Consider the following 72,089-nt stretch of genomic DNA (forward strand, 5'->3'; position numbering starts at 1 on the left):
TCCCAGTGTACTATTAAAAGTTGTGAAAGTGCTCCTGCGTAATGGCAAAAGAACTCTTGAAACATATGCCGTACTTGACGATGGCTCCCAACGTACCATGCTTCTGACATCAGCAGCTCAGCATCTCTACCTAACTGGGAAAGCTGAAAAATTATCACTCAGAACTGTCCATCAAGAAGTTGAAACCATTCAAGGTTCTTCTGTGAGTTTCAAGAGTTCTCCCATCGCACATCCAGAGAAAACTTACATAATTAATAATGCCTTCACTACAAGTCACATAGCACTTTCAGACCACACCTACCCCGTATCATCTCTCCAACGAAGATACAAGCATCTCCAAGGTATCCCATTACCCTTTATTAACAAAGCAGCTCCACTACTGCTCATAGGCTCTGATCATACCCACCTTATTACGCCTATAGCACCAGTTAGACATGGACCATTTGGATCTCCCGCAGCAGTCAAAACGCACTTAGGATGGACACTCCAAGGTCCAATCACAGACTTCCAACCCAGAGCAGTTCCACGCATGCCCAATGTTTGTTCACATCTTTCAGTTCAGGTTCAGGAGAACCGCTCCAGCACATCCTCGTGTCCACTGATGGCTCTGAGTTCGTTCAGCCACTTCCTATTCTACCATCAGCAGTATCTATGTCGTCACCTGCAGTGCCGCTATCACCAGTTCCACCGCCTGTGGCTGCCATTCCGCCAGTGGTCAGGGCACCGCCTGCTCCTGCATCACCTGGTCCTGCCCCTGCCAAGTCCCATACAATGCCCCCAGCGCCTGCAAAACTGCCCGACGGCCTGCAGCTCTGGGCCTGCAGCTGCATCCCACGCAGTTGGCATTTGGACCTGCTTTGTCGCCACCGCTGGCTACATGGTCGGCCCCCTGAACTGTCTGGCCTGTGTTGTCGATCAGCTGATTTCATTTTGTGTGCCTCAGGAGGAAAATAGTGGCGTAGTCTACATCATGTATATAGACATTATTTTTATAAAGATCAAGAGAGGAATTGTCAAGTGTAAACTGCAACTAGGACAAAAAAAAACTGCATTATGCTGTTAATACAACTTATTTTCAACCACTTGCACAGGTAGCATGCTAAAGCTAAGGTAGTCTAGAACCTGAATGAATACCAACCCCAGCCCAGCACCCAGACCCTGACCTTCAACGGGTAACAAATGCATGAGTAGTCAGGCTGTAGCCTGTTTACATGTATGGGCAGAAATCTGTGCCATCAGAAACTGAATTTGAATAAGTTAAATTTGAATTTGAATTACTCGGATTGAATCTGAATTGTAACTTGAATGAAAGCTTTTGAAAACTGAATTTGAATTAGTTTAATTTGAAATTGAATTTATGGTTTGAAAATGAATTGATTTGCTTTGAAACTGCATTTTATCCTTTAAAAATTCAGCTCTCGAATAATTTCAGATTCACTTCTCACCATTCAGTTTCACTTCTACAATTCAATTTCAGTTCCAAAATTCAGTTTTTTGGGACTTACATCCGGTTCCGGTTCAAGCGCAGATTAATAGAACTACAGACTGATAGCGTTACTGACGGAATCTACAGCGTCTTGAGCTGAATTAAGACTTCGTCATGTCGAATGACCAGCGGATAAACTCTCAGGTTGGTAATAAATGTATTACATGTATAAGAACAAGCGTCATGTTAACAATTGATAGCCGTACAGTAACCTTTATGCTTATTGTAGCTGTTAGCTAAAAACGCTAATTTAGCCTAGTTTGCCCTGATTTCAGCTTTGACAAACAAATATGATCGACTGTTTCTAGTAGAATTCCAAAGTTGTCATCTTGTACCCTGTCAGAGCCCTGTATGCTTGCAGAGACCCCTACAGTAGGGAAACATGCAAAACGCTGTCCAAACCTTTGTATTTGAGCTTTATTTATGTCTTACACAGCATCCCAACTCTTTAGCGAACTTAATAACTTTAGCTAAAGTGAATAGTTAGTCTAATTCATTAGTGCAGCATTACTGGATCACCTCTGTTTGAAGTAATATAATATGATATACAACTATCACTGACACAGCAAACTTTGTAAATAAACAACACTTCTCATTCTCTAAACGTTTGGCCACAGCTGTAAATTACACTATCAGTGCTTGTTCACTCTTGACAATAATTACATTTCTAAATTCTCTTTGTGCATTTACAGGTAAACAATATCTAATATTTTATCTAAATGACTGCTTTGTCTTTGAAAAGGTGAAGAGCCTGAGGCCGGTGACACTCCAGTTCTACTCTAAGTACATCCTTACGGTGGCTCACAGGACAAGGCCACATTCCTGTCCTGCCAGAAGAGAAGAGAAACTTCAGAGTCTTCATGAAGTTCAACCACACCTGTCATATGGAATATGACAGGGGTCTCAAACTCCATTCCTCGAAGGCTGGTGTCATGCAACTTTTCCATGCCCTCGAGAGCTGGAGTTTGAGACCCCTGCTGTATGGTGTTCATGCAGTTTTCTACCTCACAGTTACAGCATGTCTGACTGCCTGTTCAGCATATGCAAAAATATATGATGAGTTTAAGCATGTGATGACTAAGGCCTTGCATTATGGTGTTTGTCATCACATGTCACAGACATCTGGATGATCATTTGGAATAAACAAAAAAACGAATAACTTGTTACTTCATCTTTTATCTTTATTATTATTATTGTTCTTATTTTACATTTTTCATTGTTAGGCATTGGGTTTATTTGTAGTAGTCCTTTCCAGCTTCTCTCCCTCTTCCATATTACTGTGTCAGCTTGTCAGCATCTATTTGGGGTTGGGAGTGGAACAGGAAGTAAGGAACAGAAAGTGCCATTTAAACCAGGAGAGGTTCTTATATTTCAGAAGAAGGGATTAATTCAAAAGAAATGACCTCAATGCCATATTTTATTTAGGAACCCTAGAGAGCACTTTGCAAAATAACACATTCTTATAATTTCACCCTCAGATGAGCCAAGCTACGACTGTCAGGGAAGGTGATGTAGCTACAGAGCATGTGAGAGTGGTTAAGTTAATGTCTCTTGTCTAGATGAAGGCACAGGAGGGATCAATGGCAAGGCGTAGAGATTCAGTATCTTCAGTCTTCAGTGGACACTCCATTTCTGGCACAAAACACCTGTAAAAGATGGTCGATTTAGGAGGTGACCCGACAACTTCAGCCTGTCAAACATAGCAATGGAGCAGTATGTTTAAAAAAAAAAAAAAAAAATCTAATTAAGCATGCACTCAGTACCCTAAGAATTATTATGGTAGTTAAACACAGTGATAGTTGTATATCATATTATATCACTTCAAACAGAGGTGATCCAGTAATGCTGCACTAATGAATTAGACTAACTATTCACTTTAGCTAAAGTTATTAAGTTCGCTAAAGAGTTGGGATGCTGTGTAAGACATAAATAAAGCTCAAATACAAAGGTTTGGACAGCGTTTTGCATGTTTCCTTACTGTAGGGGTCTCTGCAAGCATACAGGGCTCTGACAGGGTACAAGATGACAACTTTGGAATTCTACTAGAAACAGTCGATCATATTTGTTTGTCAAAGCTGAATCCAGGGCAAACTAGGCTAAATTAGCGTTTTTAGCTAGCAGCTACAATAAGCATAAAGGTTACTGTACGGCTATCAATTGTTAACATGACGCTTGTTCTTATACATGTAATACATTTATTACCAACCTGAGAGTTTATCCGCTGGTCATTCGACATGACGAATGACTTCTGAAGTCTTAATTCAGCTCAAGACGCTGTAGATTCCGTCAGTAACGCTATCAGTCTGTAGTTCTATTAATCTGCGCTTGAACCGGAACCGGATGTAAGTCCCAAAAAACTGAATTTTGGAACTGAAATTGAATTGTAGAAGTGAAACTGAATGGTGAGAAGTGAATCTGAAATTATTCGAGAGCTGAATTTTTAAAGGATAAAATGCAGTTTCAAAGCAAATCAATTCATTTTCAAACCATAAATTCAATTTCAAATTAAACTAATTCAAATTCAGTTTCTGATGGCACAGATTTCTGCCCATATACATGACTGCAAACAGTTTAACTGTTCATGTTCCTAAAGTAAAATGAATGCGTGCTGGGTTTTGTTTACTTTTTGCTGTCAGCTGTGTATATATATATATATATATATATATATACATATATATATAAAAAACTTGATTTTTAGAGTGTTTATTTATCGGATAAAATAAGTTAAATGTCACTGTTATTATTGGCTGGCCAGAAACAGCAAGGGTGTCTAAATTCAGAGGCTGCATCCTCCTGAGGACCTGGCTCTCGCGGTCTAAGTGGGCCGGGTCCTGCGAAAGCCAGGTAGGCCGGAAGTGAGCGACTGTGAAATTGTACGGTCTAGCCTTCAGAGTTACGTCACGAGCTCTCTCGGTGGAGTGAAACTCTGCCGTTTGCTCCTTGCCAACCTTGAGACCTCAGAATTAGGGACACATTCAAAAGTAGGGGTGGGGTAGGTATACATAGAGATGGGTATTGATAAGATTTTCACGATTCCGATTCCATTTTCGATTCTGTTTAACGATTCAATTCTTCATGGTCACCTAAATGCACAGTAATGGCAGGTTTTGTAATAAGGCAGATCGCACTAACATAATATGCACTGTTAGTTGATTATTTACCTGCCGCATTAACGGGAGAGGACGTGCAAACGTTACCGCTGCTGCTGGGTTGAGATTCACGAGTCCGGAGCAGAATTAAAAACACGACATTCATTTAAGGTCATCGCGTGTTTTGTGAGCAAATGCTTTTGCATATTCGTAGTGTTTCCTCCTTTAAATGAAATATCTACTTTGCAAGTATTGCAAGTTGCCCCATTGTCATCCGTTCTCGTAAAGTATAACCAAACTTTTGAGCCGCTTAGGCGCCGTGTTTCCTGCCAGGTAAATGATGCTCCGCAACGTGGTGACGTCATTCGGGGCGACTGGAATCCATAAGGGAATCGTTTGCAAAAATGGCAAACAATTCCAAGGAATTGAAACAGTGGGAACCAGTTCTCAACAAGAACCGGGTTTCGATACCCATCCCTAGGTATACATACCCCATCCCCCCATACATACACATATACAAAAAACGTGAATTTTACAGTGTTTATTTATTTTAAAATTATTTAAAGTAAGTTAAATGTCACCATTATTACTGTCCCCCAGCCGGGGCTGTCCAAATCCAGAGGCTGCATCCACCTGAGGACCCGGCCTTCGTGGTCTAAGCGGGCCGGGTCCTCCGAAAGCCGGGTAGGCCGGAAGTGAGCGACTGTGACGGTCTAGTCTTCACAATTATGTCACGAGCTCTCTCGGTGGAGTGAAACTCAGCCATCTGCTCCTTGGTATCTAAATATAACAGGACACTGGTGTAAATTCTCGACCATCTCACACTTCTGTTTCATCAGTTTTCTGTTTGACGTTTAGTCAGCTGGGTGAAAACCCCCAGAGGAACCCTCCCAAGGGATTAATAAAGTTTTATTTAATTTAATTTTATCTAATAACTTTAATCTCAGCCAAACCGATTTACTCTGGAACAAATAAAACACTGAAAAAAGTCAAACAATAACAATTTTAGGTTATCTAAGTGACTTATATATCATGTTTAACCTGAGTAGCAAAAGACTGCGGGGGGTTGAAAACGATGTGCCGGGAGTTGGCTGTTCTCTCCAGTTCAGATATTTAAAGTTTACACAGCTACATTCTCGCCTGAAAATATGCTAAAAGTTTATTTTGTGACCCAGAAAGAGTAATAAGAATAATATTAAAACTAAGTAGCTGCCGCCATTGTTGGAAACTGGAATTGGCTGGGCCGCGCTATGAATTCTGCGACATGGTTTTTCAGTTTTGTTGTCCGGGTGGAAAATCGGGAGAAATTAGGGAGAACGGTGGCTCCGGGAGAGTTTTTGGAGGGGCACTGAAATTCGGGATTCTCCCGGAAAAATCGGGAGGGTTGGCATGTATGCCCAGGACTGTGACAACTTGTGGTTCCTCGAGTTTTCAAAAGTAGAATGGGAGGCTGAGCTTTGAGCTGTTGTGTTACAATGTTTCTATAATGTTTTCATTTTATCTATTTTAATTCTTTTTATCATATTATCCCTCTGTTCAGCACTTTGGCCGACACTTGATGTCTTTTAAATGTGCTATATAAATAAAGATGACTTGACTTGACTATTAGGCCACTTCTCTCGGTTTGGATTTGTTTGGGCTGCTTATGGCTTGATCAAGTGATCCAGAACCATGCTTTAGTTATGCTGGAATTTCCCAGAGGAACCCACCCGAGGGATTAATAAAGTTTTATCTTATCTTATCTTATCTTATCTTAAATAGACTTAGGCTTAAGAGTGTTTCTTCTTTGTTTCATGTGTACACTATTGTATTTAATCATTAGCTATTATTGGAGTCAAACTATGGCTGCCTCCTATAGTTTGCCTTCTGCCCTCTTCCCGTACTGGTCATGGTGGATGACCGCCCCTCCATGAAGTTTCTTCGTGTTTGTCATGGCACTGGGTCTGCGACCAAGTGTTTTCTAATTTATGGACATTATGCTGTTTATGTTTGTATAGCCTGTGATTCTTAGGTTCATGTTTATTTTTATATCTTATATTAAGTATGTTTCATTAGCCTTCAGTTATTTGTGATTTTGAGTTTTTCTCCCTCAGTGTCTAGTCTTCTCCTGTCATTAGATAGTCTTGTCTTCACGTTTGGTTTTTCTCCCTTTTTTCCCTTTTTGTCTCTCCAGTGTAAGTCATGTCCCCATGCCCGTGTCTCCCCTCTGTCAAGCCTGTGTAGCTTTTTTTTTTTTTTTTTTTTTTTTATCTCTGTGTTATTGTACTTTCTCTTTTAATTTGACAGTCTCCCGTCCTGTGTTCATTGTGTTTAAAACACACCAACACAATCCCTATCCGACAGCACAAAGCAAAGATGAAAACCAGCACGAGGAGACTTCAAAGCATTTGCCACAGTGGTTCCACTTTGCATGCTGACTGGTCATCGGTTTATTACCTGTTGAAGTTCAGGGTCTGGCTACTGGGCTGGGGTCGGCACTCACTCAGTTTTAATATCCGTTTGGGTTCTTAGCTATTTTAACGTTAGCATGCTGCCTGTGCTTGCAAAGAGCTGATGTTGTGTTAACAGCATAAGCAATTGTTTCTTTTCTGGATGTAGTTTGCACTTTACCATTGTGGTTTCGTTCTTTAGTGCAATAAAAATAAAAGTAATGTCCACATCCACACTGCAGACTTCACCATTACTGTCCACCTCCCACACACAAACTGAAGTGCAAGTGGAACCAATAAGTGGGACTGATAGGCAGGCAGACTAACAATTGAGCTGAACTACTGGGAATCGATTGTCTACAAGAACCGGTTCTGGATTCCCCATCCCTAATCACAACACATCCCTATCCTGATGAGAACACACACAGGATCTTTTCTTCTTTTAGTTTTTGCATATGAACATAACTCCAACAACACAAAGCAAAGAGAATTCAAAGAGATCGCCACAGCAACTTTATTTTAGAAATGCGAACAGAGAGTGCTTATCATTGCCTTTGTTACCTGATGAAGATCAGGCTCTGGCTGCTGAGTGGGGTTAGCATGACAGTTTGCACTTTACTGTCATGCTTTTCTCATTTTTTTCCTCAAAAATAAAAGTAATGTCCATTTCTCCATTGTAGAGCGCTTGGCAATTTTCCTCCGCCAACAGACAAAGTGAAATCAGATTTTTGTAGCCTTTTGAAAAGCAAGTTTATTTCTCCATTCTATTTGCCCAGTGTGCAAATAACTGAAGAACCTTTGTAATGCTAATAACTAACATATATATAAAAAAATATATTAAAAAAGAAAAATATAAAGGCTGCCATTACGGTAGCACCCAACACTGAAAATGATCAAACAAAAGTGTTAATTTTGGAGCCAGGGAGCTCCATCCATAACAACTATGTGTGCCTAAATAGTGTTGTTTCTCCTAAATTTCCAGACCGACATTGGAAGAACTCTCTGCAACAGCAATAGCGGCAATCTTGTCATGTCGTTAGCACCAAACCACATCAACACCGGAAGCACAGCACTACTTCAGAGAATCTAAAAATATTGTTTGTTTTTTTGTTGTTTTTTGAAATTTTTGTCATATATGTACCCTACAATTATGTTACTGTATTTTTTTTGCGCTATTCAGACAACTTGAAAATAGTTTGTCTGAAATGGACAACTTCAGATTGTAATATGGTTTGCCTTTTGGCTAACATTGTGAAATAGTGTATTTGGATGGCCAAATTTAAAGAGGATTTTTCTTTTAGTTGTCTTGTTTTTTTACACGTTCTCAACACTTTTCGACTCACATCTTATATTTTGGGTTGGTTGGTTTTGTTTGCAATACCAGGCTACTGTGTTTGTGCATGTGTTGATGAAATAAAAATACTAAAATCATCTTTAGATTTTGGTCCTTCAGAACATCTCGACCAAGTCCAAGTTAACTGCAATTTAAAAACAAATTCAGTGTTACTTATGGCCAAAAAATTTGCCAATAATGAATTTCAGTTATTGTTCTTCATAATATCCTGTGACCAGAGATGGCAGTAACGTGTTAATGCGTTACACGTAAAGGATTATTGTAATCCGATTACTTTTTCAAGTAACGAATAAAGTAACGGATTACTGTTGCAAAAAACGTAATTCGATTACTGTTACTTTCCTGTAAACACGCTGCGTTACTAAACTGTGATTTTTTTTGTGAGAGTGTCTCATGACAATGACGTACGCGCGTGCGATGTCTGTGGCAGTAACACACGTGTGCAGATCAACAATGGATAATATGGAGTGCGGGAGAGAGTACGACTATCCAGCGTTTAAAGCTTGGAAGTGGTGACATTACTTTGAGTTTGATTCTGTAAAAAGTGACAAAAACATTAGCATCTGCTGTACACGCTGCCACGGGAATGTGAAATTCACAGAGAAACCCCCGGATCCCCCCACTGACATGACCGCTGTGGTCATGTCACAGGTGCCACAGGTGAAAATAGATTTAAGGGCTGCTGAATCTTTGATTTTATTTATTTTCTGCTGTGTTTTACTTTCATCCATTTGAAAGAGTGGGTGCAAACACAAAACATTATTTTATTTTATTTTATATGCTTGAATATGCGGAAAATAGGTTTAAATGTTAAACAGATTTGTTCCAGTCAGAGACTGTAGCATAATGTTTGCGCATAAAGTTAAAAGATTAAAACTAATAAACCAAGTTTTAAAAAGAGACTTTTTCATTTGATTTAATTTTTTATGATGGATTATGCAGAAAAAATAGAATTGGGCTCCTTTATTATGTATTCAAGTTGTGTATCATGTTTTTAAAAATTAACTAAGCAATAAAGTAACTTTTTAAAATAAGTAATTAGTAAAGTAACGGGCTTACGTTCTTGGAGAAGTAATCAGTAATTAGTAACTAATTACTTTTTTCAAGTAACTTGACTAACACTGCCGGTGAGTTCATCAAGACTCTGAAAAGCATAATGTTCACACTGACAATGAGCAAATTATCCCATACATGCATTAATCATTTGGTATATCAGTAAACAACTCCCCACAGTCCCAGTCAGCCTAACTAAATAGCTGTTACCAAGCAGGACTGGGTTTGTCGTTACGATCAACCAGATAGATGATGAATTCCTTCCACACTCTTCACTCCAGAATACAGAAATCCACCTCCTTGCACCACCAACTATCAGCACATGGGTGAAAAAAAGGTTTGGGGCAAAAAAGAAAAAGTAGGAGAGAAAAATAATTGGACTTGCCTCCCCCATCCCCTCCCCCCCAGGCCACTGAGATAATTAACACTGGCCTAGTCGGGAGGTCTGGAGAGAAAATCTGCTGTTTGAACAAAAAATGACCAGTAACATATTGTCTCCTTTCCATACATGCATGCAAATAGTGCTGGTAGCTCTGTCCAATGTAATGAAGCCCGGTAAAAGAACTGGCAAAGTCATTCATTCATAAAATCCCAATGTGTGACTGTTACTCTAATTACAAAGCACGTCGGCCCCAATTAGCCCACTTCTTCTACTCTGTTTCATTCTTGATTAATGGAGCTGTGGTAATTACAGGTTTCATGAGAGGGGGGTTTTAAGGCATTAGCTGGCCCACACAGCAAGCAGTTAACTCCATCTGTGGCCCTTCCACAGGGATGGAACCTTGCCCTGCACAACCGATCCATCCCTCAATTATCAACTGCTTGGCTTTCTTTGTCAAGGTGTTGTCTTTGTCTTCTGTACCTACTTCCAACAGCATGGGCTGCCCCAGGAGCTATTATGCTTCATAATGAAGAAGAGAAGGAAAGGGGGGAAAAATAAATCGAGAAAAAGTGAACGAAAGTCATGGTGACAGGAGCAGGGCTAAGGCTATGGCTAGAGCAGGCAGCACTGCTATGTGTTAATTACACATGTAAAGCCTATTATAGTCATAGAGGACACCTGCTGGCAAGGGAAATGAGGCCAGCGCCCATGCCTGCCGCACAGTCAATCGAACCCTCATTCTGCTGGCTAGATGATAGCACTCTGATTACATTTTCATGCGGTGCCTGAATTGGAGGGTGCACTTAACATTCAATTCATTCTCTCACAGGTTGAAATTGAAATGTTCCAGGTTGAAGGGTCATCACTTAGAGAGCTCAGCGGCCACTGCCGTGTCAGGTCAGTGTCACAATTTATGGTGCTGCAGATCAAGAGAGCCTGAGATCAACTGGTATAAAATGAAGTGGTCTCAGACACACGCGCATATAGCATGACGCCTGAGGAGACTGCAGTTCGCTTAATTTTATTTTCTGGTCCTAGGTAATTAAAAAAGAAAATGACTAGATTTTTTTATTGGACTGGATCCAATATATGAGAGCTATTTTTAATTTCAGTGAGACTTTTATGTGGATGAATTACAGAAATTGATAAGTGAAATGATTGGTTTATTCTGAAATACACTTGCAATAATTTGGTGAACGTTGTTTTCTTAACAGGCAAACTATAATATAAACATGAAAACCTGGACCCTACTTTTAGTCACATGTAGTTCTTGTAAGAATTACCAAAACTGTGTGAAATTACTAAAAGGCGACTCCTGATTTCAGGCAGTAAAGAAAGAAATCAAATGCACTCCGTTTCTCCCATCCTGCCATTATTTGCTTGTTGTGCTCCACTTCTTACAAAGCTTAGCGATGTTACGATGAAACGCCCTGGATCAAACTCTATACCAAATGAGGCTTGGTCTTTGGAAGGAAATGATATGATCAACTTCACACCCATCAGGGGAGCTTGTGTACATCTTGCCTAGGGTCTCGCATCCTCATACATATTCAAAGGCTTTCACAGTTCATTATAAACTCACAAAATCCTGGCTCCTTCCTATCTTAGATGGCCATGTTACATTCATTAAAAGGAAGGAATACAAAGCCTCCCCAAATTATAACGATACAAATTCCTCATGCAATTAGAATTTAACTATTCGCTGTCTTACATCTAGGTCTCGCATCAGAAAACATCAAACGCAAGCCAGCCTAATGGATGTCTCTCTACGTATCACAATTAACACTCAAGGACAAACAATAAAGGAGTGGAAAGCCTAGATGGCGGATGTTTTGGTTTTTTAAAGTTTTTTTTTTCTTCCTTCAAGGCCATTTGATGCAGGTCTAAAAAGTAAACACCTTTGTTTTCCTCTATCAAGAGTCATCCAGGGAGACATGATAACAGTTGCCATGCAGAATCGACTGTGATTGAAACACTTTGTTAAGAAACCAATAAGAAAAGCCATTCCAAAATATGATCTGTAAACCCCGATAGATCCGTTCTTTAGGCCATGGATGTCAAAAATGTGGATTGGACCCATTAAATTCACATTTTTCAATAACATGCAGTGCTCTCCTTTCTGTGGTGATACCAGCATTACACAGTAGGGAAATCTGATGAAAAATACTTGCAGAAGTTATAAAAATAACTTTAAACTCAATAAATGTTTAAAAACTGTGATAAAAAAAAAAACTGTGCTTACTTTTAAGAAATGTCATGCTGTTCATTACTTGTTTAGCAAATTGAAAGAGAAAAAAGAAGAATATTTCCTAAACACTTCATTTCTTTAAATGCTGAGCTGGCAACGGTGAAATTTTTTAGTCTGAAACTCTTACAGGACTTTACAAAAAAATCAGTGACATCACAGTGCGGTACGCATTAATGGTCACAAATAGAAAAAAAATTATAAAATGATTGAAAGTCATGATTAATGAAAAATATATATGATTCTTAGAAGTAGGGTGTATATTGTCAACATGTAGAAGGGATTTGAAAATATGTCACATTTGACCTTTGATCTCTTCTTCAAGGTCAATAGATTTGTATAAATGTTATAGTGAACTGTTTAAAACTGTTTCTTACTTCATTCTTTATACTGATAACTTATATACATACAGGGAATGACCAACACAAAAATCTAAATATCACATTTGATTATGATTGTGCTGTTTACATTACGGGACTGAGTTAAAACTATTTCCAGAAAATATCTGTGAGTGATTTATCATACGAGAAATAATATCACAGCCCTCCCTGAGCCTGGTTCTGCTGGAGGTTTCTTCCTGTTAAAACTCAGTTTTTCCTCCCCACTGTTGCCAAAATGCTTGCTCAAAGGTTGTTGTCTGATTGTTGAGGTTTTTATGTATTACTCTACCATCATTACCTTACAAGATTAAGCTCCGTGAGGTGATTATTTTTGTGATATGGCGCTATATAAATAAAATTCAATTGAACTGAACTAAAAATATACAAGTGATTTAAATTGGAGAGTGGCAATGGCTGGGAGCCTAGGATGGATTCAAATAAAAGAATGTAAGACATTAACTTGACATGGTTCATAGTTTGGAGTGTGAAGTCAAAGTTTTAAATTGTTACTATGACTGTGATGAATGAAAATGGAACGTGTTGTTTTTTATCTATGTGACTGATTTTCTACAATTCTGATTTATCACAAGCACTCCTGCCTAGGAAACACGTGAAATGAAGGTGTATGGATCTTGGGAAGAGGGAGAAAAAAATACATATGCCTGTGTATTTATGCTACACTCAGGGTATGTGGATCAGTCTATGTGCGGATGTTAGATCAAGTCAGATGATGATCCAGTTGACTGGTGTTAGCAGAGCTTATCTCACAGTTCCCAGGGTTGGAGAGAGCTGAACGCCAATCGCCTCTTCTGCCGCTACCCAGACCAAGCTGGCTGTTTCTAATGAGACAGGTGGACTGGGAGCTGTCACAGTGACAGGGGTGCCTGACATATGAAAATGAGACCCTGATCCGCATGCTAGGATAGAAAAGGAAGACTGGGAGGGACCAGGAGGGTGAAGGAGTGAAAAGGGGGGAAGGATGGAGAGGAGGAGGGAGGCCTAGCAGCTGTTAGAGGACTGAGTGACAGGTCAAGGAAGGTGGCTGAGCGGCATAACTCCTCCAAGAGTCTTCTAGTGACAAGAGACGAAAGTCACATCTCTGCACACACAGCAGTGGCTGCAAACTTTCCTGTCGGACTAGTCTTTGTCATCTGACAGGCCTAAAAGAAGCACTCCTGTTCCACTCAGGAACTATTCACCAGTTAAGAACATTAACATCACATATCCTATTGATCTACATTTGGAACTTCTAAGTGTCGTGTGACTTTACCCAGTCCCAGGATGTTTTTTTCCCTCTCAAATTCCTCCTAATGTTTGATTTCGGTTGATACAGTGGATTTGGTGACATTTACCATCTAAATGTTGCAAAGGATATCTGGTTATTTCTCCAAGATGCCCTGCAGACATGCTTTTCTGAGTGATGACTGTGGGATTATCTCTCCATTACAGTGATTCTATCTGACAAGGCGTTCTGTCACATCTCAAACGGCTGTTTCCCTTGAAGAGCCAGGTGCTCTCTGCGCATTGCTCACATCCGCAGATTGCCGGAGATTTGAGACAGCCCCGCTGCTATGTTTCATCTGTGGGGGAGAAAGTGAGCACTCAGGCTCGGCGACACTCCCATCCTTCAAGGTGTTCTTGTTCCATCTGCCGGAGGGTCCGGCGGGAATACTTCTCTCTGAGCTCCTTCCTCAGTCCCAGTGAGCAGCCTTTCATGTCAGACAGGATACCAGACAGGAATCCCAGCTAGCATTCGGCTTCACTTAAGTCTTACATGTTGACAGAGAGAAAGAAGAGTGTTCTCTTATCTCTGAATTTTTTTGTTAGACAGCTACGACTCAGATGCCAAACTCAAAACATATGCAGCATGGTAGAGAATGGATCAAGTGGTATGTACACTACTGTATTTACAACAGTGAGAAAATAGCTGTCCTGTGGCTCTGTGCTATGAGTGAAAGCAAGATGCAGCTGAGCTTTCAGTTAACTCAGTTGTCACAGATAAAATACTGAATGAAACTCAGCTGACACCTGGTGTGGGCTGATTCAGGCGTTTGGCTTAATTATGCAGTCAACTTATTAACATTAGAGGTCGGCACTTGGTCTAAAGTTTAAGGTTTGTGTTTTGGCAAATTTTCTGAAACTAGATGAAAATAAGGTTAAAAAACTGTTTGCCTTTACAAATATAGTCAAGTTGAAGAACAGGCAGATCTTGATAATCGATGTATGAGTGACTGTTCCATTTTTTTTTTTTACATATTTCAAAATCCATCTATCTGTCTGTCTGTCTATCTGAGCTGATTAAAAGTTCTTGTTGTCCTACAAACCTATGAATTTATAGAATATGATGCATTATTTGTAGATATAACAGAATATACTCTTTAAAATGAGCACTACTGAGCTATATGACACAGATAATAAACATCTTTCTGCAGAATAAATACTTTTGTTTTTAATACTTTATGTAGAATTTTCTGATAAAACAATTCTATATGTAGTGAGGTATTTTCATACTATTTGTTGTGGCTATTTTTGCTAAAGCAATGGTTCCAAAAATGTCCTACAGCACTCGTCATTGTCAACTAATAACAAATATTTAGATGAACATAGGGGTAGTTAATGTTTTACAATTCTACACCCAAGACGAAGTGAAGCCAGGAAGGAGTCAGTAAGAAAACACAAAGCCAGGCACGTGATAAAACTGACTGGGTAAACAATAAACTCCCATACAAGAAAAAAAAAACAACTTTTGGGACTCTGCTTAGACTGCTACTAGCGGGTAGAAGTTTATGCAGAGATGCCCAACCCTCTCTCTTCTCTAGCTCATCTGGGGAACACCGAGCGTTCCCAAGCCAGTCAGCAGAAATAATCTCTTCAACATGTCCTGCATCTGCCCTGAGGGACGTCTTGAGGTAGAACATGCTGGAACAACCTCAGCTGGCTTCTTTCAATGTGGAGGAGTAGCAGCTCTAGCCTGAGCAGCTTCTGAATGACCAAGATTCTTAGTCTTTTTATAAGGGAGATGAAGCTAATTTCTGCCATTTGTATGTGCAGTTTAATTCTTTTGGTCACTATTCAGGGCTTGCGACCATAGGTGCAGGAAGGAACATAGATTTTTCAGTAACTGGACACATTTCTTTCACACTCAGCTCCCTCTTCACAACAACAGGCCATCACTGCAAATGCTGCGCCAATCTGTGTGTCACTTTCTTGCTCCATTTTCTCCTCACTTGTGAATAAAACCCTGAGCTACTTAAGCTCTACTAATTGGGGTAACAGTTAGTTTTTGACCTGGAGCAAGCTCTCTACCTTTGTCCAGCTGAGGCACATGTTCTCAGACTTGGAGGTGCTGAATCACACTCAGCTGCAGGTTGCCTTAGTGCAAGCTGGCCTGAAGAGGCAAAGAGAACACGAACACACACACATACTGTTCATTGACAAGCTTCTTAACCGATCACACATGACCCTCTAGGACCCTCAACTTGGCTGCACCAAGAAATTCTATTCATTAAAGTTATGAACAGAATCTGGCAGCCCTGGTAGAGTTAAACTGTCATCAGGAACAAGTCTGTCAGGATTGCAAACCAAGCTCTTGAGCTGTTGTACAGGGACCGACCGGCCCATGGCAACCCTGTACTCCCAGACCACCACCCACTGGATGCTCTGAGCGACACGGTTCAGTGCCTACACCATTACAACAAAACACGTGTAAACTGTTTGGGCAAACTCCCACACTCCCTCACACTGTACAGAAGAGCTGGTCCAGTGTTCCATGACAAGGATGGAAACCATAATTCTTGTCCTAAATCTGAGGTTCAGATAACAAAGGGACTCTCCTCTCTAGAACTCGGACATTGAGGCTGAGAGAACACCCTCCAGTCCCCTTCTTAAAAAGAGTTACCACCACTTTGGTCTGCCACTGCAGAAGCTTCCATGTGATGTTGCAGAGAAATGTCAGCTAAGCCAGCCTCAGTCCAAAGGGCTCTGAATACGATAGGCGTTAATTAATATGCATTCATCATTAATGTGCACTCATGAAAATATGGTCATGAAATTTTGCATATTAATGATCATAAACCTCACAGCCTCATTCAGCCTCACAGAATGAGCTTTCTTGGATATCCTTACCTGTATGACTAAGCATGCATCAAGACATCTGGCTCTGTTCATAGATAAAGATGGATATCATCTGCATATCAATGAAAATGTATGTTATACCCTCTAATAATACTACCTGAGGAAAGCCAGTATTATTTAAATTAAAGTGGCACACGGCCCTGTAGAACTCCAGAATTAACTTTCCCTGTGGTCCTCCGGTGGTGGTGGAACCTCAGGAGGACCCTGTAGGGCTTCAGTGTTTTGTGCATTGTATAACAGTCAAGGACAGAGTTAGGGACAGTCTGATCCCTAGTTTGCAAAGCTGGGTTGTAATTTGTTGGTAATACATACTTTTATTTAATCTTATAAATCTAGGATTTGTTGTATAGTATTGCTACGCTTACTTAAAATAAAGGATCCAAATATTTCTTCCACTTACAGGTAATGGTAAATGTTTCCTATATAATATTAATATTAATTTGATAAGTTTTCTGTCAGTTTAAATGACCACAATGATGAAGATGTTTAAGCAGAGCAACATGCAGGACAAAGAGAGAAAGGCACAAAAAACCTTGGTCAAGTTTCTGCGAGGTTCAGATTAAGAATACGATTGTGGGGGTGGTGCTGTAGTTAGCTCTGCTTGGGCATATTAATTCATTTAAATTCAAATCATTCAAGTGTAGTTCAATTCAATTTAATTTATAAATAGATAGAACCTTTTTCTAATGGGTTAGAAAAAAGGTCTTAGGAGTTAGTCTTGTTGAAAGTCAATGAAGACAATGTGTTGACTCATGAAATACACTACATAGAATGTACATTTTTTTTCCACTAGGCCAGGGGTCTGCAACCTTTTACACCCAAAGAGCCATTTGGACCCGGTTTCCACGCGATAGAAAACACTGGGAGCCGCAAATACTTTTTGACATCTAAAATGAAGATAACACTGTATATATTGTGTTTTATCTTTATGCTTTGTGTGAACAACTAAGTTGTGTTGCTTATGAAATCCATGAAGTGCTACAGAGAAAATTAAATTATATTTATGTAATCAACACATTTTGAACTCTTAAAGAAATATAACAAAAGCAAAGACACCCAGCTGAACTAAAATGATCCATGTAGCAAACAAAAACTGTCAGCCGCCACCCTTATATCGCCTTTGGGCTGTTGGAGCCTTGACCTGACTCTTAAAAAATAATTGGAAAAAAGCTCTATGCTGCTGAAAAATGAAAAATAAATATTTGCAAAATTCTGCCTAAATATGTATTTTACCTGGTTAATGCGTGCGGCGGGGCGTGGTCTGCAGCGCCGCTGTAGGGGAGTCGGACGCACCTGAGCGACACCCGCAATCACGCCTCGCCGCCTTTACGTCTGTGCTATCTATGCTGTTGTGTTGTTGGTGGTGTATGTCAGGCTGTGAGCTGAAAAGCTACAGCCGGCTGTATGCGTACAGCAACCGTGTGTGAAAAGTGCTCAATAAAGAGATGCTCAAAAGCATGCTCATGGAAACATGAGTGATTTGTTTACAATGGGACTTCTGCTCCTGAACCTCTGCGCACAGAGTCCGCAAATCGGGGCTGTACGAAGTCAGTTTACGCAGGACTGTAAGCTGTCATCTGTCAGGCGTGAGCGGTGTTTGTCTTTAACATAGTTCACGGTGGAGAACAGCTGCTGACATAATGTGGATCCGAAGATCCATAATTGGCCTACCTGGGGTTGAAAGTCTCGATAAATGCACGGCGTTTCGGCGGGTACACCGGCTTCCCCGAGTGTGACTCTTATTTTGAGCGATGAAAAAATAATAGAATATAATTTTATTTTTATATTTCAATATCACAATAACTACGAGTTAAAAAGAACTAACATAAATAAAATACACTTCAGCTAAATACTTCTAATTTATTTGCCCAAACCAGGCGGAGCCGCAGTATAAGGACTAAAGAGCCGCAGGTTGCCGACCCCTGCACTAGGCTATATGCAGTCGTCTGCGATGAGTTTTCTAAATGACTTGTTAGAGTGTGCCCGACCTCTTTGTGTGTCTAATGTCTCAGAAGGATATTCTATTGTTAGTAACACATTGTGCATCAAATAAGCACCTAAAAGCATTGATCAATACACATTAGTGCGTTTTAAAAGACTACCTGCATCATATGGCAATATGATTTTTTTAAGTGCTTATGCTTTTTTAGTGGATGAGGAGAAACTGTACATGTTTTTTTATTGATGGGTGAGTGGGTCTTGAAAGGCAGGCAGAACATTCTAGCAAGGTGTCTTTCATAGGCAGAGATGTCTGACAACATGTGAGGTGCTCCAAACAACAACAACAACAAAGTGAATGGCATGGATTTTCCATCACAGTCCAACTAAAATGGACAAAATGTGAAGAGCGTGAGTGCAAATGTGGGGAGGGTGTGAGAGAGTTGCATCTCTGGTGAGTGCAGGAAATGGGTGCAGATGACAAAAATGGCTGAGTAAAGAAAATGTTCGAGAAATGTGGACAAAGAGAGTCAGTTAGAGGAGCCTTTGAAAGGCTGCAGCTGAACTGGCTGAAGGAGGAATCAATACAGGTGCTTCAGCTGAAGCTTGGCTTAAAAAGATAGCTGGACCAAAGAGAAGCACATCAATGTTCAAGGTTGTTAAAACACTGTAGACCTAGGGAGCTGTAAGGGCTATCTGTCAATGAAGTGTGTGTGTGCGTGCGTGTTTGTGTGTGTGTGGTGGGCAGGGAGATGTGGCCTTTGAGGGCTCACCTCTCCAGTGGAGTGGTAAATCAGCCATCAGCCATGTGACAGGCTCAGTGGCCTCCTGCACTGCCCAATGAGACATGACCCTCTCAGCCGCTTTCCCGCCCCCTTTGTGACGGAGCTTTGATATCCGTCCTCGCTCCAGTGACCAGCCGATGGGAGTGAGGGTGCACCCGCAGCATTCCTCAAAACTAGCCAAATGGAGCAGCTGAGTATATTCCATCATGCAACAAAAAAAAGCCCAGAGGTATCGCACTGGCCTTTGGAAGTGAAAGGATGAGAGGGGAGGGGAGGGAGGAAGCAATGCAGGGAGGGAAGTGTGATGTTCATTCAGCCCCCTCAGCCTGATATAGTGGGATAATCAGTCCAAACCGCCGCTGACCCGGTGGGGGCAAACAACTGTTTCCTGTCTGTCGGCATTAGCAGGCCCAGCAGTGAGGATGAGCTGGCTGCACTCTGGGGCCATAGCACACTGACCTGGCCCCAGTCTGCTACCTGCATCACTGTGCTAATGGAAGCCTCTTGTACACAACGTAGCAGTCAACAACACAACAACACACTTAGTCAACACAGACAATGTAGGATCATTACCTGAAGAACAAGTTAAATGTCTGAAAGAAGGAAAATCCAACTTTCTTTTAGAAGAATGTTGGATTGCCTTTAACGTCAGATTAGCAGCTCTACTCTGTTTCTGCAAACACTCGTATAATGTTTTCTGCAGCTCTCAAAGAGTTTTTTGGTTTTTTGCCTGTCCTTTCCGACACTGCAGCAATCTGAATTATTGTCTGACGGCCAAGAAAAACGCCCAACAGATTTATTTTCCCCTGTGGATCATTACGGCTTTTGCAATACTGGTCCACTTGATTGTCATAGTTTATTCAATCTTTATTCTTCTTCTTCTTCCTTGTTTTTTTTTACTTTTAAGTTATTACAATCAGAACAGACTGGACAGGGGGATGGGAAAGAGAAAGACAAAGAAAAGAGAAGTTGGGAAGACACGCAAGGGAAGGGAGAGGGAAAGAAAAACAGAGGAGAAGAGAGACAGAGAGCTCTCTGACAATGGAAGAGTTTTGAGAAATCATCATGCATCCTTTTTCACAATGGGCTTAGATGCTACCCATATGGAAAAGAAATAGTAAAAACTTATAAAAGATTTGCATAAGATGTGGCCTACTTCATATAGTGAATCATATAAGGCTTATATGATTTACTCATGAAAGTGGCCACTTTCTCATTACTTTCATATATTGTTGTAGTAAGTATCCAAAACATACAAGTTTCATTAATATAATTTTTCTAGGGCTCTTATATCTGTTTTCACTCTTGTATGCTTTTCATACAAGTTTCACACAAAACAGATACAAACTTTATAAGATTTATATATATCGTTTCCATATGGGTAAAAATGTTGTTGCCTGACTCCAATTCAAAACATGTATTTTATTATGTTAAAAAGTATTAATGTGATGTAAACAATCACCATTGTTTGTGAGGCACATAATCAGCTGTTGACCGTTATGCATATGTTAAACAAAAATAATATTTGATGTATTTTTCATTCTTACCATTCTCAGTCAACTGATCTGATTTCCTGTGTCTCCTAAATGATGAAACTAAGGGTGACCCTAGAACTGCCAGTTGTACATGCCCAAATTCAGTTTGAATGATCAGATTCAAATATGCAAAAAATGGTGCACACTGCCATCGTCACTGAAGCAGGCCCATGTTTAAATACCAAAAACCATGAACAACCACTCTGTGCTTTAGGAAAGGGTGGATATCAGGTGTGTTTGTAAGTTCTCACTTACAAAGAAATGAACAACATCAAATTTTTATGGTAGACTCTTTCAACCAAAAATGCAAGAACATTTTTGATTTAGAGTTTTTGCAAAGAGGAATGGGCCAAAGTTAAATCTGGTGACCAACTACATGTAATGTCTTACCACTGTGCTGCCAACAAGTTCTTCTCCACCAAGTACTATGTCATGTTTTGCTTGGGGATCAAATACTTGTTTTAATCAGTGACATGCAAATTAATAACTTATGTAATGTTTTTTTTTTTTTTTGGTTGGTTGGGTTTCTACTCTGTTTCCTGATTAAAATGAAAGTGTCATGAAAAGTGGAGCCTGTTCATTTCTTTGATTCAGCCGGGGGTTGGATAGTTATTTCCCCCAGTGTACAAAGTAGCACTAGGAATTGGTATTACATGTAAAACACAACAAGCTAAAGGATGAAAGCCCCGCAGCTCTCCGTTTTAATATCAATAACAGAAACTTGTGTAGGCTCACTTCTGTTAACAGTGAAAAGCCAAAAATTGCCTCACCAACTATTTTCTGTAGTCCTGTAGTTCTGTAATTACCTGTACATTAAGAAGAAAACTGAAAACTAGTCAGTGAACACCCAGAGATATCTAAATGATTCTGCAAATTTTAGAAAGCAGGGTTGCTCAGGATGGCACCTGCAATGTCAGCAGTGTCACCTCTGTGTGACAGAGCTGACTGAGCTGGCCGTGCAGAGTGTGTTGGTGTTTGCAACATCTATGGCATCAGCATCAGAGTGAAGCCACCAGGGTGTAACTCTCTGGAGGCTCACAAGCAGGCTGCAAATGTGCTGTCTCCAACACCTAATGCCATCGGCTGCACAGAGCACAAACACTGCCTCCGTCTCGGCACGATCCTTTGGGACGCCAGCTCACTGTTGCACTCACACAGACTCGGCTTGCATCACTTCAGAGCTGAAGTAAACCAAAACCCAGCGTCAGAGAGAGACAGGGATTAAGGAATTTACTTCCCCCGCCAGGTGGAGCTGAGACTTTTCAGAGGATTAAAAACTTGAATTAAGCGTGCAGTGCAGGATCAAGATCTGCCTGTGTGAATAGGATCTGATCTCAGACAAGTTGCACTGAAAAAGCAGTGATACTTTCGTGGACACTCAGGCTCCCTAATCTGTAGATGAAACAATCCATTTAGCCCGAAACACAAGTGTCTTCTACTTATGTTGGATGTTTAGATATTTAGTAAATCTGTCTGCAAACCTTATGAAGTTAGTTTGCGGCAAAGAAAACTGTGGTTGTCCTTAAGGTCGAGAATCTTCAGTTGCCCCACGTGAAAGTGACTGTCCTCGGCATTTCACAGGTTATAATGTAAAACTTCAAGATGCTTTAATGTTTTTATTTTCTGGCTGGTTCAATATCATCACACAACTTTGTTACTAGTTGAACAATCAATTTAACAGAGATTTAATTTTCAGGAGTTGGATAACAAAGCAACACTAAAAAAAAGATTATCCAACCTATGTAAGGAAGTCTCATCATCTGTCCATTCTTTGGTCTTTGGTCTGGTGTGACATTGCATACTGAATTGATGATGTAGAGAAAGAACCAAATTAAAATTTTTAGACAAGAGACAATCTTGAAAGATATGTACCGACCTTAACCTTATTATAACAATTATGATAATAATAATAATTTTAAATACCTAATAAAGTTACATTTTCTAAGTACAAAAACATTGATTTAATATTTTATCAAAATATTACAATATTCTGATCATCCTAAACTGTGGAAACGTCACACTTGTACTTCAAACATTGGGGATTCTGTGAATGTTTACAGACTTTAAGACTTTGACTTTCATTACCTTGACTGATTTTTCAGATTTTTATGAGCTGCAGGTTATATCCTGTAAAATTTAAAGAAAAAAGACTTTGAATGCCTCACACTGAATATATAAAGAATTTGAATATATGAAAGTTTGCCTTTCATAAATAAATAACAAAAAAGGATATTTTTCCTTTTTAAAATTTTATTTTACTAAAATATGTATATTTTCAGTCATTTTTGCACAAAGTCGGGAAAACTGTATTAGTGTCCTCTCCATGAGATAATAATGATAATATCCATTTAGTCAATGCTCATCAAAAATTGCTTCTTAAATGGTTGTAATTGGATGAATTTCTGAGGCAATGCAAATGAAGGCTAATTGCCACTTGCTCTCCAGGCCAGTTAGAAATTACCACCGAGCGAAGTTGGAAAAAACGGTCCCTGTATATGCCGTAAGGCTCCCCTACAACATTCCTATTCATAATGCACAAGCATATCCTAAACAGCTCAGTCGAATTGGTTTGCTGCCAAATGACTCTCTCTCTCTTAACAAACACAACGACAATATTGTGAGTCAAGCTGTTGTTTGTTACTGGGCAGCGAGATGACGGCAGCTCTGTGACTCCCGCATCACAAACCAGTGTGTAGTGACCTGACCTGCTGCTAAAGGAGTGTGTGAGGATGCTGACAATGGGGTAGGAGACATCAAACTCAGGCAGATGGGATGAAACAATGGCACGATGCGGCGCGTCTGTGACAGGCTGCGCCAGCTGATCAAGGCTACTGCAATTTACTAGTGATGAGAGGAGATCTCGCAAACACCAAATGCTACCAAATAGCAGAGCTTTGCTTTTAAAATGACTATAATTTGTCTCCTGACATGATCTATATGAGCAGTTTCTTTGTCCTATTATCTCCTTTATGGAAGCAGCAACAGTCGCTGTCTTTTATTTTGCCAAGTATTGTTCTTTATTAAGTGGAACATGGAACATTACTCAGTGTCTTGTCAGCTCCTGCAATTTACTATGTAGGATATGTTGTCTACATCTACTTAGCTAATTAAGACAGTCACAGCAGTGTAGATTTCAGGGCAGATCAAACACTACGGTGTTGATATGGGAAACAGGGAAGACTAGTCTCCACCAACTCTGTTATATCATAATCCCTGTTCCTTCAGCCTGATTAAAACATTTCAACAAGAGCCTGGGCTGCCTACCGTGGTAGTGCTGTAGAGAGGCTTGGTGGAGAAATATCACAGCTTCCTCATTAGCGAGAGGGGATTTCATTTGGAATATCTCACCGAGCACTTTGAGAGATGCGGCTGTATTTACATTTAAAAGATCCAAAGTGGCCATCTGAAGCTAGCTACCTCTTTCCTTAATTGCTGGCTTCAGTTGTCCATGAATACATCCACTTTATCACTGGCTCTCATTACTGGACGGCACAGAGGAAAGCCTCTTTCTCCTCTCTCTCCATTTTCTCCATCTTCTTCTCTAGCAGGGCAAGACCACATCAGAGTTCTCCCAGTGGCCAAAAGACACAAACAATCAAGAGGGATTAGACTCTAATCCTGTTTTTACTTTCATCTGCCACATATTCAAAGGGAGAAGCTCTGTGAAGCGTGGAATTCTTGAAGGATCTGCTCCCTGGAAAAATAAGTGGAAGCAGAGTAAACAATGCAATGGGATGGGGATTACAAGTTTTAAATGACAAGAAGACAATGGGCTCGACATCAGATTTATATTTAGTTTTCACTGGCTAAATCTTTGCTCGGCTGTGGACTAAGACAATTAAAGATACTGTAGAAATAATGAATAATGTAAGGTCACTTTAGTGTACCCCTCATTTTGTGTTCATTGGTAGTATTCCTTTGCAAAAATAATACAATACAAAACATTTAAATTTTCAATTACTACTGGGGAAAAACTTTTTTTTTGTCCCCTGAATTACATTATCGTGTGATTGTAATGAACATATCATCACAAGCCATTGGTGCAATTCTGTTTCTGTTCTGGTTTAAAGAACCAGTCATTTAGACCGGACGCACCTTGTCACCGTGGTAACCCACATGGATGTGAAAATATAGAAAAGTCACTGAAATTGAAAATCGCAGCCCTGGACAAGTTTTTGTTCATTTGTTTGTTTTATTTAAAGAAATAATCCTTGAAAAATCCGAGTGTAAAGACATGTAATTTCACTATAAGGCGTAGTATTTGTCATAGTCCTACCAGTCCAACCAGTTCCGCCTCGCCCGCTCACAATCTCTCTCCGTGTCTTTCGCCTCTCTCACTCATGGCTTGAGGTAGGTGTTCTGGGTTTTTAGCCCCGCCTATGGGTGTGGCTGCTTTTGTGGTACACAGGTCTAGCTCATCATTAGCTCTTCATCTCCTTTGACCTTTATTCTCTACATGTTTCTGGTCCTGTTTGCATTCTGTTGTATCCATTTGAAAATTCAATCGCTGGACCTCACCTGGAAATGAGCCATTAATAATAGCAAGCCATTCTGCTCGCCTGCACTCACACATGTTATGAAGTTGATGCCTTTTGTGAAGAACTTAGATGTAGTGCTAAAAAAATTATTTAAAAAAATTAGTTACATTAAAACGATGCGAAGGGTAGCAGCAACTCAGTTTGGCCTTGTTATGTTTGGCAGACACAAGAGTATTTCCCTGCTGGTATCACTGAACTTGGGTTTGCTGAGCATAAGGTAGCTTTTAGCTCATACTGAAAAGTAAGCTGGCTAACTACTTTGCTTTTAGACTGAAGTTAACATTTATTACTTCTTACATAGGAATAATGTATGTTAAAGGTTTCTTCTTATCATAATTATTATCATTTTATCAATAGTAATGTCTGTAAGATGATCTTGTCCAGGGGCGATTCTAGGATCAGAGCTTTGGGGGTGCTGAGCACCCAGAGAGCTGCCCAGCCAGGCAAGATAAACTTTACATGTCACGATGAGACGTCTTCCCCGTCTCTGTGAGTCCCTGCATCCTTAAATGTCTCCAGTTGTCCTGAGTTCCCTCTGACTGTCTCCTTGGTGCATTTAAACCCCTGTTCCTCCCTGTCCTCATCGTCTGTTGTCTTCATCTCCGCTGTCAGTCATCATAATTTTACCATCTCTGTGCAAGTCTGCAAATTCCTTTATTAAATCATAAGATTCTTAAATTCATCAAGTCTCTCTGTGCCTGGGTCCTCGTCACAAAACATGACATCACTGTTTTGTACATTTTAACACAATTTAATCCCCACATTTGTGAAAGAAAAGCAAAACACTTTTTTGAGAAGTCTGCAACAAAACCATCAAATCTGATAAAGGTTATTTAAATGATGCTCATAGTGAGTAAGAAGTAAACTGAGTGCATGTTTTGGACAGAGATTCACTTTTAATGTGTATGTATAATATAATACAGATACATAAAAAACACTCCCAAAACAGAATAAATTATTACAAAATATTAATAAAAAACTATAAAAATGGAGGCAACTTTGCCCGTGGTAGAATGTATACAATGTATGAAAAAATCTTTACTGCAGATACTAATTTTGTGTTGTAAGATTTATGAGTTTCATGCTTTCATAGTGGTACTTGGGAGAGCTTGACATTTTTCTCAGGTGGTACACACTGTAAAAAGTTTGAGAAACACTGATAAGTGTTTCTCTGCCGCATAAGTCTGTATGCGGCAGTCATACAGACAACTGGATGGTCCAAAAGTTGGCCTACCTATTACTGGCTGAGGTTTTAGTAGAGTTGTGGCTGAACCACATAAAAATATATCATTAATTTTAATCTCCTCAATCAATGATAATGTTATGTTGGAATGTTGTTAAAGAGGGTCAAAAATGTTTCAACCCAGTTTGTTTTGCAGATTCTGTATAGCAGCTTTAATATAGGGAGAGCACAACTTCCAGATTGTGTGAGTAAAATCAGGTTTTTTCTCTTTGTCAGTTTAACAGTTTCTGTTTTGCCTGTCACTGTTCCCTGTCTGTTTTCTTACCTGGTTCTTCCTGACCTTGTACTTTCTCCTCACGTTCCCTCTTTCCTCTCTCCCTCTTTGGACTGACAATCATACACAAATAGATTGTATTCAATTAGATGAAAAAATTACATTAATATGAAAAAAAAAATTTATTAAGATCACTAACGAAAAGTCCTCTCTCAGTGTACTTTCAACCAAAAGGCAAATAACCAAACCACATGAACATCTAATAAAAGATATAAAATATTGAAACACTGATCCAACATTATCCTTTATTGATGGATCATTTGTTCTTACACTTTTACCTGAATGTTGCACCTGTTTTTGAAAAAACTTCCTTATATCCATTATGAACCTGGCTGTCTCTCTCTACACAAACACACACACACACACACACACACACAACAGGAGTTATAAGGTTAATGGGCATTCAGTCAGTTAGCTAGTTAGTATCCATTTCAAACAGGACAGTGGTAACAACAGTAGCTACGGACAATTTTAAGTTTTAGATTTTAAATAGGCTGTATACATTTCAGTGGGAGCAACAGGACGGTCAAATGTCGCTGATTTTACTACAGAGCAGGACGGATTGTAGGGTAGCAAACATCATTGGAAAACACGTTTTCAACACTGCAGGTTAGCTGGTGTAAGGTTTTTCAGCTAAAAAGAAACATGACTCCTATCTAACTACATAAAGAGTAACTGAAGGTTAAATGCTGCTAATATGTCCTGTTTTAATCCAGGCACTCCACCTCCGCTCCGTCTCAGCCACCATCGCTCTGGCAGCAACGACCCTAGAGCCAGAGTGGGGGCGAGCTGGAACAAACCATTTTGGGAGGGGGGAGGGGTTATCTATACTTTTGTTGTTAAAATGTTCCGTCTCAACCAAGTAATGTATGCTTTTTATATTCTTAGTAGTGTTCACACAAACAGCAAATATTGTCAAAAAAAGTAAGAAATCTTTGGGGGTGCTTTGATTCATTTTGGGGGTGAAGCACCCCATAAAAATGGGCTAAAATCGCCCCTGATCTTGTCTATAATCAGTATAGTTTTGAGATTGATGGTTTTGGTTACGGTCTGGCAGGTACAGTGAATTTTCACTTGGCATATCAACACTCAAACCTAATTCTTGAAACTGAGAACATAACACAGTCAAAGGGTAACATATGAAGGTCAAAGCACATTCAAGAAATGTTAAACTATTGTGGAAAAGTTTGAAACTTTTTTTTGTCAGACCCAGATGTAAAACTCGAAAACAAGGAATATAAAACTCAGAAACAGTGTTATTGCTGGACTCATAAAAAATACAAAACAACATAACACAAGGAGGAAAATGAAAAGGGCCACAAAGCTTCAGGAAGAATGCAATGAAGAACAAAAGCAAACCGAGGGTTTAATTACGAAAAAGGAGACGAGAATAGAGTGGAGACACCTGGGAAACACAGCTTAACACAATCTAACTCATTTGACAGAGGATGAGACAATATGAAAAATAAAACAGGAAAACAGTAACATTTAGACCAGGACTAAGACATACAAACTTGACACAAAAACAGATAACAAACACTGAGACAAGACTGGAAGTACGGAATACGAAAACAAAAGCAGATTCATCAACTAAGGAAATAGGGAACTAACAACAGAGAAACAAAATAAAAATAACCCCATGAACATCAATATAACCATATAAACAGAAGACTAAATAATATAGAATATATATACTAAAAATATAGAAATATTATATACTAGAGAACCCCTGTACTCAGTCCTAAAAATCTTAAACATGGTGTCTAACCAGATATTTGCTTTAGTTGGCATTACCTTACAGCAGGGGTAGGCAACCTTTTTGATGGCGAGTGCCATTTAAAATTTCCTCAGAAGTCAGTGTGCCATATGATTGCATTAGCAATAAATTTAATAACGCTCTATATGAACAGTTACACACTATATAGAACCACTTTATAGAAGTATATTTGTTTGCAAATGTTGGCAGCTATCAGCGAATAGTTATCAGCTATTTTGAAACAAAAAAAAGACACTTTTTATTCATAACAAGAACTCCATAACAGCAAATGAACTGTACAACAGAAAATACAAATGCTATTTATGGTCTCCTCACAACAATGATAAGAAAAATAAACTGGGCCAATATGGTATGTTTGTTAATACAGAGACACACATGTTAATGTGATCTCTGGTCTCCCACTCAGAGACACAGGTCTCCGAGTGTCCAACATTCAGACGGCTACCTGAGGACACTCATGTGAGAGAAAATCTGCTCACACAGATATGTAGAGCCAAATGCTGTCAATAAGGCCTCTGCAATGTTCTGAAGACAGTTAAACTTGTCAGGTAGTGATGTCCAGCAGGTGAAAATGCAGCTCCATGAACATGCACAGCTGTGGATTCCAGCTGCTTCGATGTCGCATTAACTGGCATTAACTCAGCCAGTTAATGCGAGACAAATCTAGCTGCTCATTAAAGATTTCTGGTTTGATCAGAAAATAAAACATTGGTCCATACACCTGAAAGTCCCAAAAATGCATTGTGTCTCGAGTCTATGGATGCAATTTGACTAAAGACCGGCCCCCCAGATATTAAAGCCATAAAGCCTTTGAAAACAAACGCTGTTGTGACAGTGATGTACACTGTCTTGTTGGTAAATGTATGATTTCTATTCATTTTACGTCAGATAAAAACTTTGGTTGTAAGCTTCAGATAATTATTTAATAACAGCCAGACATTTTAAATGAGAATAAGAAAGTATTTCCTTGTTCCCCCCTTTCCCTGTTAATGCCCTACCTGGCCCCCTGGCAAAACTTTGCTAGACCCGCCCCTGCACAGTTACCAGCTGTCAGCTACATAGAAAAGGATCCTGGTGTTATTTGTCTCTCAGAAACAGTTCATAACTTCAACTCATTCATGTCACCTAAAAGGTAAACCTGTTTCTCCATCACCTGTTCAGCTCTGATGATTCAGTAAGGACATCTCCTGGTTTCATCTTCATGTTTCCCTCTCACCAGATATACAAACCATCATGACCAGCAGCTTTACAGCTGTGGCTCCAGCAAACATCAGCTGATACTAGAAATTAATATTAAATAAATTCTAACAACAGCTGACCAAGCTTAAACGTGCTGCTGTTGTTTAGTGCGACATCCGGCAGTTTCCTCTTTGTGGCGCAAAGTGGGCGATAAACAAACAAGAGAGAAAAGCTGATCAGCTGATCATTGATCAGTTTCACGATTGAAGTAGCAACAGGAGAGAGAGGGGAGAGAATGAGAGGAGAAGAAGATGCAGCTGTGCAGCAAAGACACAGATTAACTCCAGCTGTGTGTCTTTTTCCATCCTGGCTGAAGTCCGGGACAAACTGTGTTCCTTCTAAGCTCAACACGAAACGCCTAATAATTTCTCTGAAGGCGGGACGATTCCGTTTGTACGGGACGGTTGGCAACTCTACTAACTAACCTTATGAATAAAATAAAGTTCACTATCAATAAAATCATAGCACCCGCCCAGCTGTATATAAACTCCGTCATGCTAGCTAGTACGCAGTACGAGTTATTGTAACTGACTGTAAAAAGTCAGCACAACGAAAAAAAACTCCACCTAAACTTGGTTTATATCTGACCCAGATAGACTGCAGGTCATAACTTCTTACCTGAAGTTTAGTTCACCTGACGCTCCGACCGGCGGCTTCCTCGGGTCTCTCCTCCTCCTGTCTCCCCTTCTCTCATCCACCTGCTGGCCTCCACCACTTGTTAATTTTACTGAATCTGTGGAAGCTCCGCCATGGCCAACACCAAACAACTGAGTTATTTTTACACACCGACCAGCGTCTGGCCAATCCACCACCAAAAAAAAAAAAAAAATCATCGGGCCACCGAGCAAATGCCCGATTGCCTGTCCAGCTATGGTCGTGCGTGCCATCAGTTAACCCTTCGCGTGCCAACGGTGGCACGCGTGCCTAGGGTTGCCGACCCCTGCCTTACAGTAACACTGTAAGGACTCTTGGAGTTATTTTTGACCAGCATATGTCAATGTGGATATTAAACAAATATGTAGGACTGATTTTCTTCCATTTAAACAATATCTCTGAAATTAGACATACCCTGTCCCAGAGTGATGCTGAAAAACTAGTCCATGTATTTAATTCTTCTAGGCTGGACTATCGTAATGCATTATTATCAGGTCCCTCTAAAACCTTCCTGCTGCAATAGGCTGCTGGGGGTTCTCCATAATGCACTGAGCAATTCTTCTTTACTCATCTCTGTGTATTTATACTAGAGATGGCACGATACCACTTTTTTTATGTCCGATACCGATATCATAAATTTGGATATCTGCCGATACTGATACGAATCCGATATAGTGTGTTTTTTAATCAATAAAACCGTTTTTTTAATATCTTGCTGCTTTTTGTATAAGTTCATACTCAAGTTAAAAACAAACAAACACTAAAGCTATTTTGTTAAACCTGTATGCAAAAAATACACTGCACCCAAAGTATTTCATAGTTCAGCAACACTGATCAATCTAATCAACTTAAACCTGCTCCATCCTCCCTATTCTGGTATTTTAAAGAGTACTTAGCAGAAATATTAAGCAACCTAACTAATAGGGTTGCAAACTCCCAGCAAAAAAAAAAAAAAAAAAATAGGGAACCACCCCCCAACCTCCACCTCGTGATGCTTAATCGACGTAATCTACTTTAATTTAATGCAGTGTGAAAAAAAATGCACAGAAATCAATTATTTTTCAAGAATAATTAAATAGATTCAACATCTTTCTTCAACAGAGTTGCAGAATTCACAGATAGTACCTTCCCAAAGGAAAAAGTACTATCCACAGTATTTCTGAGTTCGCGCCATTACCCCGATTCATAGCGGAAGCCGGTTTTTCACTTCCGCTTGCGCTGTTGTTGACAGTTGCGGGGTTACACCTTCACTGTTGATAAAGATTTCTCTCACTGCAGTTTCTTTTACCTGGAGTAAATGGCAACACATCGAAGGTGGATACACAGTAGAGATGTTTTAAAAAGCAGCGAGGACAGTTCAGTTGCAGTGCCTCACCCGTCACTTCTCACGGAGTGGGTAGATGACATGAAACTATGGCCCGATGTTAGCTACATCGACATTATTAATTACCTTGTATTTTCCAAAGGCGTTGATGGCGAGGAATTACGTAATTACAAGAGCACCGAGGCGTATAATTACCTGCACAGCAACAAAATTGATAAAGTACTGCTCAACAAACAAGGCGACTTTATTTTTCTTAAAGCAGCTGTAGAGCCGAGCCAGAGCATTAATCAAGCGAAACACTTAGCATGGGTAATGCTAAGAGAAAGTGGAGTAGTGGAGACAGTCGGCTGTTCCTGTATCGCCGGATTAGGGAGATCATGTAGTCATGCGGCTGCTATTCTGTGGAAGGTATATCACTTATCTGGATATCACAATGTTTAAATCACTGAAACAGAAACTGGTCAAAGGCTGTGATTAAGGAGTCACGCTACTGCCATCTAGCCAAGTATTACGTGGAGCACTGTTTACATGTGAAAGCCACTCGTTAACTTTGTGTGGGCTGTATGCTGTACAATCACACGAAGATAAAATATATAAAAAAAATAAAAGACTGCACATTAAGGGCAAATTTACAAGACAAGAAAAACTATAGTTATAAGAAGTGACACAGGGTAGTATAATACATGTTTGTTTATATATATGTATATTTGTACACACACACTACTTTGAAAAAAATTAGACTGTGGATGTATATTTCTGCATCAAAAAGTAATGACTATTAATATGAAATAGATAATATGGGTGACTTTGCCAGTGTTTATATCTGTTTTGGATATGATTCAGGTGTATTGACCCAGGGTCATATCTATAACATGCAGGACACCGACCGTGTACTGCTTTTGTTAGTGTAAATTTCCTCATTATGTTAAATCTTGAGTATTGACAGTGAGAAAAAACTATTGTTTGTTACAGGTGCAGAATGCTGCGATCAGTGGAAAGACAGGGCTTGCGTGTACAGACGAGCAGCGCAGGTGGAATGCAGGGACAGCAAAGAACCTTGAACCTAAACGTCTAAGCCAGATAAACTTCAGACATCACAGGGCAGAGCAGCAGTACGATGTGAACTCCCAGACTGCAGTGACACAATCTCTTCCTAACACACCATATCACCTTACACATCAAGACTTTATTGACAGTGTTAGCAAAGCACCAGTGAAGCCACTTTTCCTCCTCAAGAACACATTAATTGGAAAGTGTTACAATGCCTCGCCATCTGCAGGTCCTCACCGCAACAGTAAAGTTGATGAGCAATTTTTTCAGCCACACCAAGCACACAGTTACAAACTAAGCTGTAATCCATGCAGGGCATTCTACCAGGCATGCATTCAAGTTTCTGAAGAGCAAGCAGAACAATTACAAGAAGAAACAAAAGAGCAAAGTGCATCTGATTTGTGGCACAACTGCAGGAAAATCAGACTTACAGCAAGCTCCGCTAAAAAAGTTCCAGTACGTGCCACCACAAAAAATGACAAATTTTTATCTGAGCACATGTAGCCTTCCTTTCGTGGGAATTATGAAACAAACTATGGTAAAGAAAATGAAGTTAGAGCTTGTCATCAGCTGAAAGAACAGGGTATGAACATCCGTCACATGGGTAGTGTTATCAGCATCCAGGAGCCATGGCTCTCTGCGAGTCCTGACGGGGTCATTGACTCAGATGTGCTTCTAGAAATAAAATGTCCTGTGCCGACTTATCCTTCACTCATGGAGCAGCTTACCCAGAAATACAGCGATATCAAACTGGTAGATGGAGAACTGCAGCTGCAGAAAACTGGCAGCAGAGGCTATTACATGCAAGTGCAACTTACAATGTTTTGCACAGGGCTCAAGACTGCCACACTTGTGATCTGGACACCTAGTGAGCATGTTTCATTTACAGTGCAATATGATGAAGCATTTGTAAAGGAACAAGTAAAGCGCTTGAGAGGGTTTTACTTTTCATATTTCTTACCTCGACTTGTAGAGGAGTATGCAGCAGGACGGTTTCAGTTGAATGAGAGATACTTGAAGATAATGGGCAAGGTTTAATGCATGTTACAACTATAAATGGGACAGTCAGACACCAACATGTCTGCAGAGTTTGGTCTCTGTCTTGTGAATGAAAGGAGACATTCAATATGAAATCTGTTAAATATTTCAATACAACTAAAATGTACATAGTTGTAACATGGTGGGAAATGAATGACAAACTGACAACAATAAATGTTGTGAATAGTTCTGTATTTCTGTAATCTTCCAACACAAAAAAATGTCAAGAATGCACAACTAATTATTGTAGATTTGAGAAAAACATTTTTTTTCATTTGAAGAACTTATCACATTGTGGTTGAATAAAAAAGTAATTGTTCAATTGATTGCAATTTTTATATATATACACACACACCTATATATACACACCTCTCTCTCTCTCTCTCTCTCTCTCTCTATATATATATATATATATATATGTAGATATATATATATATCTGTACTGTATCACATAACCTTTCTTCTAGAACAGAAGATAAAAAAGGGAATTATTTACTCTACATATATGTACATCAAATTTTAACTTTAAAATAATTACATTACACTACACAACTTGATGTCCTGAGTAACCATCTTAATATCCCTGAGTCCACAATTGTTCATAACATACACAATTATTGTGTATCACGAATGAGATCCTCTCTTAAGTTCACCAGAGCAGCACATATTCTCAGTATCTTGTCTACTTTAGGAGCCATGCTTATAGGAACAATTTGTGAAAGTATTTTGTAGACTTTCAAGCGTCTGATTGCTCTTTCAACATGGATTCTTACATTTGCAATCCGACGTGTGTATGTTACCTGTTCCTCAGTTAGCTGTCTACGTTTTTTTGTGAAAGCGGGTATTACTAATCTAACTTTTCTCTCAAAGAGTAAGTCTTTAATTGTAAAACCTCTATCTGCCATGACTTCATCACCAGGTTTTAGGTATGTTAATATTCCAGAGTCCATTGTGATAAATTTGTCACTACAACGGCCGCCATATGCCGCAGACACAAACATGATTAGTCCACATGGTGCAACAGCAACCAAATATTTGACTGTGTTGTGTGAATAATAATGGCTGTATGATTCCCCTCTTGAGCCCAGATTTCTGGGTTTCTGTAAAAGGGTCTCACTGCAGTCTATAATGCATGTAGCATTTGGAAAGTTCTTCTTGAAGGCTTCAGGCATAGTTGCTTGAATAGTTTCTTTTGGCAGCCATGGAATTAATGGTCGGAGAACTTCCTCCAGCTTGTCTAACCAGTGTGAGATGATCTTGCTGGCCATGCTTTGTGATATATGAAACTGGTGGCTTAGGTCACCTATTACACGGTTACTCTTTAATTTCATAAGTGTCATGAGGACTTGATCTTGGACAGGCACTGTAAATTCATTGTTGTCATATCCTTCCAGTGTCGACACAAGTGTGTTAAATGTTTCTAAGGCTATCCCAGTGTACAGCAAAGTGTCTGCATCATTTTGAAGAATGAAATATGCAACTTCATCACACTGAGTCATCTTATCCTGCACATCTTTTCTGCGAGACCTGTTGCAGTATTGATGGTCTTGTTGCGAAGGATCCTCCCACTGTGTGTGGACTGAGTGCAGATGTGGCTCAGGGGGTTGTGTGGAGATGCTGGCCTGGTCTAATTCCACTGAACGTAACACTGTGGAGTCTGAATAAGACAAAAATATGATCAGATGTACACTCAAACTGTTAGCATAAGAGAAACTGTAAAGTGTCACTTAGCTTATTATATTTTTGAGTGACATTTCTCATTCTACATTCTTTCACACAAATGCAAAATCATAAATGTCAACATAAAATGTTCCTAAGTCCCCTAAAAATTAGTCACAATTTTATTCAATTACTGTGATTAGATTTTATTTTTCATTCTAAAAAAAAGTCACAAATGTTGGTATTTTTGCAAAGGTTGCCTTTAATGTTTTTACTTGAGTTTTCAGTTTTTGACATGAGTTTCTTGAGTTTTTACTTGAAAAAACAAGTTCTTTATAAACACAAACCTGAGAAAACACAAACCTAAGACTTTTACAGCCCTTGGGGCTAATCTCTCTGGGACAATTAAATGAAGCCATATATAGTTTTGGCAGCATGCGGCTGGTGTTAATTACTAACCACGGATGTAAACTTTCGTTAAAATTGAGACTTTGCTGCTAATAACCAGCTAGTGCTGATACTAACGCCATTCACCATAGGCTATTATTTAGTAAAAGTAAAGAATTGCGTGATTAAAATCCGAAACGGTGGCAAACCACATTTACACTTTCACTTACCGGGTACAGATTCTGTGTTGTTCGTATCACTGGAAGCTGTCACACTCAAAGTAGTCCGGGTGAGCTTTCTTCTTTTCTTTGGTGGGGGTCGGTCATAGCCCAGATAAAGCTCCGGGTCGGGGTGTAGCTGTGTGGGCGTTTTGTCGATAAAATGAAAGGAGCAAACTCTCTTTGGAGGGTGTTTGAGTCTTAAAGCTGCCAGCCACGCTAGTTTCCGATCCTCCTTCCACGGCATAGAGTGCAGTGTGTAGGGCGATGGGCACGGACAGGCCTTTCTAAGCTGTTGATGCTCAAGGCAAAATGTTTCTAATGCGTTTTTCAGTTTTCTTGAATTATTGTGGCAGCCGACAACAGCACACGTTGAACCCGAGCTCATCCTCGAACAGGTAAAGCCACTTATTACAGCACAAAGTAACTGATTTTGTTGCTAGCAACGACTGAACGCTGGCTCCGGCTTTGAGTAACCGGAAGTATAAAACCGGACAATGGAAGCAGTGGTCTGTCATGGCAGCCTACGTACGCTTTTACAGAAACCTGTGGATAGCTTACTAGGGTATATTAGACTTAACAGTTACTATATACAGTAATGGACTTCTATATATTTTACATCAGATTAAAACTTTGGGTGTAAGATTCAGATAATTATTTATTAAAAGGTAGACATTTTAAATGAGAATAAGAAAGAAAAGTATGTCTTTGTGCCCCCTTTTCCCTGTTGATGCCCTATCGGCCCCCCTAGCTAAACTTTGCTAGATCCGCCCCTGCACAGTTACCAGCTGTCAGCTACGTAGAAAAGGATCCTGGTGTAGAAAGTAATATTAAATAAATTCTAACAACAGCTTATCAAGGTTAAACGTGCTGCTGTTGTTCAGCCGCTGGTTTCCTCTTTCTGGCGCGAAGTGGGCCAAAAACAAAGAAGAGAGACGGACTCGCGACAGAAAAGCCGATCAGCTGATCATTGATCAGTTTCACGATTGAAGTAGCAGCAGGAGAGGGAGAGAGAGAGAGGCAGTCGCTCCACGTATTGGTTGTTAAGCTTGGGAACGCTTTACAAACATTCAGAGATGAACTTACACACTTGCTTTTCTCTGGGATAACGTCCTCGGAGATGAACACCTGATTGCTAGCAAGGCTACAAATACACACAGCCGCTCTGAGGTGCTTTTTTGATATTTAATGGATCGATTATATTTTTTATTTCCCTCCGATATCCAGTAATTTACGTCAGTATCGGACCGAGACCGATAAGTAATATCAGATCGGTCCATCTCTAGTTTATACATCATTATTATATTTAGTAAGTAGCAATTATTAAACTCTGAGTCTCTCTCCAATGATTAGCTTTTTGTCCTGTCTCTCTTGCTTTCTTCTCTTTCCCTGGTTGTCACTGGTTGTGGCAGATGGCTTGGTTCCACTGGGGATTTTTTTCCTGTTAAAAGGAGTTTTTCCTTCCCGCTGTCAACAAGTATTTGCATATAGAGTGTTGGGTGATTGTTGTGGTTTCTTTCGCATATTTCACGGTTTTTACCTTCCAATATAAAGTGCCTTGAGGTAAAGTGCATTCAACTGAATAATTCATATACTGAAATACAACATAACCAATTTTAAATACAGGAACTCATTGATAGCTGATCTATCTAACACAAGGGCGGGCAATTTATTTTCCCAAGGGGCCACGTGATAAAATGGCATTGCTATGGAGAGCTGCACCAATAAGCTGAACTTAGTTTTGCATCCCGTTAATTTTATGTCCCTATAAAATGCTACTGGTAAGAGTAAATTCTACAGTAAGACAATGAAAAATGCCAGCATTTCAACACTATTTAGTTAACATACATGCGTTTTTGAAGACTTTTGTCTTCATATAAAGATGTATTACTGTTTGGTTTGTTATTTATTGACTTCATCTTCAATTCTTCAGTTCTTTTCTCTTGTTCAGTGGTAGAAATGTGTTGCACTAGTGAACCCATCTTTAGTCACTAATGAGTCATTGAGGTGAAAATACCAAGGACAGTGATCATCACTGATATGGCATCTGTATCTGGATTTGTAAAAGTGCATCATTGAGAATGTTTGTTCACATGTAAAGGTACTTTGAAAGACAATCAACATCCTCTGATATTGTCTTCCTTTGTGTGGAAAGTTTTCCTCTTTGAGAAAAAAATAACAATCCTTGAGGTTAGTAAACACTCAAAAGTGCAACAGACTGTGATTCAATGCTTTTGCCCCGGTAGTGTTCAACTATTCAAATATCAGACATTTTCCCTGTGAGAAGTGGACGGGCATCAGTTGTAACATTTCCCAGCTATAGCATTTCAGCCCATACCTTTGCAAGCATGCAGTTACTTCTGTGAACATTGCTGCCAGCTCAGCAGAGTCCAAAAAACACTCTTTCTGAGTGGCTGAGGTCTTTTAACATCTGTCGGGCAATGTTCAGGATTTTTTATGGGTCTGCTGTGGCCAGTGCCATCCTCTATGCATGCTGGGGCAGCAGGTTGAGGGTCGCAGATGCCAACAGACTCAATAAACTGACCACAAGGCCAGTAATGTTGTGGGGATGGAGCTGGACTCCATTAGGGTGGTGTCTGAGAGGTGGATGTTGTCCAAGAAAAGGACAATGCCAGACAATACCTCCCACCCACTCCATGACTTGCTGGCCAGTCACAGAAGCACATTCAGTGAGAGACTGAGATTACCCATAATGCACCACTGAGTGGCAAAGGAAATCATTCCTGCCTGTGGCCATCTCCCTGTACAATGCCTCCATCTGATGCACAGTAAACAGTGTAATATTCACACCCTTTTGCACACCCTCTACAGGGCAAATAACACAGTTTTATCCCTATTGCTGATAGATATAAAAAAAAAAAAAGATATATGTAACTTGCAAAATAATACTCAAACCTTTGTACACAGGTCAGGCATAACATTATGACTACTGACAGGTGAAGTGAATAACACTGATTATGACTTCATCATTACCTGTTAGTGAATGGGGAAGGTGAACATTTTATCCCCAAAGTTTATGTGCCATTAAATACAGGAAGGAGAGATGCAATGTCAACAACAGATCTCAGTTTTCTACACAATAAAGAAATGCTACTGCAGTAAATGCAAAAAATCTGTCAGCGCAAATAAATGCACATGTAAAGTTACAGAAAAAGTTTGGAATGCTTACGTCCCATAAAATGTCCATTTTCTCCTGTGGACACATTGTAAAAAAAAAAAAAAGAAATCGCTATAGTAGGGCCAAAGTGTGGTGGCTAGACGACACCCCGCATCTTTTGTGGGGTGTTTCACTGTCCAGTGGTGAGTATCTATCAAAAATTGTCCCTGGAAGGAATAACGGTGAACTAGAGACAGACTAAGTCTCATTGATGCATGAGGGGAGGAAAGGTTTACCTGTGTGGTCTGACCCAACAGACAAGCTACTTCAGCTCCAAAATGAATGCTGGTTCTGTTTGTTGTGTATGGGCTGCACACACAGACCAGTCAGGGTGCCCATGCTGACCACTGTCCACCACAGTAAGTGTGAACAAAGGGCACATAAGCATCAGAATTGGACTGCAGAGCAATGGAAGAAAGTGACCTGGTCTGATGAAAAACATTTTGTTTGACTTCATGTGGGTGCCTGGGTACTTATGTGTGTCTTACCTGGGGAACACCTGGCAGGAAGGAGCATTTTGGGAAGAAGGAAAGCCTGAAGGGCCTGTTGGATGCTCTGACTAATGTTCTGCTAGGAAACCTTGGGTTCTGCCACTCATGTAGCTGTTATTCTTTAAACACCCCACAAACCCCTGTAAAATGGACACATACCACCTACCTAAGCATTGTTGCAGATCATCTACACCCTTTCGTGGATGCAGTATTTGCTGATAGCTGTGGCTTCTCTCAGCAAGATAATGCACTCTGCCACAAAGCAAAATGATTAAGGAATGGTTTGAGAAGCACAGCAGTGGTTAGCCTCACCTCACAGCCTATAGTTCTTAAAGGATCTGTTTCCAACACTTGGTACCAGAGACCACAACACACCTTCAGGAGTCTAGCAGAGGCCATACCTTGACAGGTCAGAGGCACATCAACTCACATCTCCAGCTAGTTATTTACTGGTTATACTGTATACTTGCAACACTGGATTAAATATCAGGTAGTAGATATGCAACTGTCAGGAATGGAGATATACCATGCAAACATACTTTTATTGTGACACAACACTGGTGAAACACAGTCTGTATGTATGTATTACTGGAGCAATGATACTTCTTGTCTTTGCTTTTGTATTCCAGTGGATAGAAAATAATCTAAAACTATGATAAACATTTGGTTTTAGCTTGTCAGCTTTTGAAGCAAACACACTAGCTATAAATGTCTGGAGAAATGTTGCTGAACAGTTGGTGTAATTCCTGTGGGCCTCTCACAGTTCAGTGCTGAGTAATCCAAACTGATGCATATCACTGCTCTATTCCCAGAGGGGAGATTTGGACTGCCATATCAATTCAGGAATGACCTTGTTTCCTTCACCCACCTTCATCCCCTGCATCACACAAACATATTGCAGCCGGGACTCACACCTGACCTGTGTCACTCAACACGAGCAACACATGGATAAGCAGTGGCCTTAACCAATACTGTGAACCAATACTTTTGTTGCATTCAGAGCGGTATTTGCAATGTCAAATTCCTAATGTTGAGGAAGTTCTGGTGTGAACTTTATCAGATAACTGGATAAATTTAAATGTAAAACAAATTTACAAAGTATTGGGAACAGAACACACCAAAAATCTGCCACCAATTGTCTGAGAGACAGAGTTCAAAACGTTCATTATTCGATACCAAAAATGCGACCAAAAACACAAAAATGGAGGAAACGTCTAAAATATTCGAGAGTGCCTCTGAGATCAAAACTGCTGAATTTATGCAGCTATTACATCTCTATCATTTATCACATTATTTATAATTTGATGCAAGGTCTGTTGTCTAGCTGTCAACACTTTGCTTCCCAAAGCCCTGGGATTACACAGAAGCTGATTGCTGTTTCTCAGATTTACTGGAAACCTGAATATGGCAGGCTGGGGGAGAATTTTACATATAATAAGCACATTTCAGTTGGATTGGTTGGTCAGCTGGATTGTATGGATCTTTATGTTACAAAATAAAGTGCCTTTGAAACTGAATTTATTTATTTAAATGTGACAGTGCATATTAATGAAGACATCAGTGTAAATATGCCACAGTTCATCAAAAAGATACTTTTCATCTATAGCGCCTGGCAGGTCAGACCAAAACAATAAATAATAATATAAAATCCAGTCCAGACAAGAAATAGATTAAATGAAAACATGAAATTTTATAATAAAATGAGAACACAAAGATCTGATTTCTCGTTAACCATCAATGACTTTTAAATGTGCCGGGGAGGATGGGGCAGGTCCATGTAGGATCTTGTAACAGAACAAGCAAACTTTAATATTGTACAATTTTAAAAACTTAAGATATTATGTTTCTGAAGTATAAGACAATGATGGAAACAAGTTTTAACCCATTTTTAAATAGAGATTTGATTTATTTTAAATAGCAGTACTTGCCGATCACCAATTAGTTAAACTGCATTCTTTAATAAAAATTATAAAATGGTGAAACACCCTAGCCTAATTTTCTTGCAGTGATTATCTGATTTATCTAAATATGTGTAGGTTAAAATGAATGATTTTTGATATAAGGTGGAATCTTTTCAAATTAATGAATAGACATGACTGAGTAAGCCAGTCATAAATACAGTTCATTTTTGTTGTCACCTTTCCTGAACCATCCATCTCAGACCTGTGTAAAAATAACAGCACCGTCTTCATAAAGCTGAGTAATGACAAGTCATTCATATACAAAGAAAATAAAACTAACTTTACAATGGCTGTAAGGAGACTTGATACCACTGATAGATGCATAATGAATTACATTTTTCAAATGATGGCTTGCTCAGAGAAGTTGAATTTTGTTAACCTAAACAATAAAGTTTGAAACATCGGATACTGATCAGGTCTATATTGGATCTGTCGGTCCAATCATACATCCACAATTTGGACGTCCAACCATGACCCATTTGGACGTTAATATGACGTTCAGCATTTGAACTTTGGACTGTGGATTTTTTTTGGAGGTCATGTAGACGTCTATGACAGGTGCGCTGGAGAAATTTAAATGATTTATGATTTACATTTAAATTTTATGATCCATTATCATTTTTTGTTTCTTTGTTTTATTTTTTTATGCTATTTCAAATATGCTTTATATAGAGACCTTATAACAACAATACACTGGATTAGTTTTAGTAGCCATTGCTGAGCCGTAGTCATACTGTTTGGTACTTTTCCTACTTAGTACAATACTGTGCTGTTCAGGTATCAAACCTTCTATATACACATTATATCTATGATCTCTTTACCACAATAAATCAGGTCTATCTAGACTGGTTTCTCTTCACTGCATGCTTTCTAAATTTCCTTATCTCTGTATATTTCTCTTTTCCTTTTCTTTCTTCTAGATTTCTTTTCTTTTCTCAGTTCACCTTTTCTTTACTTTCAGTAAACTTTTCCTTTCCACCTGGGATCCATCTTGGATACAGTCAGTTATATCCCCTTTGAAAAGCAGAAATGGAAGAGAGGCTTTAAAACTTTATGGTGAGAGGCTTGGTACCACATGCCATTTCAGTAGCAGCTCTGCTAGCAGGGCTGCCGATTTATAGCTCATGACACACATATATTTAATTTGTAACCAAACACTTCCTCTTCGCCTCAGTTTCCTCAGAACTCTGGGACATGTCTTGTTTTCTTAGGTCAGGGGTTAAACAAAGGAAACATAGGGCTGGCTAGCTGAAGAGCCCGAGCCAGGGGGTGTGAGGGGTGCTTCCACCTCTGAGGCCAGGCCAGAGCAGACTGTGGAACACGTCAAGGTTAAAGGTTTCCCTGTGATATCCGGAGGGGGAAGGGGGGACCTAAAGAGAGAGGAGAGAGCTAGAATCAGAAGATTTTGTATTTTACATGACGAGAGCCGAACGTAAAATCCTGGATCCCCTTACTCCTCTGTCACTACAAGAAGGCTGGCTGTTTGTTGGAAGTGACATGTTTACTGCCCCGTTGACCATAAATATCCCGAGGGGCATCTAAAACATAGTTACACGCCCAACTAGCTTTTCAATTCTGTGCGGTGATAAGCATATAAGTTTATTTAGTGTGAATGTCCTGTGGTGCTCACTGCTCGTCCCCAGGCACAGAGGTAGTGCGGTTAGCACTGCTGCTTTTTGCACAGCAAGGTTCTTGGTTTGAGTCTCCCTTCTCTGTGAAGTTTGCATGTTCTCCTGGTACCTGTGTGAGTCCTGTCCAGATACTCCAGCCTCCTCTCAGCTTACTGTTGATTCTAAATTGTCCATTCATCACTCATATACTGTCTAAACAGCACTTGAGGCACTTTATATGGTAAGGTAGACACCCAACAATAGTACAGAGAAAACCTCAACAATCAAAAGAGAAGTGCACAGAATATAGTACTGCATGGATAAATGTAGCATACACTCTAATATTTTTGAGTGGTTAGAAAGACTTAAAACGGTGCTATATAATTGCCAGTTCATACATAAAACCCACATCATAATGAATTTCAGAGCTAGAATACTAAAATAAATACCTTATGGGTGAGTTTTATGCGGAGTTACTGTAACTCTGAGTTCTTGTACTTGTACTTACCTAAAATCTGTTGGTATGCACACAGTACAAAGACTCTTTATCACTGCAAGCATTTGTACCTGTCTACCTATGAAATAAAAATAAGACCACATGTGTTAACCATAAATTATTCCAACACACTTAACACTTTCCAAGTTTAGAATAGATTCCATAAGTCTGGGAAAGTTATTGTTTCTCACAGATTGAAGCTTTTAATTTTAAGTTTTCAAAGTGCTGTTAAAACTTTGGTATGTGACAAAACTCTGAGGGCTTTACAACAAGTCCTAATAGAAAGATTCTGAAACATTATCAGTATCAGAAATCTATGGATTTCTGGATAAATGCTTAGCAAATGTTGTTCTGCCAGTTAAAGGATTATTTAAAATTTTTACCAATTGGAGGTAGGCCTACTGTCTTCAAAGTCTTGTGATTACAGGAGACAACATCAGTCTTTTCAACAAAATACAATGAAATTATGCTTTTGCCGAAGTGCCAGTACTCTCTAGTGTCTATGATAATTTAGAAATGGCAGCTGAGGAGACACAATATTTATATAGGGAGCTCAGAGTGAATGAATGGCACAGTGAAACACTGTTCTCTAACAGCACATGTATATCTGTGTGTATATTTAATGACTATATGCTTGTATGTGTGTTTGCACTTAAAGTTGGGATACACTTAATTCAGGCGCTATTTTTAGATGTGTGAATGGAAGTTTTTGTTTAATTCCCAGTTCACTCAGGTCTAGGCAACAATGTTGTAGCTTTGGTTGAGTAAAGCATTGCAGGTGCAGTTGGGTGGTGAAAAACTGCTTTTGAAAAATGTTTACAGTTTTGGAAATAGGGAGGGCTTCTCGTAGCTAAAAGGTTGTTTCAAATATTTTCAGAGCAAAAAAAAAGAAGTTTTATATTAAAAGTAATGACTACCCTGTTTCTGTAAAGCCTGCATCTGTTGATGATTTTCTAACTTTTAGAGTAGGCGCTTACATGTGATACACAGATATCTGAAATCTCTGTCAAACATTTGGATGGTTTAATACAAGCAGAGGAACCAAGAAGATATGATTTTCAGTGATTCAACACATTCTTCTACGCATCAACTTTGCCTGGATTGGTGAAATGATTGAAGTAATTTCTTAAACACTGACTCATTTTGTCTAGACACAAAGACAGGGAAACAGCTATGAGAGAGAGCATATCTTTTTATGATATGAGAAACTGCAGCCAGAATCCCTCTCCACTCCATCTGCTCAACTCAGAGAGCTGCCAACGACAGTTCTGCAACAACACACTGGCACACACACACACACACACACACACACACACACAAACTCCCTCATTGCATTTCAATCTATAGCGTAGCATAACATACAGCATTTCAGCAGCGTATGATTAACATGAATGCATCGTTATTACACTGTGTTTCATTAGAGCAGTATTTAAGTTTGTGACATGATCATCTGACAGAAATGAAATAAAAGGATCTCACAATCCAAGTACTGTGGAATCCAAACGCTCAAGTCAGCAGGCTCGGTGCTATAAACGGAGCTGAGTCTGGCCTGCCTTTATAACTCCTGCCTCCTTTAGATGCATCTTTATGGGCCATTGTTCATTGTTCATGAGGGACATTAAAGCCAGGGACAGCAGGTAAATCACACGGCTCAGCCTAGTGCACACACTGACCAGCAGAATGGAGGAGGATGTGGCCACCAGCTTGTGTGTCTGTGCGTTTATGTGTTTTTGTGTGTGTATGAGAGAGAGGATGCAAGAGAGCTAGAGTCGCTAAGTCACTACACTGCTGCTTCATATGTTTTGTATCCTATGTGCTATATATATATAGATATATAGTTGTTTTTTAAAATTAATTAATACTTTTTTTTATTTGTGCCAATGGACATGAAGGTGAGGGGAATACACGTGATGAGGAGGTGTTGGGTAGGGATGGTGTTTAGGAGAAATATGCGAAAGGGAACGTGGTAGTTGATTTCGCCAAAATAATAGTAAAGATGGCTGTGTGAACATGGTTCAAGAAGAGGCAGGGTGAATTTAGGGTGACATACAAGAGTGGAGGAAGGTGCACACAGGTGGACTACATCTAATGCAGAAGGTGCAATTTGAAAGACACAGCAGATTGCAAGGTGGTGTGAAGGGAGTATGCAGCTAAAGCAAGTGAATGATTAAATGAAGTCTAAGAGGGAAGAATGTTGCACAGAGTTGCAAGAGGGGTTGAGACAGTGAATTGTATGTGAGGCTGGACATTAAGAAGAAGTAAAGCACTTGTATCGATTAGCTAGGGAGAGCACTTTAGTTGGAAAGGATGTGCAGCGTGTAGGGGTCATTAAGGATAGAGATATTAGAAATGTACTAATATGTGAAAAGTATGTTGAAAAGATGGAAGGAGTATTTTGAGGAGCTCATGAATGAAGAAAATGAGAGATAGAGATGGGGAAAGTTTGGGAAGTGCAGAGGTGCAGGAGGAAGAAAGGATGTATGGAAAGACTTGTTAAAGCAAGGTGAGCAGCAATATGGTGTCATGGCAGAAAGAGCACTACAGATGTTTGCTGTGAGTGTTGGTGGAGTTTTGGGTGGGAACCATAGTGTAATAGATGGATGTAGTTCCAGTGACATCACCCAAGAGTGTTTCTACTATCACCATCCTGCTTTCAGAATAATGGATGTAATAAGGAAAGGCAGAAATCCTATGCTCATTGGCTAATGGCATATTAATCAATGAGTGTGCAGTTTCATGCTCATTGGTTAATATTAGGCGTTAAACTGCACGCTAATGTTTTATCATCCTCCATTTTGAAACAAGGCCAAAGTTTATAAAACTGACTTTTTTCTTTTATTGAGTGTGATTTAAAACAATGGGAAAAATCTTACAGAGGTCACAAATCAATTTTCACATCAACTTGTTTAGTACTAGAAGTCTTTTTGCAACCACAGCTATTGCCATCTGGTGTCCTTCAGACAGAATGCAGGTTTTTAGACACTTTTACATGGGCTTCATTTTTCAGCATGTTTTATCCTGGCCGTGGTTAAACTGTAACATAAAGCTAGATAGATAGATCTTAAAACCAGGGTATATATGTAAATAAGAATATAGTTAATGGGAGATTACACTGATCTGATTGATTTCTTTGTTAGCGTCTGTTTATCGTCCATTTATCTACATTTATTCAACAAAGACTGATTTGGACATTTTGTGTGTGTGTGTGTGTGTGGGGGGGGGGGGGGTTGTTTTTTTGACATATTTGTACTTCTATTTAACTGTTTTCAGCTCTTGCTTTATTGCTGTAAATGGTTGACCTTAAAAATAACACAAACACAAAGCTTTTTTAGTCTCAGGTCATGTTTTGTAAAAATGAAGCTGTTGTACACAACTGCTTTCCATCCACTCCCCCCTCCCTTCTTCCCTCTCGCCTTTCTCCTCCCCACCTCCCAGTTGCCAGGCTGCTCACCAGCAGGGGGGCCTGTAATCCCAGCAGCACCATTGTGCAGACCGGCAGGTATTTCCCCTGTCGCCCCTGAGCAGCAGACTCAGCTGACTGGCAGCGCTGCGGGAGCAGGAGGAGTCTTACTTTCTGTCTATCAGCCTGGCTCCTTTGGAAACACAGAATAATAAAGACAAAGCTTTTTTTTTTTTTTACTCTGAACTGCTACCAGGCTTTTTCTAAGATTCATGACTCAAAGTCAAAATGTGTAAGAAGTGTGCATCATGTGTGTGAGATGTTTCATTCCTAACCTTCCATCAACCTTAGAGACAACCACTTAGTCTCCAGCAGCTTTTCATTCACAGCAGTGGAGGGGTACATTTATTTAATCTTGAGTGCTCTGGCCTAACCAGTGAGTGGTTAATGTCCTGTATTTGTGTGTGTGTGCTGGGGTCCTCTTCTGATCCCTACAGCTGCACCCTTTAGAGAAGAGGTTTCCAAAGTGGGGTTGGGGGGCTCCAGGGGGCCCTTAAAAGGGTTCCAAAGGTCCTGTGTAGTATTTTCACTTTTTTAATTTAAGAGACAAAAGCATTTATCAGCAGTGCCCAGTTGTTCAAGAGCTTCTGCTAATCTTTTTTCACCTAGAAAGTCTTGCTTGTCCAGGTGTATTTTATAGTAGAAGTGTTACATGGTTGTTGTTTGGAAAAGTTAATGAAGTTGCAGTTTGCATAAAACTGCTATCAGTCCATACATTTTCTTAACCACTTTGGTTGCAGAGGGCCTGGTGACTATTCTAGCTGCCATCGGGTAAAAGGTGGGCACCCCCGGACATGTTGCCCATTCATACGTATGGGCAATTTAGCGTCACCAATCAGCATGCAACATGCAATTTGATTAAATTAGATTTTATTGTGTACCTGTAGCTCAGCAGGTAGAGCTGGCCATCTACTAATCACAAGGTCTGATCCCTGCCCCAAAGTGCATGCCAGATATCCTAATGCACAAACTAACCACAAGTTTCTCTCTGATGTGTCCATCGGAGTATGGATGTGTGTGAATGTTAGATAGAAAACACTTCAGTAGGAAAAAGTCCAAATGGGTATGACTGAGTGAATGAGGCACTTTGAGTGTTCAGATAGAGTAGAAAAGTGCTATATAAAAATCAGTCCATTTACCATTCAGTACCTTTAACAATATCGAGCTGCTATGCATGTGTGTGAAAAACGGCTTGGACCCAGTCACAGAGGCCTAAAGATCAGTTGGCAACCACCTGGAAAATACTGGTCACTACGGACCAGTGGGTGACTGGCTACTGGAGGTTGCTGGCATGAACCTATTTGAACCTATTTTCAAATGTATATAAATGTGTTGTATTGCAGTTGCATTGGTTCATAGCAGATTGCTGTGGTCACCCATAGTTTGCACGGAAGTGCAAAGACTCCCCAACTACTTGCTAAACGGTAGTGAAACTGTGAAGAGTGCAGCACACATCAGAAATATATACAGTTTACCTTGAGATGATAAGACACACAACAAAAGTGTTGGTGTCAGCATTACGATGCAACTTTTGTTTTGAAGGTACCTGTTTGTGTTGCACAACAGTTTTATCACTCACTGGTTAGTAAGCAAGTGTTTGCAGACCAGTGAGTGTCTTCCATGCAGACTACAGGTGACTGTGGCAATCTGCCAGCAAACCAAAGAATTACAACATGCTTTTTTTTGTGTGGCACCCTCTTTGCAACTGATTTCACTCAGGAACAGCCAGCACCCCTTGCTAAGTGAAGAATACACATTTTTCCCTAGTGACCTGAGTTTCCTAGGTCTTTTGGGCTTGGCTTGTCTATAGGTCTGTGTGACTGAGGCCTTAACGAGATTCCAATAACAGTTTTCCTTCTAATTTAGAATTGCAGCTGAAACTGAAGTCTGTTGCTAATCATCTCACATAAATAAATTCCTATTAAGGTTTCTTGGAGTGCCATGTGCTTATGTAAAGCAGTTCCAATAGCTCACATACAGTGAATGTAGTGAGCACACCAACAGACTTTAGTAGCAGAGATGGGCTAATTCAGATAGCAAATGCATATAGTTGCACCGTAATAATATACATTCCTGGTGAATGTTAAGTTAATCGTAGTTACTTAAATCTAACTAAATCTCATCAATAGAAGGAGCGAGATAGGAAAAATGTATCCTTGGCTCTTTCATCAGTCACCAACGGCATCTTTGTTTGTTTATTAGAAAGGATGCTCGTATCAGAATGAGTGGCAAAGTGTATTCAGTAATACTTCTGGAGACAAGTAACTCTTGTTATTTTTGCATATCCCAAACTATTCAGACTGGTTCTCAGCATAGCTACAGTAAATGCGGTGAGTATGACTGGGACTCTTTAATCGGTGGCACACTACTGTAGCGGCCTGTTAGAAGTTCTGTCCTGCTGCCTGTGGCCTTTGCAGCCCTGGTGGGGTGCATTTGTCCCCCCTGCACCACTACCCGGCCAGTTGGCAAGCCTAAGCCAGGAAACTGTCAGTGTCGATTGAGCTGAGTCGAGGAGGTCCTGCTAAAGGAGCCTTGGTAGTTCCAGGGCCCACCTCTGTTTCCAAAGCATGGGAATAAAGAACTCTGCATTCCACAGGACTGAGCTGCCAGCTTCCCCCCCACCCACAGTTCACATGGAGCCTTGAATGAGATTAACAAAAGCATTCTGTCGGACCCCTCTTGGCCGGCTTCCACGTCAACAGCTCGCAGGGTCAGGGGTCACACTAACTACATTCATTCCCAGCAGACCCCTTGCTCCAAACACAGGCTGCCAGTTGCACAAACTCCCAGCTTTCCCTCTAATCCTCCGAGATATGTCTGATCTCTCCACATGTTTCTGCTCAATTAAAGCAATATCACACCTTGCAAATGGAACAGAGAGAAAGAGGCAAGCAGGAGAGAGGAGAGTGTGGCTGCAAAGATGAACAGAGAGGAGAAAGTGAGAAAAGCAAATGAGTGGAACATGGAGACTGAAAGAGAGAGAGGACAATGGAATTATTAATCTGCTCGTGTTAGGCGCTAGCACATGAGTGATGAAACACCGCAGGCAAAAGCTCAATAGTTGATGGTGGACACATGACTGACATGGTAGCAAAGCCAGTACACGCATGCAGCACACAGCTCATCGACCTGCACCGTTCTTTGGCTGAACTATGAGCTGTTTAAAATCCGTCTCGTGTTTTTATCTCTTCAGCGAAAATAACAGTTATTGAGTCATTTGAATATTAAAAACTGTGATTCAATTTTGATGGATTTCTATTAAATTAATATATTTATCTTGTTTTTACCAGCTGACAGGTGTTTCTTTTGGCCTGCATATATCCTCCCTAAACTCTACACCTGTGAGATAAATTCACATTGAATTATAGGGGTTAAACTGTTTCAGACTAAGATTAAGTTCCAATTTAACAACTTTTCATTATAACGTAATCTTGTCTTTGTAATTCAGTGGTCTATATAATGTGGTATAACACAATCTGGAGTTATTAGTTATGAATTATCTGTTTGAAAGTAACTTCCTGTATACATCTTTTCCAAAACATGTGTATACAAATAAAAACAGAATTAAATGGTTTAAAAATCATTCAATGTCAATAATTCACAATACAAAGCACAGCATAACAAAAAAGTAGACAAACAATTGAAATTTGATTCAGGCAAAACATTTTCAAACAAACATGAACATCCATCAAAAGAGTCAAAACGTTACTTGAAAAGCACCTGGTGAAACATCTCACAACTAATTAGGCTAATTGGTAACAGGTCAGTAACAAGACTGAGAACAAAAAGAGCATCCCAGAGAAGCTGGGCCTTTCAGATGTAAAGATGGGGAGGGGTTCGCCACACTGTGAAGACTGCATAAGCAAATAGTTCGGTAAGAACACGATTTACTCACAGTGCCTAAGAATACTTTTGAAAGCTGTACTGTCAGTGAACACAGGTCGTTGTTGCACACTTGAAGGCAAATTCATGAACTTTTTTACTCTTGTATTTAGAAGAATCAGTTTAACCAAACTTCCTGTTGACTGACTGAGCTTTTAGACCTTTGACCTTTTAGTAGATTCTGTATGAAAATATTAGTGACAGTGGGCACTGATGTTTGGATTTTTGCGATACAGATGTTCCTAAAGGAAATGCTTTCTTTCTTATTTTCAGCTGTATTATGTACTATAATTATAATTTCATGAGTAGTTTTACTCCTGATAAAACAGATAATACAGGAGAAAATCTAAGCGCCAAACAGACACAACATGTGCAGAGGAGTCAGGTGTCAACCATTCTCCGTCTGCTTCAGTCTGCATGTTGAAGTATCATTGGGCAAAATACTGAACCCTAAGCTCTAAGTGTGTTAGACAATAAGCTGACAGATGAGCATAGACTTTTAGTATTTAAAGCAAGACATTTTTAACACACCTTTTCCAAACACAATAGTTTTATTTTTGATGCTTGCATTATTTTGCTTTGCACAGAAAAATAAAATAGTTTTACAAAACCAAAATCTACCAGGGTCAAAAGTATTAGATTAGATCCTAGTAGCCAATGGTGTGTCCTTCTTATTTAACAGCCTGGAGTTGTTTCTCCTGAACAACCCCAGCTCAGCCTTCTTTGGCAAATACATCAAGCTCCTCCAGATTTGATGGACCTTTGTCTTCAGTTCACCCCACAGATTTTCAGGTCATAGCTTTGAGCAGGGCAGTCAGTTACATTCACTTCACCAGGAACAACGACCCAGACACAGATTTGTTGATGACTACTTGAGGTTTTCTTTCAAAATATTCACATTCTTCATGATTCCTTCTACTTTGACAAGAGTCCAAGGTACAGATACACCAAAGCATCCCCACAGCATAATCCTCCCACCATTGTATTTCACTTCATGCTACATGCCTCTACCTTCTTTTTCCAAACATCTCCAAGGCCAAAGAGCTATAGTTTTGTCTTATGTGATCAAATGACGCGCTTCAAGTATGTGTAATCTTTCTCCAGGTTGTCCTTCATACTTCAGTCTGGCATGAATGCGTCTCTTCTTCAGAAGTTGAGTTTTTCTTGGTCTGGAACCTTGGAGTCCATTCCTGTGTAGGGTTTACGGGACTGTCTTTTTTGAGAAGTCGTTCGTCTTGCAGTTGTTCTAGGGTCTTTAGACACATCTCTTACTAGTTTTCTTTTCACAGTCTTTGAAATCTTTCACTTCCCACCTCTACCAGGTTCGTTCTTTGTGGTTCTCTCGGAATTTCTATGATTCTATGATTTTGTTTTTTTTTCTCAAGCCTAAACTGATTTCTTTTTTGGGGGACAATGCTTTCTCAAGTGGCAGCTCAAACTCTGAGGTTGCTGAGGTTTTTTATATTGTGTGTAAACTGGAGGATAACCCTCATTTTATCATCTATCACCTTACAAAGTTAAAGCGCACCAATTCATAGCAGTGGTTTGTGCCATGGCTCCAAAAGGTACGTTTTTCAGAGAGCTAATAATAGTGACCCTGGTAATTTTGATTTCTTTTGTCATATCAGTTCGAATAATTATTATTTTATTGTAAACAAATATAATTGAGTTGTTTTCTACTAAGAACATTAGTATGGTTAGAAATGCTGTATTGAAAATTCTGCTCTGTTACAAAAGCACTTGTTACAATTTTTGGCAAAAACATCTCATTTTTCACCTCTGTAATATTCTTGATATTTATTATTGAGCCATTTGTATTAGTGCTATTTCTTAAATTTGTAAACTTTGTACCATATAGTATTATTTAACTAGTTTAGTCTGTTACTGTTATTGTCTTGGAGCAACTGTAACCTATATACTTTCTTTAGGGATTATTAAAGTATTCTGATTTATAATAGGCTAATAATTGTGTCAACACCTGTAGAAAAAAAGTGCATTAATGTGTGTATTATTGCATAAATGAGGTTAAATGAGGTAGAAAAGTATTATATTTGTAAGTACTAGTCCATTTACCATTTAAAATTTGTGGCCACAGACTTAACCTCGGTGAATATGAACTCTCTGCCAGCAACATGAAGAAGTCTGTATATTTCTGCTCACACCTCAAAGGGAGAGATTTCCGCTTCGTCCTGCATCTGAAACCTGTTAGCCCCAAACAGCAGCAGTAAAACAAACTAGATTTTTTGGGGAGGGGGGGCCTTTGAATGAGTGAAGATATATAGAGATGAGGTTGGTGGGGAGGATGGTTGATGGGGGTTGTTCACAGAGGATCATACATTACCTTTTTTTCCCCCTCCCCCAGTATTTCTTGTCCTTGATCTGCCTGCTTTTCTTTAAGCTGGATCCAGAGCCCCGCCCCCTGCCGAGCCTAGAGCTCAGAGGAGGGGAGGCCTCATCCAGCTGCAGGCTTCGCTGGAGCCCAGCATATAGGTGGAGGGGGTGGGAGTTTGGAGGGGCGAGGGAGCTTCGCTGGGGTTGTGGTGGATGGAAGTGAGAGAAAGAAGCCAAGAGAATGGTGGCCTGATGACAGCATGAGAGCAGCAGAGGATATTGCACTCAAAGACACAACATGGGCACCCTGAGAGATTGAGTTTCAAAGCGGGAAAAAGAGCAGAGGATTTCCAGGCCAATCTGCTTCCTCAGCTAAGATTGTCCACACAAGGTCAACACTAGCAGATTTACACGATCCCACTCCCAGGATACAAAGTTCCATTAACACTTTATAAAGTCCTTTATAAGTCTCTACAAGTTGTAACATAATACAGTTTTTTTTAAAAATACATTCTTTAATAACACTTTATATATTAGTTATCAACCATTATGTAATTCAACGCTTTATTTTCAAAATATATAATCAATATCAGCTAATAACACCCTTGACAAGCAAATAAGATGATGTGTGCTGACGCAGGTGTGCTATGTTTATCTGCCGTCTACAGTTGATAAGCTTCCCATTAGAGAATGGCTTACTGTTTTCTTGCAATCCAAATTCAACTTGCTTTTATTTTGAAAGCGACTGCTAGTTTTTAAAATGTACAAATGAAAGTGTAGGCAAGTTATTAATGCAGCCTTACTGTAGATGCACCTTTGAGAGATTTTTTAAGAAGCCATTGACTTCTAAGTGGTGTTCCATCAAGACAAGCATCAAATCTAAAAATAGACATAAATTAAAACATACCAAAATGTTATATCTCTGTGATCACTTTGATCTCAGACCAGTTAAAGCTCTGTGACATTTCCACCAGTCAGTTTTACATTACTGTCATCTGTGGCTGCAGTCACCCATTGTTGCAGAAATCTCTGCTTGTTTCATGCTTATGGGAAACTGTAAGAGTCTCAGTTTTACTGCTGTAATTTTACCACAAACAGTGACCTAAGTTGGAGAAGTTGAGAGGCCAGCATCTCTGTTCTGCTGGTGTGTGCTTGCACATTGTGCATAACCTGCTGGTCTTTGATGGGAGACCTGCTGCTTTCACTGTTCACTGTGTGGAACCACAGCTAGCATTAGCAAGTAGTATTCAGTAATTTATCATCATAACAGATGAGTTTCCAATCGCTAACCACCTTGGCCACGTGGATGATGCATAAAGATGTAATGTGAAAAAGTTGTTAGTCATTAGTACATTAACAAGTAAAGCTCTGACTGTCATGGTCCTCCAGTCATCCTCTGCATCTCCACCATCTCTCTCTCTCTCGCTCTCTCTGTTTGTGTTCTTGGTGCTCTGTGTGTGGGTGTGTTTACCTGCCTTGCAGGGGTGGGATCCTCCTGGGATACCCGCCCTCTCCTGGATGCACCCAAATCAATTGCGCACCTGTGGATCATCTGGCAATCACCTTTTTGTTATGTAAGCTGGGACCTGACCTTTAGTCTTTGACTGAGTGTTGTCTAACTGTGGTAGTTGGCACGTCACCTCTCTGTAGGTCTGTCTCTGTGAACTTGGTTTTGCATGTGTTTCTTTCTGTGCCTCGCATGGCCCAGTGGAGTTCAGAGAGGTGTTTGTTACTTAGTGGAGATTCTGTTCCAAAGACTCAGAGGATCATGGACATGGGTGGACTTGGATTCACAGAACGTTCCTTCCATTGGGTTTTGTATACACATCTACACCAGCACTGTAAATAAACTCACTAAGAAGACACAGCTGTATCTGGTCTTATAAAACAGGTAAAGTTTAGCCAGCTTTTTTGCCAACACTCTACCTTTGAGTCTTTTTCTTAGGCTGACTTTTTGTTATAAATATATTTTAATGTAGGCCCAGGTTCATAAACAACTCTTACCCACAGGACAGCCATTCCATCCATCCATGCATCCATCCCTCCATCCCTCCCTCACAGGGTCATGGGCTGTGTCCCAATTCAGGGTCTGCACGCTTGAAGTACGCATTTCAAGTGCGATTACGTCACCGCCACGCGACAACGGCTGTCCCAATTCAAAGTGTACTTGAAATGCATACTCCAAATGCGCCGTCGATTTTCCCAAATATCAAGGGTGGTCCGGTGCACGCTTCGTGGTCCCATATATCCCACAATCCATAGCGCGGCGGTGGGTGTGGATAATTTTGCCGCAAAATACGGCAGAAGGGAGCGGCCTAAGAGTGAACTGTCAAAAGTAAGTACTGAATATTATGTCACTTATTTATGTGCGAATGTTTAAGAACATTAAAACATTACTGTTGGCCACATGTCGGCAAAGTTATGTGACATTAGTGATGTTTGTACTTTCAGCGGTAACTTGGTTTTAAAGCCTCTACTTCTATGTATGTATGTATGTATGTATGTATGTATGTATGTGTGTGATAATTAAAGTCAGTCATATATCCACAAACACAACAAGCTGAAAGTCAGTGATGCTGCTCGGTTTGCAGTCCTGAATATGACGGCACAAGCAGGATTCACTGCACTGTTAATGTTAGCTATGTTATATTGCTGCCTCTGTTCGGTGGTGTCGAGCCAAACGGACTTTAACGTGTGTTTGAACGAGCTGACGGTTCACTCGTTAAGCTGAAAGAAAGATGCTTTAATCACAGGAGTCACACATGTGTCCACTGGACCATCTGGGAACTCTTCTTGTTTAGCACTCATAATAACACAAACACTAAATCCTCCTTCTCTTGTGCTGTTTTGTAGCAGTGTGTACACCTGAGACTGTCACCTGTCTGTCTGTCCTGCACTCTCTCTCTGTTTCTTTCTCTCTGATTGTGCAATAAAAGTATGAACATGTATTTATAAGTTACACTTGTGTTTGAATCCTGCAGCTTATCACACATTTGATTTCCATGTGTGACAACTGCAAGTGTCCAGAGTGAGGACAGACTGAGGGACCCACTGCTGCACATCATCTGTGAGGCTTTGCACCCCTGATGATCCACCAGGACAAACTCAGCAGTGTGTGAGGAAGAGGAGGAGGAAGAGCCAGCAGCAGCTGACAGATGGAGAGAATAGACAGACTGTTCCCTGTTTGTGAAGGACTGCTAGGAAAGTTTAACATAACTAACTGTCTGTCCTGAATCAGTCTAATTAGGTAATGTTCAAATAATGTAATCATCCCAGTGTTGTCAGTGTGGGAGAAAGTACTCAGGGCCTTCAAGTTACACACTATGAAAGGCAGCAACAAGTTTAATATTCAGAAACCTAAAGTATGTATCAGCAGCAGAATGGAGCTAAAAATAAATGTTTGTTTCAGTTCTATGAAGCTTTGAGTATTTTGGATTAGTAGCACTGCTGTGTTTGTTGCATCATATTGCTGTAATTGTTTATATGCTTTATATATTCTGAGCTAAGTTGATCTATAGTGTTACATCATATTCTATAAGGATGTTATGTGTTTGTAGACTTTCTGCCCAGTTTGACCCATTTAGCAGAAGTCAGCCTGTTTAAGGCTCTGATATCTATTCTGTATGACTTAAAGCAGTTATGACATGGTCTGATTTTCTCACCCAATAAAGGAATATTTAATATATCAGTCTACTCTTCATTCTATCAGAAACAGTTATCACAGCTCGTACATTTTCTTTTTACACATATATGTAAGCATTGGGCCAAATTTAGTAATGCCAACATATTGAAAGAACAACATTTGTCTCTTATATATAATACATCTGTATATACACTGTCAGAGATACTTGTCTTTGAGTGAAGATTTAAGGTGATAGGAAATATAAATAACTGCTACTTGCATCTTTGACCCAGAGTTCAAGCTCATATATATATATAATCTGACAATACATATAATATTGTCCATATTATATTAACATTACCACAGTGATGACTTTAGTCTCATGAATAACATTAGCTAATTGTTATTTACTAACTAATCTTAAATGACTGTTCAGTACAGAAATGAAGCCCAACTATCATGTTTTACAGTCCTGTGGTCTCAACTAATCAAAGTGATGTCATGACAAAAATGAATGACCAACAAAACATTTTTTCTCCTTCATTTCTGTCACACAAAGCTGTATGAAACATTTCTCGCGGTTAGTATCATGGTTGCTAGGCAACCTGAACAGCGCGACTTCCCGTACTTGTAGTACGCACCGTACGTAGTACGCGTAGTGTGCGTACTTCAAGCGTGCATACCCTGAATTGGGACACAGCCATGGTGGTGCTGGGGCATACCCCAGCTGTCATAGGGCAAGAGGAATGGTACAAACTGGATAGGTCGCTAACACCCTGAACATGATTTATAAAATTTGATTGTGGACTTTAAAGAAAATATAAAGTATTTACAGTTTTACTTTTGATACTTTATGCATTTTAATTTTTCAATAATACCGTTTTATGTGTACTGAGGTGTTTTCATTTTATTGTTTCTTTTCCTAAAAAAATGATTTGAAAAATTCCTCAACTGCTTGTGTTTCTCAGCTAACTGAAAAATTATTTTTTGGCATAGCTGATATTCGGGGGCAGCATGGTGGAGCTCTTTTTAGAACTGTTGCCTCATAGCAAGATGGTCCTAGGTTTAAATCTGCAGCAAAACTGAAAAAGCAAGAAGGACTTTTTATCAAGCTGTATAAATCTAGGGATGGAGTGCTCAAGATCAGCATTTTGATTTCCCAGAACATTAAAAAAAAAAAAAAACAGTTAAACATTATCTTATCGGAATTTACTTTTGGGTGGAGCCCATGCTAATGAAAAGAATCATTTGAGAATGTGTCCCTCTACAAGCAAACTGTAAGAAGACAGATCAGGATCAAGGACAGATTTTTCATGAAGTTGAAGCAAATTGTGAGCTTCAGTTTAAAAGCAAAGCAAACAATTGTGACTTTTACTTATTGGCTCTGAGGGACAGCTGTGATATAAATAATAAAGGTAACTGCAGGCTTTGATAGACTTAGACTAAACTGAGATAAACTCTTAGGTGTTACAACCGATGACAAATCTGACAGGGAAAAATGTCAGACTATTGAGATGATGCAAAATAAAGTGACTGAAATTAACTGAACTGAAATTGATATTTTTAGATTGCTTTACACACCATGTTGAAAACATAGTTAACTTAATCAGGGCAAGAGAATCCAGTCACATTGAAACTGACTTTAATGCACTGATCAAGCTTGTAGAGAATCACCAGTTTTTTTAAAAAAAAAAGCTTTTTTGCTGAAGTCTTGATTTTTTTTCGTCTTTAGTCTGAAAGTTCTACTACCATGTTTACTGTTGCTGAATTTGTATGAAACTGCAAAATGGGCCTTGTTATTTGATAAAGGAAAATTTACAAGGGTGCAAGAGCATTAGCAGCAATATGGCATTACACTAAAATGTGTGAGATACTTAAATATTTTGTGTGGAAAATATTATTTTAAGGTCAAGTCATTTAAATTCAAATAGCACATTTAGAACAATAGGACAGGATCAAAAAGTAATTTGCAGTTAAATGAAATATATTAACATATTCATATATTAACACTGGAATTATATATCACATAAATACAAAAAATGAAAAGAGCAGTAAGAAAACAATGACAGTAGACTTGAACCAGACTTATCTCAGACTTATCTGTCAACTGCTGGATTTACTTTATGTGGAGCAACAACAGAGAAGACTCAGTAACCTTTGATCGTAGCTCAGAGGTGAAAACCTGGAAGAAAAACATAAAACCTTTTATTGAGCAAATATTGCACATTAAGACTGCATAAAGGTTTCCCTGTCAGCCTGAGGAGATGTTTGAGTTCAGTAGAACCACAGATTTTGGGAAGAAGGATATCTGTGCATGCACGCATTGTTTTATTATTGCTACAGTAAACAGTTCACTTGCACGTTTCCTTTGGTTTTTTTGTTTTTTCTTTTAAAAAAAATAAAAAATAATAATAAATAGAAATCCATTTAATTTCATTTGGGGACTTGGTTTGAGCTCTTCACTTATTTTGGAAGTTGTAGAGGTGTGATGAGGTTTATGACACTGTGCTGATGCCATCAACAGGGGGCGCTATTACTCAATGTGTGGCTCCACTCAAAGTGAGCCAGAAAAGCCTTTTTTTCTTCTTCTTTCTTTTTTCTTTTTTTGTCAGATTAACATTTTGATGTGATCAAAAACGCCTGGTGTATGACAAAACTAGATGGCAAATCAATATGATAAATCAGACGCCGTGAGTATGAACTGAAAGACCTGGACAGGAGGAGATCCTCTCATGTGACATGTCGACGGCATCGTCATATCTACCTGGGTTCATTTAAGGAAAATTAGCTGTGTGTTGGTGTGAGGAAAGTTGCTCAGATCAGATCAGCCAAATTTCACTTTCAAAATGGGAAAAGGAAAAAAAACATCATCACAGAAATCTTGTCTCTAGTGCAAACACTCAGAGAAGCAGCAGCATTACCATAAATTGCAGCTCCAACATGGGTAACCAAACAGTCAAATCCCAGAGATGGTGTTTTATGATCTGTTTGATAACTTGTGTGAAACAGCAATCCCTGTTCATTTATAAATCCCTAGTAATCCCCGAGAGGGAGTGACAGCTGATTTAGGGACGCGTAATTTCTAGCAGCAAGGTCTGTATAGAGCCCAGAGACTTTAAATCACTCTTTAAAGAGACAGGGAGCCTCAGCTCTGGGGGCCGCAAGTAGTGCTGGGCCACTGGCTGACCGGTGCTCCATTAGCTTCATGTATGAAGAGTGCCGATGTTGTGGTATCGGTTGCAGCTTCACGGTTTCTTCAAAAACTTTTCTTGCAGGGAAGAAAAGGAGGTAATTCATACATGTAATGGGAGGCATAAATCCATGTATTAACTTCAGTACACTGCAAAGGAGGACGCAGCCTGGAGAAATAGGAGACAGATGAGGGCAAAGAAGAAAAAAAAACATCAATTAACTGGTAGAGGAAGAAAGAAAAGGGGGAGGGGGTGTTGTGTGTGTGGTTAACAGAAGACAACAAAATGAGGAGGAAAGATCTGGGTTCACATCGAGACATGATCCAGACAATCAAAAGAAAAGGAGGGAGGGGTACCACAAAGGCAGAGAGGGTAGAGGGGACGGAGGGGTGACGGCGGGCTCCGGTGCTGGGGTGAGACAGGAGGCGAGAGGGGCCTGGTGGCAGGGCGCAGGCCTGGGTGGTGCGGCGCTAACAGGCCCCCAGGGACCTGGCGCTGCAGGACCATATGGGGAACAGTGAAAGGGAGAGGAGCAGCGGGAGCCCCGGGCTGACAAGCCACTGCTGCCCCTGCTTCAGCTGTTCCCCTGGAGCCTCGGGGACTTGGGGATTAGAGGCACACAACAAAGACAACAAATACAAGACAACACACACACATCGTGGACGCCAGTTGAAGGAGCCCGTCCACTTCTAGTACAACAAAGACAGGTATACACATAGATACATAGATGCATGCACTGTATGAACTGATACTCACACAACGGATGCATTCTCCCAAAAATCAGTCCATATACGAGCTAAATGCTTAGAGCCACATAAAGGCTACACAATACTCACTTGCAGTAAGCATAGCTGGTCTCATTGCACACACAAGGTTCTACATATCACACACACACACATGCAGAGTAATTGCATCCTCAGCTGATAAAGAGAAGGCAGCAGCATTCTAAACCAACATACAACGATGCTCAGAGGAAATATTGTGCTTTTGGGAATCGCTCTAATCACAAAAAAAAAAGCACTCTTCAGACAAAACAAAACACTTGTTTTGGGTTTTTTGGGGGTTTTTTTGTTGTTTTTTTATGTGGTCTGAAGGAAAAATACCAGAAAGATGCACAAAGATCTCCACTAGCTGCTACAACTAACATATTTTGTCTGGAACAGGTCTCTCTTGTACATGAGACATTGAGTCTCAATGGAAATACCTGCATAAATAAAGGTTAAATTAAAAAAATGTAAAGCTTTGAAGACTATTTTCTTCTCGTTGAGCCAAAGCTGAACCAGTTCTCCATGTACTGTTTGTCTGGTCATTGCCTTGATCGCGACCTATAAGGAGGAAATAGGATATATCAACATCTTCACATGACAAGTTCAGAAGTCCCGAACAGGTTCAGTGTTGTACAGTAATATAGCTATAAATATATATTCTATCGCCACAGCGGCTCCTTGTCATCATGATGTATCTCATTTAATTGGTGTCATCAAAGTCAGAGTCAAGTGGCCTAATATTAAATATCTCACTGTACTTTAAACTATAATTTTCGTGACTAAATGAGGTCAAATACTTCTTTTTTCTCTTTTCCTGTAAAGTGTTCACTGGAGATGCCAATTTATGAATTTCACACAGATATTGGAGTCGGTGACATGTCATTATATTCTTAACAAATTTATTAGACCATCACACACACTTTCTCTAACAGTATTAGTAATTACCAAAATCATTTTTATGTATTTGTAATCATTAATTTATGTGTATGTGCAAGCTCTCTAGTCAACATTTTAATCTTAAATATTTAATCAATAAATTACCATTCAGTATATAGTGAATGCTAAATTATGGTTATTGTTGTTATCCAAATTTCAAATTAAATTTTTCACAAAAAAGCAAAAAAAACCTAACTTTACTTTGCTAAACAGAAAAATATTTTCAATGGTTTTATATATTATGCTTGATTTATACATAGAAATCTCTGCAATTTCAGTAACTTATAAACAAGTTTGTGAAATATTTCTAAAATATTTAGATTTCTTGTTTGTATGGCAGGTGGTCTGTGAAGATGGTCTGATACGATGTGTTAAGCACTGTATCTGAAAACTGTGTATATTACATCCTGTAATGTGAAAAACAACCACTGAAAGGAGCATTTTTAAGCTACCTCCTGTGGTCTTAATAAGTTTCCATCAAACTTATAACCAAACTTTCAACTTAATCTATTCGAAAGTCCTAATGCTCTATGCTGTGATAGAACTGATGAAAGTTACCTGCCTCGATCAAATAACAAAGCAGAGAAGCGTGTGTGGTGGGGCTAAATCGGAAGCTTCACACCGCTGCTAAATCTACCCCATGGCAGCAAGTACCTGCTGCCTGCTATCTCCGTCCCTGCTGTAGCCTGAGGCCATGAAAGCAGCCTTGGCTAACATTAGGCTGTATTTCCTAAGGCTCAGTGAAAGAGAATACCACCTGTCCTCCTTTAATAACACAAAAAAGTAGCTTTTCCCTTCTCTCTGTCTTCTATCTTCACAAAGAACAGTGAGCTGGTGCCTCTTTTAAAGCACACATTGAGGTTGGGCTGACGGGCAAACCCTGGTCCAGGCTCAGGAGGAAGGGGGAGGAGAAGGATAAGGAAAAGGGGGAGAGTCAGCAGCAGCACCTGCAGTGTCATATCCCAGCCTGCCTGTCAAGCATCCAACCAACCAGTCAGCCCCCAGTCCATCCCAGTCAGTGTGCTGCCTCTCTGCCATTGAGTCTCAAGTCCTCTCCCAGTTCCCCCATTTGAGCTTGGGATGACAAACAGCTAATTAATTTCCCTGACGCCAGGAGAAGCAAGACTCAAGCTGGGGAGGAAGACTGCCTTTAGCAAAAAAGAAGTGGAAGTGGAGAGATTAATTCATGAAGCTCTTTTTTTCACTCTTTCTCCTGGTAGCCTCGTATTTGCATGAGGAGTTCTAGCTCCAGTTTGTTGTCCTCTTCTTTCTCTCTCTCACTCTCTCTCTTTCACACACACACACACACACACACACACACACACACACACACACACACACCTACACACACCTACACACACACACACACACACCTCCAATCCACATTTAGCCTTTGGCGTTATCCCTCTCCAGTGACCTCACCATCAATATGAACCAAAGTGCATACATCACACTCATTAAAATTCATGTTAAATCTACTATATTCCTAAAAATTAAGAAGTGCAATAATCAGAGGACAAAGTGTGAATGTGGCGTCTCATATTAGTGACAGAGTGAACTCTACTTTACCTAGGAAATATCTTTTCGCCCTGTAGGAGACATGGAAAGCTGTCTGACCAAAAACAGCTTTTATATGCATTTTTAAAATCGGACCTGATGGAGATAAACAACTTCAGCCCTTCCTATTTTTCTTAAAGAAGGATAAGAGACTAACTCAGTGGGGCCATTGATCTTACTATGCCTCTGAATAGTTTTATGATCATTAAATTAACTGCTTGTTCCCCCGCTCTTTCCGTATTACGATGTATTGAATTCAGTTCCTCCATGCTGCAGATACAGATATATGTCCCCATGTCTAATCAGTCACACAGCACCAGCTGTTATTAGTCTCACACTCAAAGTGATGTACAGAAAGGTTACTTCAGTGAAACGATTGCACCTTTACTTTTAACGACGCTTTATCATAAAACTATCCGAGGGCAATAATTGTCCATCATTACTGAGATGACGCTGCTGCTTTTGGGGCTTGGTAGCAAAATGGAAAACAGATTTCCTTCAGGCTGGGGTTGAAGTATTGGAGGTTATCTCTACTGCAAACCCAAAAAGAAATCAGTGCTTATTCTCATATTCATTTAAAATGAATAACCCACAAAACCATACTAGTATTAAAAACCAGATCTAAGGGAGCGTTCCTATGACAAATCTTTCAGCTCATTTCATGTCATTCACTTCGATTGCACGTGTTACTGTATTAACAGCACCACTTCTATTGGATGTTCATCCTAAAATCCACCCATAAAGCCCGAGGCTATATTTTACAAATTCCACCTGAAAACAAACATTCTGCAGTTTTGTATCCACAACAATTACGCACATATTTTAGCCACACTAATATCAGAGATTTTATATATATTATATAAATATCCTGAAAAAAAGAGCTAATGTAGAAATCTGTAATAACAACGGTGTTTTTTTCCCCTCCGCCTCCAAAAATCTACTTTTTAATGGTTACATTGAAAAAATAAGCCAAATATGATGCACCGAGTCGCGTTCACAGCTGACTTTAAAACCACTTTCAAGCAGAATGTAAGCAAGCTTACCATTTACCAAAAACAGAGATGTGACTATTTAACTCTTTAAAGCCAAGCGTATCCTATTTGATACATGTGTTTTGTGAGTTTTTGAGACTTCTACATCATCAGCATGACTTTTTCTTACCCTCAAAAAAATGATAGAAACTGCATGACAAATTTTTAATGACTAAATTGCAAAAATATGGCTTTTGTAGTAAATGTGATACAAATTAAAACTCATGATGAAGATATTTTATTTGATTTTGGTAATTTTATATATTTTTGTATATTTTGTCTAAAGGTTCAACAAACACTCCATTATCAAAAATTAAAGATTTCTGGCTGTTATTTCATGGTTCAGGGTTTAAAGGGTTAAGCACACTGGACTGAGCCAAAGATGAGGGTGTAATCCTCTGAAACACTGTTTGTTGTATGGTAAAAAGTATCATCTTTAACCTTTGTAACCTTTATTTCTGTGCAAATCCAACAAAGATTTTAAGCATAATGTTCCCATTATGCTTAAAATGTTGCACAACCAATGCACAATGTTGGTTATTAACTGGATTATTAATTTCATTCATATTTTACTTTTGCTTTCATTCACTAATCGTGTTAAGGCACTAAAACTTTAGCAAAAGGCTTTGAAAAAAAAGAAGTGACAAGCCCGTCTCACTGGCCTCTTCTCATTGTGACAGTGATAATGCCACAAACTATAGTTTGAGACATTGTTTTCCCAGCTAATGTGACCCATAAAGCTTAATTATGTATATTGTCAGTGATTATAGTCATTGGTAAATCACATAGTGGCACAAAACATAAAACATTTGGTTTCTATAGAAACAGTGCCAATTGTTGTAGTTCAGTAATCATAGTGAAAATATCCCCCCAAAAAGCAAGTAAAAGGGTTTTATGCATATTCTGAAATTTCAGTTTGGCAGTAAATTTGTTGAGTTAGATATAGAAGGAACTTTCATTCAAAGAATAATACATATGCATTGATTTAGTTTGAAAAGACACAACACAGCAGAGAAATGTCTCTCAGGAGTTTGGAGCAGAGCAAGAAGACATGAACAGTTTTCTCAGCTTGTGTGTTTGTAAGGGTGAGTGTATATGTCCTAGTCTCTTGAGGTGAGAGGATTGTTGTCCTCGGTGCTTTGTGTCAGAACCTACAACTGAGCCAGACTTTTTATTGTGGTGGCGGCTGTGGGAGGAGCTGCTGGGATGGCTCGTCACCCTGCTGCTGTGAACTGGGAGGCTGGGAGGCCGGTCAGGTCCTAATCCCCTCCCAGAGGGCCTTGAGGCCCAGAGCACTGTCATCGCTTCTTCCTGATGCTGTACACCTGAGGCTTCTGATACTACAGCTACTCCCCTCGTTCACTCCCCTCTCCACTGACGCTGCCGCCTCCCCTCCAGCCCCGCTGGCCCTCCTGACATTATACAGCTCACAACGTCTGTCTATGCGCATCCACTGATCAATAGGCTTGACTCGGAGCATATCGACGCTGGCATTGGTCTCATTGATCATATCCAGCTTCCATGGTTGGGTTTTCAAAGATAATTGGGCCCTGGAACCTGCCTTCTTTATGAGTGACAGAGGGCTGAAATGATAATCAACTGGATCCTCTCCAAGTACAGTCCCAGCAGGACTGGCTGGACTCGAGGCAGACAGCAGGGTTTCCTATTTTTAAAAGGATCTTTTAGTTAAGCTGTAGCTTCCAACAGACACTCAGAAATCATAAATACTGAGTCTATAGCTAATGAAAAGCTGCTAATGTGACATCACACAACAATATGTGCAAGAATCACACTAATAACAGTGATAAACTTCAATCAGTCTGAGTCCATAAACAATAAAAACTCGATACCTTAGAAAAGCAAGACACTGCAACATTCCTGCAACAACCTGATACCTCCCTGGATATTTGGCCCCCTCTTAAATTGAGTGTCAGAGAGATGATGTAAGGCTTTAATAAAAGGCCGGGCTGCTGATATTGATATTCATTATTATGTGGCCTGGGCTAACCCCATTATGTTCCCATTTGGGCTAATAACACATACAGCTAGCTCATTTGTTTCATTTAGCCATTCTGCATATACAAAATTAAATGACAAAAGGAGACAGAGTGGCTTTGTATGATCCACGCACATTTTCAGTGCTTGATAGCATTGATACCAAAGACTTTAAGAGCAAAAAAGAATCCTCTGAATATCAAAAGTGATCTATGGAGACTAACGAGCATGCTAAATCAATATTTCATATGTGTAGAGTGAGATTTATTGTGTATCGTGCATCAACCAGTTCTTTGTTTTTTCATTCTTTCCTGACACAAATGCTTTTTTTCGATGCTGCTTTTCCAGCAGGTAGCCACAACACAAGATCAGCAGCCCCAGAATAGCTTTGCAAGATAGCGATGTAGCTGGTGAATTGGGTGAATGACGGTGAGCCCAGGGCATAGGCCTACATATTCAGAGAGAAGAGGACCAACCTGCTTTTGGAGGATGAAGGCTGCTAAAAATAAGCCAGAGGAGCAGAAATCACAGAGAAAGAGGAAAAGAGAGCAACCGAAAGAAAGAGAGTGAGAGAGAGAGGAGGAACTGCCATCAGCAGGCTGGGCTGGGTTTCACCCCTCGCTGATTTAAGCCAGAAAGCTCTCACAGCTTCACTGCTGCCCCCGCTGCCTCTGCTGCCCCATCTCTGAGCCCAAACCCCCTATGAGACGCTGTGCCCCTGTGCTCTGGCTGTCAGGCCAGCACACCAGCTCGCTACCGAGAGGCATTATGCTAATGGGAGGGCCTCCTTCCCTCTCTCCCTCTCTACACAGCCCTTCACTGCTCAGTGGATCGGCTTGCCTTAGGGCCCTGCTGCTTGTTTTGACAGAGCATCCCCTGATAGTTGGGATTAGTCCAGCTTGTTTGGCTAAACCAGGAGAAGGGGATCTTAGGCTACTTTGAGTTTTTGGAGCTCCGCTGGAGCCAGATGCCTCCTGCTTTTATCCCCACCAGGAGAGGGCCTGCACCCCCCAAGGCCTGCCTACAGCCATGGGCAGCCATAACCATCTAGGCAGTGTCAGGACCCATGCTGCACACACACACACACGCACACACCGATCCTCATACCATATCCAGAAGACAAAATATTCACTGCACATAAATAGTCATGCAAAACCCTGAGAAGAGAAGGCAGATGCAACCCTCAACCCGCAACCACTGCAAACCTCTTGCGATGTAACCTGAAGATAAAGCAAAAGTTGTTCCATGCTCCAAGTCGGAAACAAAAAATCCAAACAAACATGAAACCATTTGACACTTAGTTAAAGAATAATGGGAATTATATTCCCCATTTTTTGTATTTTAACTGTAATATTCCAGGATAGACGATAAAACAACAGGCTCCCCGTGCTTCCCAGGGAAACCTTACATGAGGAAGTGCTGTTTTACGGCTACATTCCTGCTCTACATTAATGGAGGCGTCGGGCTGCTATTCCTTTGAGAGAGGCTTGAACCTCTCTATTAAAGTGGCTGACCTGTGGTCGGTGGTTCAAACAGCCGGTATGCACATTAACGTCACATTCCCAGCGTTAGCGTCTGAAGAAAGAGGAAAAGAGAATAAATAAGAGGAGGTGGAGTGATCTCCTTTTCAGCAGCCGTCCCCAACAGGAGGCCCACACTATATTTTATTCACTAATGTCAGGTGGGTTCAGGAAGACTCAGGGTCATTCTTAGACTGGCTTGCTCCCCTGTTTTCATCAAGGTCAGATGATGAGAAATAGAGCTATCCCCCTGTTAGATCCCCCACAAAATACTGCAGCTGAGGCAAAATGCACAGAGAGGAACATTTAAGACAAAGAAAAGAGAAGAAAGGAAATGTGAGGACCCGAAAAGACAATTCTATATAAGAAGAAGGGAGCAAACGGACAACAGAAATGAAAGAGAAACTAATAAAGATAAATAAGAGGACATCACAATTTAGACTCAGTAGGAACTGGAACTGCTGTGTTGAAATAAGAAAAATAATGACAGGAGTTTAGAAGTGGAACAGAGTAGTGAAAAATCAAAGCTGAAAATAAAACAACAAGAGGAGGAAGAAGAAGAGACAATCCATAACCATAACATAACAAGAGCATTGGCAAGAAAAGGCAAGAGAAGAAAGAGGAAGAAGAAACAGAGAAAAAGAAGATAGGGGAGTCTCAGGGGGGGCTGGTCACAGAGGCCCAGGGGTGATGTCAGCCTATTAAACTGATTTCACAGGTTCCCTTAACGAAGCCTCTGGCATGTTAAAGGGCAGGAAGCATCCTATTTCAGCTTTTTCTCCCCCTCCCCTTTAAAGCGGCGCGAGCGCGGGACTTATCGACAGCTCTTGACAAACAGGCGTGAAGGAGGGCAGCTGCTGGGGCGCTCCTCTCAGGATCCAAAACACAAGGTGGTATTCAGCAGCGGACCTGCCGATCTTCAAACCCCAGCCAAGCTCCGTCTTTTCGCTCTGTGTTGACCTGAGAGAAACCCGATCCTGAATGTTGAGTGGCTTGGCTCAGCTGATGGACTGGCTACTCCCATATATCACAGCTAGAGCTAGAAGACTAATGTCCATTTTAATGTACATTTTTCTTCAGTTTCAGATTTAAATTATACATATTGCTATTATGTCCTGTACATCATACGTGTGTACATTGTGCTGATTTGATTTCCAGAGTCAAAAAACTTTGTTCATGGCCTTTATGGTTTTATTACTTGGGTTATTAAAATAAATGATAAAATATTTATTAATTCCAAAGCTTTGTACTCATCATTTTGAAACTATAATTCCTGTATTACTATAGATAAAGCTACCCAGCAGTATGTATGTATGTATGTATATATATATATATATATATATATATATATATATTTACTTGTTTTTATAGAATTTTCACACGTTTGAAAAGTTTATGCTGAAAACCCCCTAAAAGTGTTAAACACTTGTCCAGTGTTTTTCCACTTTAAAGAAGAAATATCCACTGGTGACACTGTCACAGTTTAGGTGTTTATATTTGTGGTTACCAAGTTTTGCTAAATTTTTGAGCCTCTTTTATTTTGTGTAAATTCTTCACATTTAGGTTTCAAATGACCTGTAAATACTAATACTAGGCATTACAGTGAAAAGTAAAGTTTTATATAATTATCATATGATTTTGATATAATGTAGCTCACTTGTATGACTTTTTTAGTGTGTGTGTGTGTGTGTGTGTGTGTGTGTGTTTCATTCCCAAACATATACACAATGTGCTGAATCGTCCTGTCTGTTATCTGCAGCTGGCACTCTGTTGCCTCGCTATCAGTCCCTGCAGCATATGTTACCAGGTGTTCTCTCCCTCCAAATGCAATCTTTCATCAAGGTAACCCAACTGCAGACAAATTAATTAGGAGAATATCAAGCCATCAGAGCCAGGCACAGAAGTTGAAGGTGTGGCATATCAAAGAAAAAGCCAGATTTCTTGGCTTCTGTCCCCTACTTTTCTTGTGTCCCAATGAAATCTCTTCTTCCCCTCCCTCCCCCAAAATTCTGGGCAGCAGATTTTTTGATCTTGAAATGTTGGATTCATTAGAAGCCTGTCAGTTTTCTTCATGTCAAAGTGGAGTCTGTTATTCCAAAAGTCATCTTTTTCTACTTTCAGCTGCTCCCTTTAGGGGTCGCCATAGCAGATCATCTGCCTCGATCTCATCCTATCCCTGCCACCCTCCTCTGTCACAACAACCCTAACTAATCTCCTTTTTGGTCTTCCTCTTTTGCTTCTGCCTAGCAGCTCGATATTCAGCATCCTTTGTCCAATATATCCACTATCCCTCCTGCACATATACAAACCCTCTCTCTCTTACCTCTGTAACTTCTAAGCTGACCCTCTGATGTACTCATTTCTAATCTTCTCCGTCCTGGTCATGTCCACCAAAAACATTAGCATTCTTATCTCTGGCACCTCTAGCTCAGTCTTTTGTCTTTCTGTCAGCTCCAAACCACACTGTAGATCACAGCAGGTCTCACTACTGTCTTGTAAGCATTCCTTTTCTCTCTTGCTGCGATACTTCTGTCACAAATGATCTCTGACACTTATATCCATAGTCTGCACCCTAGCTGTATTCCCTTCCTCAGTTTTCTTGTACCCCGTGTTTTGCTTGGAAAGGCTGACCCCATGTTTCTAAACTCATCTACCTTCACTGCTGTTGCTAATTGCATTTTCACTAATTAATCTTTCCTTTCCAGGCTATTCTGCTTGCACCCTATTCTCACTGGAGATCACAGCGTCATCTGCAAACATCATATTCCATGGAGACTCCTACCTGACCACATCTGTCAGCCTGTTCATCATGACTGCAAACAAGAAGGGGCTGAAGTGTAATACCACGGCCCCCTCGAAACAATCACCCTCACATACTTCACCACTCCTGACTTATTCGTGCAACATCAGTTTTTCTCTTGGCACACTTTCATGTCCTTTTTCTAGATCAATTTAGACGCAGTGTAGCTCGTTTGGACCTCTTTCTATGCTTCTCCATCAACTCTCTCAAAGCAAGCATCACATCTGCAGTGTTTTTTCTCAGCATGAAACCATACTGCTGCTCACTGATAGTTACCTCTCTTTTTAACCTAACTTTGTCAAGTCTTTCCAGTATATTCATGGCATGACTCATCAGCTCTATCCCTCTGTACTCATAGTCTGCACAAAAACCTTTTTCTTGAAAATCAATATCAATACACTTCTCCTCAATACCTCAGGCATCCTCTCTGAGCGTAGCGAATTATATAATCAACTGAGCCTGAGCCCAAACAATGAATCAAAACAATGAGCTGAAAGATACTAATGACTGGAATTCTGTAGTTCTTATACAGGTAGGGCTTTTCTACTAACTGAAGACTTAAATTCCTCAGATGGCAGAAACCTCATTCACCTCATTCACCAAGGACTTTTTTTCTATGCTGTTTCCACGTAAGTGCTTTCTGTCAAACATTTATGTGCCGATGGATGCACTGGAGGACAACTTGGGGTCAGTATGCTGCCCAAGGAGGAGACTGAAGCAGTTTAGTAGATGACCTGCTCTACCTCCTGTGACATACAGTCTGTGAATAAGTCCCATTCATGTCCAGTCAATAGACATAAATTACAGTGACTTCCATTTTTAAGAGCAAGATTAGCATGCATTGGTGCATTGGATTAAAGGCTTGGTCTGTTATTCAGTTTGAAGGCTCTCTTTTAAGGTTTCCTGGTTAATACGTTGTCATATAGATCATATATGGTCAATATGTGACACATATTTTAAAATTTGATATCGTTTTGTTGTTTTGCCAATCACAAAAGAAAGCATCATTTTTGTTGATGTGCAGTAAGGATTTGGCTACGTTTTTGTAGC

The 72,089-nt window shown here is 39.9% G+C and overlaps 1 protein-coding gene and 1 long non-coding RNA gene across 2 annotated transcripts; one reads left to right on the forward strand and one right to left on the reverse strand.

Moving 5' to 3' along the window:
- Positions 1 to 31,757: 31,757 nt before the first annotated feature.
- On the forward strand, positions 31,758 to 34,233 carry LOC112848332 (uncharacterized). The gene is made up of 2 exons (XM_025912023.1): positions 31,758 to 32,267; positions 32,832 to 34,233. Exons 1-2 carry the CDS (start codon positions 31,833 to 31,835, stop codon positions 33,411 to 33,413), a joined length of 1,017 nt encoding a protein of 338 aa, XP_025767808.1. The 5' UTR covers positions 31,758 to 31,832; the 3' UTR covers positions 33,414 to 34,233.
- Positions 34,234 to 34,991: 758 nt separating this feature from the next.
- Positions 34,992 to 36,357, reverse strand: LOC112841859 (uncharacterized). The gene is made up of 2 exons (XR_003213269.1): positions 36,224 to 36,357; positions 34,992 to 35,604 (listed from the first exon to the last, which is right to left on the reverse strand). It is a non-coding gene; the product is annotated as an uncharacterized LOC112841859 (long non-coding RNA).
- Between the last annotated feature and the right edge of the window lie 35,732 nt (positions 36,358 to 72,089).

Source organism: Oreochromis niloticus, linkage group LG12 (genome assembly GCF_001858045.2).
Source record: "Oreochromis niloticus isolate F11D_XX linkage group LG12, O_niloticus_UMD_NMBU, whole genome shotgun sequence".
Classification (NCBI taxonomy): domain Eukaryota; kingdom Metazoa; phylum Chordata; class Actinopteri; order Cichliformes; family Cichlidae; genus Oreochromis; species Oreochromis niloticus.

Coding starts and splice junctions, on each gene's coding strand:
- LOC112848332 (XM_025912023.1), top strand. CDS start 31,833: ATGGCAACACATCGAAGGTGGATACACAGTAGAGATGTTTTAAAAAGC. Junction 32,268..32,831: donor CGGCTGCTATTCTGTGGAAG/GTATATCACTTA, acceptor TGTTTGTTACAG/GTGCAGAATGCTGCGATCAG.